The following is a 72089-nucleotide window of genomic DNA, read 5'->3' as shown; positions in this document are numbered from 1 at the left end:
GCCCTTGGTGACTTATTACTGTGTTTCAATTTCTCCTGTGAATACTTAGTGTAGATTTCTCATGTTTCCGGCTATTGTTCTAAGCACTTTGAACTCAAGTCATTTAATTCACAAGATCACGCTAACATGTAGATAGTATCATTATGCCAACTTTGCAGACCAGGGAACTCAAACTCTGAAGTTGCAGGTAATTGTGGGTGCCACCTAACTGTTCGGTGGTCTAGTTGATTGCAACTTAAGCAATTAATTTGGGGCAAAGCATGTGATCTTAACCTCTTCATTTACTACTTCTCAATCTCTTAGCATGGATCTCACATAAAATGAACACCTAGTCAGCCTCTTACAAGGGTAATCAATTTTTCTTTTTTCGTTTTGTATTTTATTCAGTTATGTAAGAAATACATTAGAAATATCATGAGCCCTCCTGTTCTATATTTTGTTACAAGTGGAAACAGTTTTACACAGTAACAGAATGAAAAATTACAATAAAATAGTAACAAAAAGTTACAATTTTATCATGGAGTGCATCCACTATCTAAAATACATAATAGAATGCTGATAATAATATCATGATTGGAAGCAACCATGCCATGACTTTTAAGAAATATTCATGTATAAATTCTGAGACTTGAAAGAGGAAGCACTGTCTGGTGGAAAGAAGATGGGCTCTGGCATCAAACTGATTTAGGCTCCAATATTAATTTACTAGTTGTGAGACCTGGAAAAACTATATAAGTTTTATATAAGACTCACTATGTGAGTCTGGGTTTCTTCATCCCTAATATCGGATTACTATTTAACTTTTAAGTAAAACTGATACATGAATTAAATGAACTAATATCGAGTATGGGAGTGTAAAGAGCATAGCACTGATTCTAAATATGTCTTAAAGTCACAAAAATAAAGTCACACTTAGAATGCCATACACTTCAATAAACACAAAACGAATATTACGATGTTACCATGCTTAATTTGTAATAGATAAATCAAAAGCAAAAAAGAAGAAATTGTCATATAGAAGCCCTACATTTCTTTTCCTAAATTCTTTCTAGAGCTTCTCTTGTTTTCTTTTCCCTTCCACCACTTTCCATCTTTTCAACTCTTTTAATCTTCTGTTTAAGTACAGTTAAAACACTGCAGAGATGGGACCAGATAGATGGAGAGTTGATTTGATTGCTGGTTACACTGGCTGACTTAACAGTTCACTCACTGATTCACCACATGGTAACCAAGTGCTTGGTGCAACATAGAGCTTCCTGACTGGTTTCTGGGAAAGATAGGGATTTTTAAATAATACCCCCCTTCATATAGCCCAAATAGAAAGGCAGTTTAATGGAAAAAAAACCCAGTTAGTCTATCCTCCACTCTGTTGCACCAGAGACAACTTCTTTCTTTCTTTCCTCTCTTGCCTACTTGTCTTTGTTCAAATTAATAAGAATTTCCAGGTGTTAAATTCAACACCAGGAAAAGCTATACAATGCCATCGGTATATTTCAAATAATGATGCTGATAGTAAAAATCAAGTCAATTAAATATTTTATCTATAGTATTCAGAATCCAAAATAAAATGATGAGGGAAACAAAGGCAAGAGAAGTGTAGCTTAAATTAAATCTCCTTACAGCTTACAGCCCAGTGATAGATCCCTGAAATATGAAGTGTGTGACCTTCCTCAAGGAACTCATAGCTGCCTTAGTACCTTCATGTTTATGTTTTATTAAAGACTAAAAGTAACCTTATCTTAATAGCAGCTATCCCCTCAAGGTCCTGAGAGCCTGCTCCCAAATTCCTTAGAGACTTATGTTGCCCCTAACTCCCGCTAATTAAAAAGTACATAATCAGTCACTCCTCACAATCCCAGTGCATATCCTTCTGCCCACAGGTGCAGTCCCCATGCTATAATAAAATCACCTTTTTGTACCCAAAAGCTCTCAAGAATTTTCTTAGCCATTTTCTCATGGACACATACTTGAACTTCCAAATTTCATCAAAGGCACTGATAGTTTATATCAAATACTAAATACAAACAAAATTGGACAATTAATCACTTTTCTTATTGCTCCATGCTTACCATTTCATCCAAAAGTAAAAGCCCCCCAATACTATTCTGTGAACTATTTCTGGAAAGAAGCAGTCTATGAGAAAATATTATATTCAATTCCGATACTCAGTGAAAACAATATTCGCCTGTAAAAGAGCAAGCTCTAATGAAAGGGATGCTAGGATGACTGTTAGTGGGAAGTCTGACATCTGAGTACTACCTGCTAGAGCAAAGTCATTTGTGGAGAGCTACAAAAGAAATAAAAGAATGTTGTGTGCCATCATTATTTCCAGCATCTGTGAAATGGAGGAGAGTTAGTAGACAGAAAGACACTTACAGATACATTCCACATTTTTATGTGGGAGGGAAAGAGATTACATCACTTTCCCTGCCCCCATCCCTACCTTACACTCTAGCATCCAACCTTTCCCCTTTCTCTCACCATGCAGAGAAACCTACAGGGATGTTGTGTAGATAGCTCTGGTGTCTTTTCTTTCCTACCAACACATAGCACCAAAAAGTGTATGAGTAGGTAGCTGCATTCTGTAAAGTTGTTTTTCCGTCACTCACGGAATGCTCCTCAACTCTCTTTGAGTTGAGGTTTACACCTAATACTTGTAAAACCTGTACAAAGCACCCCATCTGTCAGCTACCCCATAGGCTCCTGCAGCAATGCACCCATTCAGCTCTCTCCAGCCAGCACTGAGACACGGGTAGAAGGCTTTATCTTTCTGTCTACTTGGCTATCAACATTCTGAAGCCCTGGAGTAATTTAACACATGAGCATAAATCTTTGTTTTATCAAAAGAGATGCCATGTTTTAGCCAAAGAAATAGATTTGTAAGACATCCTTACAAAAGAAATCTGTGGAAACTATTTCATTATAATTATGGGAAAGTCTAACATGGCTCATGCCAGGTACACATTATCTCACTAAAATAAAATATATAATTAAACATTATTTTGGAAATATTAAAACAACAAAGGAGAAAAAATATTGGTAATAACGCCATTCAGAAGGGATAGGCATTAGTTTCAATATCTTTTGTTAGACTAAAGGTATGTTTAGGGGGATCCCTGGGTGGCACAGTGGTTTAGCGCCTGCCTTTGGCCCAGGGCACGATCCTGGAGACCCGGGATCGAATCCCACGTCGGGCTCCCGATGCATGGAGCCTGCTTCTCTCTCTGCCTCTCTCTCTCTCTCACTGTGTGCCTATCATAAATAAATAAAATAAAAAAATTAAAGGTATGTTTAATTACTTATTAATGTTACAAGCTATACTGATTATATAAGTCTCTAGTTACATGTGCATCACAAAATTATGTCTTATAAAGCTTTCTAAGCAGAAGATCATCTTTCAGTTTAATTCATGAATAATTATCTGGTACTCAAGAGAAAAAAAATAAAATGCAATTCACATTCCTAAAAAAAAAAAATCCAATAGTTTCTTTTTCTTAAAATAAATAGAACAGCATATAAGTTTTATTTACTTTCACAAGTTGAGTGAGACCTGAAGCACATGCACAAATGAGTGGATTCTTAAAATTATATAAATCAGTTTGACTACATTGCTCAAGTCTTACATACTCTTATTACAAGTTTCATTGCACTTGTTCCCCCCCCTTTAAGTAAAATTGACAAAAATTGTATATAAGTGTAAAATGTGGTTTTTATGTGTTTATACATAGTGAAATGATCACTATAATCCAGCTATTAACATAACTATTACCTCACATATTTGCCTTTCTTTTTTGTGGTTATAACACTTAGGATGTGCTCTCTCAGTAAATTTCAGGTATACAGTAATATATTATTAACTCTAGTCACCATGCTATACATTAGATCTTTCCTCATCCTGCATAGTTGACATTTTGTACCCTTTGACCAATACCTCCCCATCCAGCCCACTCCCCAGCCCCTAGCAACCACCATTCTACCCTCTGCCTTTATGTGTTTGAATTTTTGAGATTCCATATCTAACTGAGATCATGCAGTTTTTGTCTTTCTGTGCCTGGCTTATTTCACTTAGAATATTATCTTAAGTTTCACCCATTTTGTTACTAATGGCAGGATTTCTTTCTTTTTTTTTTTTACCTTTTTTTTTTTTTTTTTTTTTAGATTTTATTTAAATTCAAGTTAGCTAACATATAGTATTAGTTTCAGGGGTAGAATTTAGTGATTCATCACTTGCATATAACATCCAGTGCTCATTACAAATGTCTTCCTTAATGACCATCACCCATTTACCCCATCTCTTCACCCACCTCCCTCCAGCAATTTTCAGTTTGTTCCCTATAGTTGAATCTCTTATGGTTTGCCTCCTTCTCTGTTTTTATCTTACTTTTTCCTTCTTTCCTCCTATTTTCATCTGAAAATTTTCTTCTTGTTAAAAGTTAAATAATATCTATTGTATTTTTACACTACATTTTCTTTTTCTATTCACCCATCAATGGACACATGTCTTGTTCCCATACATTGGCTATTGTGAATCATACTGCAATAAACATGGGAGTGCATATTTGTTTTGGAAGAATTTACAGGTGAAGTCATCTGATCTGGGATTTTCTTGGTTGGGAGGATTTTGATTGCTGATTCAATCTCATTACTTGTTATTGGTCTCTTCAGATTTTTCTATTCTTTCTTATTGAGTCTTGGAAGGTTGTATGTTTCTAGGAACTTATCCACTTCTTTTTGAACATTCAATTTGTTGGCATACAATTTTTTGATAGTAGTCTCTTATAGCCCTTTGTATTTCTGTAGTACTAGTTGTGATATCTTTTCTTCATTTTTAAATTTTATTTATTGGAAACCTCTCTTTTTCTCTTTCTTTTGTTTCTTATTGTTTTGCAGATTATAAATTGTGAAAAGATATATATAACAAAAAGGAGGGACACCTGGGTGGCTCATGAGCTGGGCTGTCTGGGTGGCTCAGGGATTGCGCGTCTGCCTTTGGCTCAGGGAGAGATCCCAGAGTCCTGGGATCTAGTCCTGCATCAGGCTTCCTGCATGGAGCCTGCTTCTCCCTCTGCCTGTGTCTCTGCCTCTCTCTCTCTGTGTTTCTCATGAATAAGTAAATAAATAAAATCTTTAAAAAAATAAAAAAAATAAAACAAAAGGAAATATTTGAAATTACTTAGCTTTATTATAAACTTATATAGTTTTATGTGTAGGGATGGAAAGGACAGATCTAACATGGACATGACCCTGACCATACTGTAGAACAGATTTTCAAAATTGTCAAACAGGGGTTATGATGCTTTAATCAGCAAATTTATGGAAAGATTATACCTTTGTGTAAGTATAAATAGTATCATTTAGGTAGAGTGCTAGCCTGTACTGAATGTTTTCACATATGATATGTCATTTGGTTCTCACAATAAGCTTAAGAATTCAATATTGTTATTAACATTTCACAAATGAAGAAACTTAGATTCAGAGAATTTTTGCAATTAACAACCACCATATATATATAGCAAGTATTCAAACCTGAATTTCACCTATTTATTTCCTAGAACTTAAAGAGTTAACAAGGCATATATTCTTCTCTGAGCAGGACACTACTTTAGTCTTTATACTAGGTGTTGCAATTACCATGATAGATAATTACTATTATCTCGTTAGTTTATTTTTAAATTATTATTATATGTAAACTTTGTATGTTGTAGACTTTTTGCTAAGTCACACACACACTCCATGAGGTAAATATTACGGTCCACCTGACTCTGTTTGCTACATCCCCAAAGAGACACTCAATTTTCCTAACATTTCCTTCCTAACTGACATTAAATTAGTTCTAGTCTCACTGATTGGAACATATATTTTAGGTTGTCTGATCTACTATGTACCTATAATAAGATACAAATCAGTATCAATTTTCTGCCAATAGAAATATTTCTAAGATTTTATGTGCCCCAGCTATTTATCTTTCCCTTGTAGCCTAAGTGTAACCTAAAAGCTATATATAAATGTGTATATACATATATCATTTGTGTAATGTATGCCATTCGCAAGTGAAGAAACTTAGGTTCAGAGAATTTTTGCAAAGTAACAACCACCACATATGTAGTAAGTTTCAAAGTGAATATTCAAAGTTAGTATCCAAACCTGAATTTCACCTCTTTATTCCCCTGAACTTGAAAAAATATGTATACATTTAACTTAAGATAGATCATTATATATATATATATATATATATATATATATATATATATATATATATATTCTGGCCACTACACCTGCATAGCATTGAATACCAAAGTTAATGTTCTTTTCTGAATAGCTATAAAAAAGTTTTCTCCCATTCCTACTACTGCATCTTAATTTCTTCAGAAGATGTGGACTGGATAAAAGAGAAGATGAGAGACTTCCTAAATAGACAAGGGCATTTCTTTAGTTACAACTTTTCAAGTAACTGACTTTGATATGAATTTCATATATCAGTGTCTTTCACTAACCTTAACATTAAGGAAAATTATAACCTTAATATGTGCATTTCTGTCATAGCCAAAATTAGTAAACTTATTAAGTCTAAATAACACTAAAAATATCAAAGAATGAAAAGAGAATTCAAGTTTCAAAAACCTAATCTGATACTCTATTACCTTTGATTTCCTGAGTTTATAAAATTTGGCTGTTCAAAAAAATACGTGCATGCTTTTATTGAAGATTTTGTCGCTTTTTTTTTTTCTGATATCCATTTATTCCCCAAAATAATCTCTTTGTATGCTTCCCATCTTCACAAATATGTGACAATTTTTCTACTCAAAGAATAAAAAAAGAAAATAATGTTATATGCTCTTATTCAAAATAAATATAAAAAATAAAATAAATGGAGTATGATTACAAATCATAAATATAAGGATTGTTTATATTTTTCCAACTGAGCAGAATGAACCATCTATTAAATGTCTGTTTTATTTATTATTTCCTTATTCCAAAGGGAGGATGTCAACATAAGTCAACACCAACCATAAATTGTTTCTAAAAAAAAAAAAAATCACATCTATTTTTTTTAACATATGGATAACAAAATTGACTCTAGGCAGGTTGAGAAAAAATTATCTTTTCTAATATGTATACAAAGATTTTTTTTTTTTGTAGAAAGAGAAAATTCCACAAGTTTGGATCTAAATACTATCTTCCAAATTGATCTCAATAATTAAAGCTAAGTTTATCACTTAACATGCAAGATAGCACAAATAATTATTGTGGCTATCTGTGTACCTCTAAAGAGAAATAAAGGTTTCAGCTAATTCCTGTGGAATATTATCTAAGTATCTCAATTTCTAAAAATCTACTCTTGTATAACATCAACAAGATGTAGGATAGGAATTTTCAGCCGTTACCATGCCCTCCCTATAGAACACTAATTTTTGCAACTACTCATAGATGAGAGCACCTTTGTAGGAATCCACCAGTCCAGCACAGAGGTCCTAGCACAAATACCCAAGATTAGACATATTTTTAAAAAAAATTATTTTATTTATTCTGAGATTCACAGAAAAAGGGTCAGAGACATAGGCAGAGGGAGAACAGGCTTCCTGTGGGGAGCCTGATGCAGGACTTGATCCTAGGACCACGGGATCACCACCTGAGCCAAAGGCAGATGCTCAACCACTGAACCACCCAGGTGCCCCTCCAAGATTAGACATATTGAAAAGGTAGGACAAACAGCATCATCCCTTCCCCAAGGCAGTGAATTTTAGTACCAAAGGAGGTGAAAATGAGCATGTAGTGAACACTCAGTTTTCCCATCCATGTGGGATGCTGCCCAAAAGGCTCAATATTTTTTTTTACCCCACCCCAAACACTGAGGAGATCAGAATGACTAGTTAGGGAAGCTTACAACAGGGAAAAGATGTGGGGACACATCTGAACTGAACAAAAGTTCTCAATTTCATTAACCACCTCATGGATTCCATCAAGAGGCTCAATCAGGAAACTCATAACATAGGTAACCTACAGACCACTAGCCCTCATATGACACCAGACTTCCATGAATCTCCACCCTCCAACAGTAAGCATGCACCTATCCCCCATAATTAGTACCCAGTCTATCTTACAGAAGATGTGATCAAATCTCTATAGATACTGCCCAGTCCTGCACAATCAAAAGGCCAGAGAATAATTCATAAGGGAAATCAGAAATTATCATGAGGCAAACAAAAATGGAAATATTGCCTATCAAATTTTATAGAATATAGCAAAATAGTTTAAGAGGGAAGTTTATTGTGAAAAATGTCTATGTTAAGAAAAAAAAAGATCTGAAATATGTAATTCAACTTTATACCTCAAGAAACTAGAAAAACTAAAAAAAAAAAAAACTAAGCACAAAGGTAGCAGGAAGACAGAAATAAACAATAAAGGAGAAATAAATGAAATATAGAACAGAAAAACAATAGAAAAAAATGAAACTTAGAGTTGTTTTTTTTAAAGATAAATAAAATTGACAAAACTTTAGCTAGACAAGCCCAGAGAAAAGGAGAAAAGTTTGCAATAAATGAAATCAGAAATTAAAGAGGAGTCATCACAACTGGTATCACAGAAATACAAAGGATCATGAAAGACTACTATTAATGATTGTATGCTGTATGATTGTATGACATATTGGATAACCTAAAAGAAATGAGTAAGTTCCTAGAAACATACAACCTTCCAAGACTGAATTATGAAGGAATAGAAAATTTGAAAAGATCAAACATGAGTAATGAAATTGAACCAGTGATCAAAATCTTCCCAACCAAAGCAAATTCAATATCAGATGACTTTGTGGAAGACTTTTACCAAACATTTAAAGAAGAATTAATGCAAATATTTCTTAAAGTCTTCAAAAAATGGAAAAGGAAAGAATACTTCCTTATTTGTTTTATAAAATAAACATTACCCTCATACCAAGTACAGATAAGGACACAAGGAAAGAAAATTATAGGCTAATATCCCCAATGAATATAGATTTAAAAACCCTTAACAAAATATTAGCAAAATGAATTCAGCAGTAATTAAAGAAGGATCATATATCAATGTCATATGGAACTTATTCCTAGGATACAAGAATGACTCAACACACAAATAAATGTGATGTACCACTTTAAAATATTAAAATATTTTTTAAAACCCATGATTATCTTAACAGATGCAGAAAAAGTATTTTACAACATTTTAAAATGTCCATACTACCCTAAATGAACTACAGATTGAATGCAATACCTATCAAAATTATAGTGGCATTTTTCAAAGTAATAAAAAAAACTTATAAAATTCACATGAAACCACTAACGACCCCAAATAGGCAATGCTCTTTTTAGTGGGAAGATCAAAGCTAGAGACATACACTGCTTGGTTTTTAAACTATCAAAGCTGTAGTAATCAAAACAGTATGCTACTGGTATAAAAACAGACACAAGACCAATGGAGTAGAACAACGAGCTTAGAAATAAATCTGTACATAACCAGGCAACTAATTTCTGACAGCACACTAAGAAAACATAATAATCTTAATAAATGGTGTTGGGAAAATTGGATATTCACATACAAGTGAAAAAAGTGATATCATATGACACCATACACAAAAACTAACTCAAAAATGGAGACCTTTAAACTCCTAGAAGAAAATATAGGGAAATATTTTGGATGTGACACCTAAAGTACAAGTAACAAAAGCAAAAATAAACAAGAAGGACTACATGAAATGAAAAAGCTTCTGTACAGCAAAGGAAAGAATCAAAAAATAAAAACCAACCTATAGAATGGGAGAAAATATTTCCAAACCATACATGAGAAGCAGTTAATGCTTAAAACACATAATGAGGAGGCACGTGGATGGCACAGTTGGTTAAGCATCCAACCCTTGATTGCAGCTCAGGTCCTGATCTCAGGGTCCTGAGATGGAGCCCTGCATCAGGACTTGTACTCAGAAGGGAGTCTACTTGTCACTCTCCCTCCCCCAGCTGTACTCTCTCCCTCTCTCTCAAATAAATAAATAAATAATAAATAAAATTAAAATTTTAAAATGTATAATGATTTCCTGTAACTCAATAGTGAAAAGAAACCCCCCAAAACAAGAAGTTAATTAAAAATAGACAAAGGACTTAGATAGATGTTTTTCCAAAGAAGATACACAAATGGACAACAAGTGTATCAGGCAGTGAAAAGGTCAAACTTCCAGTTAGAGATAAATAAGTTCTGGAGATGTAATGTATAATATGATGATTAAAGATAATACTATATAGTATATTTACAAGTTACTAAGAGAGTAGATCTTAAAGGTTCTCATCACAAGAAGAAAAATTATAACTATGTGAGGTGATGAATGTTAACTGAACTCTGAACTTTTTGTGGCAATCATTTTGCAATATATATATATATACATCATATTATTATGTGGTAAATATTAAGCTAATACAATGTTAATGTCAATTATATATTCATAAATCTGGAAAAATAATGTAAAATAAAAACGTAAGTTTGAGACACAGAGAGAAGCCACCTCTCATTCTGGAGATAGAAACACTGATTTTCTTACCGTTATATAGTGCTTTCTAAATGAAAAAGAATATATTGTGGTAAATGCAAAGATATTTACCAATTCTAATTTGAAGGTCACTTTAATTTTATTCTTTTTTACTTTCTTTTCTTTTAAGATTATTTATTTATTCATGAGAGACAGAGAGAGACAGAGACACAGGCAGAGGGAGAAGCAGGCTCCAGGCAGGAAGCCGGATGTGGGAGTCAATCCCAGGACTACGGGATCAAGCCCTGGGCCCATGGCAGACGCTCAACTGCTGAGCCACCCAGGCATTCCTCTTTTTTTACTTTCTAAAATGGTATATTATAAAAATAAACATATGTTTGATAAGCATAATTCTTCATCTGCTTGTTTTTATTAACCAACCAAGGACAAAAATAAAATATGAGGAACGCATGACAAAAAAGAATTCTTGGAAATTTCGAAATATCTCACTAGTCAAAGGATAAACTGTTAAAACTTTAAACTGATAAAAGATGGTTACATCAGCGTACCTCATAACAAGTTAATATTTTTATTTAACTTGATTTCATTATAGAATAAAACATAATTTCTGGTAATTTCTAAAGAGATATTATTTCATTAGCAATGTCTAATAAGATGTCTATAAGATGTCTAGGAGAAATCTTAAAAAAAAACATTAATTAAAACAAAAAAGGAAAATGAGATGTGGCTCTGCTCTAAATGAGTTTGCAATCCAGGATAAGGAATTAGGCAAATACAACAGAAACAAAAACAAAAACAAAACACTGCAAAAGATATCACCTCACACCTGTTAAGATGACTATTATAAAAAAGAGATGAGATTAGGAAAGGCAACCCTTGTGCACTGTTGGTGAAAATGTAAATTGGGACAGCCATTGTAAAAAAACACTATGGCAGTTCCTCAAAAGATTAAAAGTAAAACTACCCCGGGATCCAGCCATCCTCTTTTTAGGTAGATATCCCCCCCAAAATAAAATCAGTATCTCCAAAGGTATCTGCACCTCTATATTCTTTGCAAAATTTTTTCATAATAGTTATGAAAATAATCCAAGTATCTGTTGACAGATGAATGAAGAAAAGGTAGTATACTTGGTATCTATGCAAATATAAAAATAAGAAAATTCTCTTATTTATGACAACATGAATGAACCAGATGACATCATGCAAAGTGAAATAAGTCAGACACAGAAAGAAAAATACTGCATGATCTCACTTATATGTGAAATCTAAAAAAAAGTTGAACTCCTAGGGGATCCCTGGGTGGCTCGCGGTTTGGTGCCTGCCTTTGGCCCAGGGCGCATCCTGGAGTCCCGGGATCAAGTCCCGTCCGGCTCCCTGCATGGAGCCTGCTTCTCCCTCCTCCTGTGTCTCTGCCTCTCTCTCTCTCTCTATGTCTATCATGAATAAATAAGTAAATAAATATTTAAAAAAAAAAAAGTTGAACTCCTAGAACAAGAGTAGAATGGTGGTTGCCAGGGGCTGGGTAGTGGGAGAAAAGGGACTGTACTGGTCAAAAGGTATACACTTTCAGTTAGGAGATGAATAAATTCTGGGAGTCTAAGTGCATTATGATGATTTTAGTTAGCAATATGGGTTGTATATCTGAAATTTGCTAAGAGGTAGATCTTAAGTGTTCTCATCACAATTTAAAAAAAAAGTAATTATGTGAGATGATAGATGTGTTCATTAACTTAATTGTAGTAATTATCTCACAATGTATACATATACTAAACCATCATGTCGTACCCTTTAAAACATAAAAATAAACATTTGACAATGTTTATAGTCTTTGCTTTTCTATTTTCAGTTGCAATTCTTTTCACCCTTTCATTCTCACATCCTCTATCAACCCAACATAAGACATTTAAATGAAACTCAACTTCGTTTTGTCATTTGAACATTAAATGATTTTACACTTAGGTCTCTGATCTAGCATTTAGTAGACAAAAAGATTTTTTAAAAGCACTTAGAAAGTGGAGAATAGGGCAGCCCGGGTGGCTCAGCAGTTTAGTGCCTGCCTTCAGCCCAGGGTGTGATCCTGGAGACCCTGGATCGAGTCCCACGTCAGGCTCCCTGCATGGAGCCTGCTTCTCCCTCTGCCTGTGTCTCTGCCTCTCTCTCTCTCTCTCTCTCTCTGTCTGTCTGTCTTTCATGAGTAAATAAAATAAAATAAAATAAAATAAAATAAAATAAAGTGGAGAATATATTCAATTAAAAAAGAGAAACTAATGTAGGGAAAAAGAATATGGGAAACTCTCCATCTTTTAGGCTTTCATTTCCATTGTATATATTCAGAAGTTTTAGATGATTTTACATTTTTACTTTCAGCTATTGAATCATTATTCAGAAGAAAAGTGATTATTGTAAAGGAGCACATGAAAGTATGGCTGGGTAAATAAAAAGGTTGAGAAAAAATAGATAATGGAAGAAAAAGAGTTAAATCAGGTCAATTGCTAATGAAAAAGATGTGCAAAAATGTAGTAATGATTGGGAGATAAAATCTGGAGGAAAAATGAAATTAAAATTTGTTTCTGTTTGAGAACAAATGAGGGCATGATGAGAACTTATGGAAAACACTCCCCAGTCTTTTATTAGTTCATTCATTCATTCCTTTATCTCTTTACTCATAATTTATTCCTGAATTTATTTACCTATCTCATTTATTATGGAAGAAGTGTAGAAAAGTATTCAAGTGTAGGAAGAAAAATGTTTCAGTGGAAAATTATACACTCCATGACTGGAGCACATCCTTCCAGGTTATCTGCTTCTGTTTCTATGGGAGTGGTTTTGTAACTCTCTAAATTTAGATAACCAGTACCAATGCAAAATAATTATAACATGTAAACATGTAGTTCTAACAGGTGGAGATAAAATTGACTGCCCCCCCCCCAACTATGGACATTCTCCTATGGACATTTCAATATTCTGGATCTACAATGTTCCTGTTTGGATTCTCCTTTGGATTGGTTATAATACATTATCAGTTTAGTCATTACTAAGTTAAATTAAAAAAATTTAACTAATGTTTATTTTTCTGTGTATGACAGTCATGGTTTATCTATTTTTGAATATTATCTTTTAACAGTCCTCTTATTTTGTAAATATTTTGGCTTTTAAAATTTTCTTTGGGGAATAAAAGAATCAGTGGTAGTGGTTATATGACCATAACATTTGGTGTGGGGGGTTTAGTATTTCAGTTTTAACCTCAAGCCTTAGTATGTCTTAGAGGATTTTGTTTAGTTTTGTTTTTGTTTTTTTGTTTTTAATTTAGCAGTTGACAGGTGTCTTGGTTGTTTAACTTCTGAAGTAATGCATCAGTATTCCTATTATCAGGAAGGATATAAATATATGGGGACAACTGGATTTCATGATACAGAGATTTCATATTTTATTTCCTCAAGCCAGTAAACATCTCCCAACTAAAGAAGTCTCCATGGTTCTCAGTGTCTTCCATTCTTTCTGATTTCTCCCATTTACCTGTAACCTTAACCAGCTGGGAACACCCCTGACTTACAACCATCTGCACACTACAGAACCATCTGATAGTGTCCTACCTCTTCTCCTGAGGGAAGAACAGCATTATCCTTTCCGATTTTCTTTTTTTTTTTTTTCCGATTTTCTTTTTTATCCCTTATGATAACTTAATACCAAAGGCAACTTCTAGAGATATCTGTATTTTCCAAAAATACTCAAAATTCATATTAAAAATTAATATTAATGTAGGAATCATAGGCCTCACTTTGCACTATTCAAGGTGTAGGATCGACCATAATTTTATAGTTACATGTTAGAAAAAATGGATATTTTTGAAATATGCCTCTATGCTGGTTCCATTATAAAATTGACTTTGTCATAATGTCAGTAAAGTTACAAGAAAAATGCAAAAGAGATGAGAAAGAGAAGAGAAGGAGGAGGAAGAGGAGGAGAGGAAGGGGAAGAAGAACGATCAGAAAGAAAGAGAAAAGATATGAAGGAAATAAGGAAGGAAGCAAGAGAAGAAGGAAAGAAGGAAGGGAGGGAGGGAGGGAGGAAGGAAGGAGGGAAGGAAGGAAGGAAGGAAGGAAGGAAGGAAGGAAGGAAGGAAGGAAGGAAGGAAGGAAGGAAGGAAGGAAGGAAGGAAGGAACACTTTCTCTGCTGCTCTGTGAGTAAATGAAGGCAAATCCACTCATCATTTTAAATCCAGAGGCAATTTCCTTCTGGTGGTTTATAAATGGGTCAAAGATTTAGTTATCATTTTTAAAATTACTTTAGACAGGGAAATGCAATATCTTGATATACTTAGAGTTTTTATAATAATAAAGCATTTTAGAAAAATCTTTATCTGTTTATGATAAATACATTAGTAACTTGTGACCTGCAGGACTAAACACTGGTTCTTGATTGAAACACACCGCTTATACTGTTTAACTTCAAAACTGCTGAAAAAAAGAGAAAGTAGTACATTCAGAAGTACATTTTGAATGTTGTATTATTGATTCAGTTCATAGACACTCTTGTATCTAACTGGCTTTCATCTCATTTAATAATCCCCAAGCATCCTAGTCACGTTTTTCAAAGCTGTACCGAAGGAATGCTAACTTATCCATTAAGATAAAAGACACCAAATGTCACTCTTAACACAAAGCGATTAGGGTCTTCATATGTAGCATCACAACCCCTCTAGGCTAAGTGAGGAGACTGACACCGAAGTGATAGATGACCCCAACGTCTATTATACATGGTAACGCAATCCATAAACTCTGAGTCACAGCTTGAGATAACTTTCAACTGCACATGTGAATTTTCTTAATGAGACTACTTCTCCGGGTATCATTTTAAAAATAAGTTCTTGCACTCTTATTTCAGTACTCAGACTTCTATTTAAGCATAATACAGTACTTGATTTTATTAAGGGGTAAATTCAGATTCAAGAGGTGGGAGGAGGTCAATCAAAAAGTTAGTGTGAAATAAAAGCCTTGCTTGAGAAGTACTTCAAAAAATCTAGAGGGTTTCTTCGTTTAATTTTTTTGTATCTCACATAGCTTAATATCTCATGTTAAATATTAACACACACGCGCACACATCACAAAAACAAACCCAAAACACACACATCATAAAAGAAAAGCAAAACAAAAACAAACTAAAACCAAAGGGACATGCAGAAATGTCTGGAGATGATGGATAGATCTCTCATCTTGATTTTGATTGATGATGGTTCCATAGAAGGTATGCATATGTCCAAACTCATCAAATGGTATGTATTATATATGTGCAATTTTGTGTTTGACAGTTATACCTTAATAAAGTTGTAAAGAGGACACCTGGGTGGTTCAGTGATTGAGCGTCTGCCTTCAGTTCAGGTTGTGATCCCAGGGTCCTGTGATTGAGTTCTGCATCAGGCTTTCTGCAAAGAGCCTGCTTCTCCCTCTGCCTATGTCTCTGCCTCTCTTTCATGAATAAATAAACAACTCTTTTTTTAAAAAAAAGCTGTGAAGGACTTGTTTGAAACTTTTATTACTAAACTGTGTTCAGAAATCTTTAGATTAAATTATATATTAAAAAAAGACCCACAGAAAGCAAAAAAACAAAACTAAGGAAGGATATCCTGAACCAGATCCTCCATAGTTTGGCTGAAAAATCAGCTCATCGTGATGGCTTGAGCTTTAGTCAGTTGGTGCCCAGTGGCCAAAAGATTAATGAGTTCTTTGAAATCTGAAGAGACTAGTCAAATAACTAAAATAAAGAAAGCTATTTTTGAGAAAATGCCCTCTTAACACAATTGATGATGATAATAATTAGCAAGGCTATTTTGGAAGGAGTGGCATTTTCCAATTTGGCTGAATGACAATAAATTATATTGGTCTTTGGTTAATTTTCATGTCTGGGCCTAGGATAGAAAGACAGAAAACTGTAAAGGCTTAGCAAACTAGAGATAGTAACTTAGAAAACTATTTGGAAATAGAAATTATGTTGATAGTGAACGAAAAATTCACCTATATACATTGAAGCCATGTATTTCAGATGAAAACAATACATATAAATGCTTATAATTTATACTTGTGATGGTATCATAAGCTATTGAAATGAACATGATGATTTTAATATGTATGTAATTTGTAGGCTGTTTTTCAAAGAAATCAAACACGTTTCACTGTTAAAGATAGGCATTATTTTGCTAATATGTGAAAATCACTAATGTAATTACATTCATGTATCATTATGATCCATAAAAATAATATACTTCTCTGCTAAGGTAATTAGATCAAACTTCATGAATAAGAAATTTGGCAATGTAATAAATCGATCTTCTGGGAGATGCTTATTTTTCTTTGTATGTTTTATGGCTTTGGTCTGTGTCTCAGGAATATTTTCATATTCGTTCTGAGATAGAGTAGAATGACAATGAGAAAAATAAAAAAAGAAAACATGACATTGGTACTCTGTTACATTTGTTGCTTGGCTATATTTGGATACTATTATTATGGTTTTACATCTTTCTCCATTTAAGTATTTATTTTGTACTGCAGGACACATACCTGGAGACCAAGTTATGCATTCTGTAATTTAATATTGAAATGATCATTTATGAAAGTGATTAACAGATGTTTTCTTTATTCATATTCTTAGCTTCGCTATTGTGTGCAATTACAATAGTCAGTATTTTTATGAAATATTGACAATATAACAACAATTGTGACATTATGTTACAAAGACCTCAGAAAAAACTAAGAGCAAAGTACCAATTAAAGTGTAAATCCCTTGGTTTCCAACTTAAATTTATAATTTATTTGTGTATAAAACAAGAATATGAATTCTGAATATAATATGTATATATGTATGAGTATGAAAGATTTTGATAGTTTTTATAGATGACTAGTAGTTTTGATGGTAGGGTAGAATTGTCACTTGTGTTTATCCATATGTGGGTCTGATTGCTTATAAGTCATTTCATTCCTTATAAAGGTCCTTGGCTGCTGAGTACCCAGGCCTAACCTTCTGCTGGCCTCCTGCTTCTGTGCAATTATTGGTACTAAAGTCATTTATTTTTATCATCAATTAGATTGAATTTAACACCTGGATAACATAGACTATTTTAAAGGCTAAAATTTACAATAAAGTTAAAAAAATAATCCAAATTTATTTAATATATTTACTCCAGATATTTATACTATTAGAAGATAAAAAAGCCACAGAAGTAAATACAGCATATCATCCAATTATATGAAGTTATGTTTTAATTAGATATAAAAGGGAACATTTTAGCTTTAGAAATCTGGAAATGAATTATGAGCTTAAAAATTTATAATACTTTTACAGCTTAAAAATTCCATTTTTACAACTCTAAGTTCTTTCTTTGATGCTTATATTATTTCAATAACTTTTTAACTGCTCTACATACATATAAGATCTTGGCTTCCTATCTTTAGGCTAATGCTATAGTTATTTCACTAAAATCCAAGTCATGTCATATTTCTATTCGTCACAAAAGGTTTAGTGGCTCTCACATAAACATATCGTAAAGTTATGTTTCTTAGCTTGCCTCCAGAACCTTCCACCACCTGACCTTAATCTATCTATTCACCAGCTAAGTTCTCAGTAAAGTATGAGCCACATCAGACTCCTTGCCTTCCTTACCGGGTCATCACGCTCTTGGACCACAGCATCTTATTTGGACATTTAGTTCCCTTTGTGTGGAATGCCCTGGCCCATCTTTTGTTTGTTCTCTCTACTCATCTTCCTAGGTCCAACTCAAATGCACTTTTACCTTGACACCTCTTTCTTCTCTCCAAGGTGGAATATTTCTTTCAAATGGAATACTGGGAGCGTGTATCACGTCTTTTAATTACTGTATCTAATTTAGTGATAAAAAGCAACAATGATTAGTCACTAGAAGCATGAACTCTGAAGTCTTAGGATTAATTCATGTCTGCTCCTAAAAGGATGATTTTGGGGAATTTCCTTAATCTCTAAGCTTAAATTTTCTAATCAGAAAAATCAACAATAATAATATGACCCATTCTGCTGGTTTATTCTGAGTATTAAATTAGATCATGCAGGGACGCCTGAGTGGCTTAGCGGTTGAGCATCTGCCTTTGGCTCAGGGTGTGATCCTGGGATTCCAGATTGAGTTCCACATCAGGCTTCTTGCAGGGGTGGGGTGGGATGGGGGTGGTGCTGCTTCTCCCTCTGCCTATGTCTCTGTCTCTGTCTCTCTCTCTGTGTGTCTCTCATGAATAAATAAATTGAATCTTTTAAAAAAGTAAAATAAATTAGATCATGCATATGAAATATTTTGCATGGGGCCTGGCATATATCCCCATTTTTATTTCTTTGCAATTATCATTTTGAAGGAAAAACACTGAAGCCTTGATGTGTCTGTCTCCTGAATCATATTGCAAGTATTCTTGACTCAAGGAATAGTGGTGATTCCGGGGCAGCCTGGGCGGCTCAGGAGTTTAGTGCTGCCTTTGGCCCAATATGTGATCCTGGAGTCCCAGGATCGAGTCCTGCATGGGGCTCCCTGCAGAGTCGGTTTCTTCTGCCTGTGTTTCTGCCTCTCTTTCTCTCTCTCTCTCTCTCTCTCCCTCTCTGTGTCTCTCGTGAATAAATAAATAAAATCTAAAAAAAAAAGGAATACAGGTGATTCCACACACCATTTTACAAATAGTGGCTCAAGAAATAATTATTGAAGGGATTAATCATCAAAATTTTACTAGGCAAAACATTTTTGATATCTTCCCAAATAATAATTCGGCAACATGTGTCTTCCCATCATATAAAAAATTTTATTAAAAAAATCACTGAATTAATAATCCGTGAGAGCATTTTATTTTTAAAATATTATATGTAAAATACCTTTTACATATGATAAAATATAACATTCTAGTAAGATACAAATAAAAAACTATATTGAATCTGATAAATTAACATAGACTCTTGAGAAAACATTTGATATTATCAGAAAATCTCTGAGTTTTAATTTTAAGTATCATTAAGCATGAATAATGTGTAATATTTATATTGATACTAGTAATGATAATAATTATCAAATATTAAATACTATTTATCTGGCAAGCACTAACTGAGATAACCTTCATAATATTTGGGCACTACTGTTATCCTTATTTTATGGATGAATGAATCTACTTTAGGTTTATTTAAAAACATACAATTAATAACTTTAAAAATACAACAACACTTTTGTCAGTTTGACAAATGAGACACTGTTAAAAGGCCTCAAGCAAAAGAACTAGTTTTGTGGTAAAAGATATTCCAAAGACATTTCTGGGTTGGCAGAAGTAAAGGAAAGTGGAAGACACCTCCTGCCGAAACAAACAAATAAACAAAGCTGGAGCAAAAAGTCTTGAACTCTAAGAAAATGCCAATAACATCTGTGAGCAAGTGACAATACCTGCACTGTAATTGAATTCCTAGTTCTGGGCCACGAGGCAGTTTGTTAGAGCTAAGTCTGATACTACTGCTTTAAATTTAAAATCCTACGAAAGGATTAAAGTGCCCATGGTTGGCAACATCTTCAGGTTTCTGACAAAGGCAATTGTATAGTCAGTCTCTCTGAAGTAAGGGCCTCAGAATTGCCACTGAGGAAAGCTAGTGACATCTGAATCAGAGTAAGAGATGATCAAGCATAGAAGAAAGTTTCAACCATGAGTGAGAATCAGGAAGATTTAAATCTCTCAGAAGACATCAGATATTAGAGATATCAGAAGCAGAATATAAAATAACTACATATATGTTTTTTAAAAAGACAGGTTGGATAAAAAAACCTGAGCAATAAGAGACTGTCAAAAATGACTAGGCAGATTTGACAAAGAACCAAATGAAATCTTCAGAAAAATAAATGAGATATTTGAAAAAAGTAGGGTGGGTAAACTAAATAACAGGTAAGAAGATATGACATAAAGAAAATTAGTGAATGGAAGATCTGAAAAAATATCCATAATATATTATTAGAGAGAAAAAGGGGAAATTTTTTTAATGTTAAAAATCATGGAGGAAAACAATATCTAACATTTGTCTAATGAGTATCTTCAGAGGACAGAATGGAAAGAAGAAAGGAGAGGTTGCTATTATTATAATGCTATGAAACTGAAGAAGAATAAGAATACATAGGTATTAAATCTTAATTCATACCAAACAGGTTAGAGTAAAGCAAGAATAAACACAGACAATTTTCCATCAGCCCCAAAGATATTTGAAAGACTTAACTATCTTCAAATTCATGAAATAAATTAAATGTCAACTTAGGATTTGTTACCTATAAAATATGTCTTTTCAACCAATTTGGGAAGTATTGATATTTTCACAATATTGTCATCAGATCCAGGAATATGAAATGACTTTTCTATTTAAGTTTTCGTTAAGTCCTTTTGACAAATTTTTGTGGTTTTCAAAATATGTTTTACATTTTGCTCTTTAAATTTATCCCTGAATATTTTATCCTTTTTGGTGCTAATATAAATGAAATTGTTTTTTTATTTTCATTTTCTGTTTGTTCGTTGCTAGTGCACAGAAGTACAATACTTCTTAAAATTGATCTACAGATTCAAGGCAATTCTTATCAACATCCCAGATGACTTTTCTTTTGTATCATTTGGAAATATAAGAGAACCAGAATAATCAAAACAATCCTTAAAAAAAATAGAAGTCAGAAGATTCACACTTCTTAATTTCAAAACTTACTACAAAGTTCAGTAATCAAAGCAGCGTAGTATCACATAAGAACAGACATATAGATCAATAGAATAGAATTGAGACTCCAGAAATAAACCTCACATTTATGGTCAACTGATATTTGACTAGAGTACCAAGACAATGAAGAAAGAGTAATCTTTTCAACAAATGGTACTAAAATACCTATATGTCTATGTAAAAGAATGAAGTTGGACCAATACTCTAAAATATATAAAGAACTCTTTCACCTCAACAATGAAAGTAACCCTATTAAAAAACAGAAAAGGTTTAGAATAGACATTTCTTCAGTGAAGATATACAATTGACCAATAAGCATGTGAAAAGATGCTCAACATTACTAGTCATAGGGAAATACAAATAGAAACCACAATGGGATATTACCTCATATCCACTTAGGTTGGTCAGAATCAAAAAAGCAGTCATTAACATGTGTTAGTGAGGATGTAGAAGATGTGCATTGGTAGTGGGGCTGTAAAATGGTGCAGCCACTTTGGAAAAAAAGTTTGGCAGTTCCTCGAAATGTTAAATACTCTTAAGACCCAGAAATTCTACTCTTAAGTATATGTCCAATAAGTTGAAATATGTCCACACAAAAATTTGTGCATGAATATTCATATGATAGCCCCCAAAGTGGAAATAACCTAAATTTCCACCAATGACGAATGTCTAGACAAAATATTCCTAAGATGGAATATTATCTGGCCAGAAAAAAGAGATTAAACATTGATACATGGTACGATGTGGATGCATTTTGAAAATATATACTATGTCAAAGAAACCAGACACAAAAGGCCATATTTTCTATGATTCCATTTATATAAGATGTTCAGAAGAGGAAAATCCATATAGATAGAAGATAAATAGTTACTAGGGGCTGGGGAAAATGGATATGAGATTTGTTTGGGGTTGATGAAATATTCCAAAATTAGATAGTGGTTATAATTGTATACCTTCATGATTATATTTAAAAAACTAAATTGTATACTTTAAAATGGTGAATCTATTGCATATATACTATATCTCAGTAAAGCTGTTATACATATATAAATGTCTATGTGATAGTTGAAGGTACTTGAACACTGTTGAATAGTTGATGATACTAAGGAATCATTTTTAATTTTTTAAGGCATGACAGTGGTGTAGTGGAATGCTGTAAAACATGACCAGCTATGATTTGATTATTGTTGAATATGATTGATAGATACACGAGGTTTTATAATTTTGTTTTCTACATTTGAAGAAGGTAGTTATTTGAAGTTTTCCAGCAAGGCAGGGGGAAAAACAAGAGTAATATGTATAGATAATATATTTATCATCATGAAAAAGACCCTAGTTCTCAGAGAATTTCTTATAAATAATAAAAAGCATATGAAGTTGGTTGTATATAGGATCAATGTACAGAATATCAATTGGATTTCAATACAGAGGCTATAATGCAGTACAAAATTTAGGACAGTAATTCAGGCTCAATATTTTGTTCAAAACAGAAGATTTTAAAGACAGATAGCTTCTTGATTTGATCATAAGATGTCATTAGGTCTTTAATGCACAGAGTTGATCACTGACTAATAGAGTTATCACATCGCCATAAAATTCATGACAGAAAGTGAAAAATTGCCTAAAATAACACCACCCTTTGTGAGAAAATTGCCAAGGATGTCAAATAATGCAGAAGACTCCATTCCCAGAACTGCTTATTATATCAGATATTCAAACATTTATCCTTCTAAATCAAAAAGCCCAAAGAGTAAATCTCAGATAAAAGTATTTGCTTTTCTCATGTAATATCAGTTGTCTCATATAACTTAATTAGCACTTTATCTCTTTTATAACCTAGTAGTTCTGGTTAAAAAATGCTTTCTGTAAATCTGCTCTGTCTTATATAACATGTTACATTTTCAGCTTGACTTTGAGATGGGATTTTAATTTTACCTAAGAGATGAAATCCAGTGGTGGGTGGGAGGAAAATCCCTGTAAAATATCTCTTAAGGAACATTGAGTAAAACCAAAGTATCTTCTTATTTGTCACATAGGAATTTATTACTTAATTCTGTAAAAATTATTGGATGTTAATGATTAGGATAATGTAGTTCCAGCACATATTCAATAAAATAATGTTTACCACCACAATATAGGGAACAAATACTAGCCTACCTGGGCATAATATCTAACTGAAAATAACAACTAGGTGCTGGCATTTGTATATACAGGTGATTCCTGTAAATTCTAGACTTTCATGGAGAATTATAATGATTTTTCACTCTTAAATGGTTGTATCAGTATTTCAATTCTAACCAGATAGTACGTAGCTTTTGAAAAAAGCAATGATAGGTTCTGTCATAAAAAAGTAAACTAACAGGATTGAGTCATCTCTTTGAGTAACTCCATGAAATATTTCCATTTCTTATTGGCTGAATTAAATGAGATGTTTATTTTTTTATGAAACATATAACTGTTAGTAGAGAAGTTGTCCTTCCTCAGAGTAAGACGTCAAGGGCAGTATGGAATTATTTATATAATTTATAAAGTATCAAAAGTCTTACATGGATTAGAATGAATATTCATTAATTCATAAATATGACTACATAAGCATGATGAATCTGATAATGGTGATATGTCATTTGAGAAGTGTTAAAAATCATGGAAACCTTCAACTTAATGACAAAATTTATAATGTATTCTGAGTATACTACTTACTGTTAATGAATCTATTACTAGCATGTTAAGCCTGAACTTCCTAATCTTTACTGGAACAAAGCTATAAAAGGCTTTAAAGTAAGATAGTAAGTTATTATTTATTCAACATGTACTGTCTTGTAATGAGTAGTGAATAGGCCACTGATATCAGAACAGATGCCTTGGTCTCATGCTGGACTTTTCAGACTCAGAATATTTGGTCATAGTATCCAGGAAAACTACATTTTAAACAAACTTCCCTGGTGATTGTTATTTGAAGATGATGGCCAGAAGAACACTTTGAAATTTCTCCATTGCTTTAAGGAATCTTTACTTGTAGTTAGATATCAAACCATGAAAGTCAGTGTCTTGTAATACAAGGAGAATATAATGGAAATTTTATTCTAACTCCGCACTGATTTATGTGACCTTGGGCAAATCACTTCTCTTTTCTAGGCTTTAGGTTCTCCAATTATATAGCATGAGGGATTAAGCTAGATGACTTCTGATAAGCCTTTTGGTTTCACAATTCTATTCAAATTCAGTAAGAAGAATGTTTATATGAACTTATTCCTATGCTAGGCTTAAAGGATGTCAACATTTCATCATACATACAGGCACACATAATTCCTATTCTCATTTCAAGTTAAAATTTTTTATGCTTTTAAATGTATAAAAATGAGAAAGAAGACATATGGAAAGATATATTAAGAGATATTAAGAGAAATAGCATTGTCATTAATCAGTACAGAGCTTCTAGAATAAATTTGCGGTAGAGTTCTGAAGCTTGGTTGCTTTCAGCAATATGGCACCTGGATTTGGAGTAGTTATGAAGAAATGGTGAAATTTCTTTTTTTAAAAGCACAATTTTCTATGGGCTCTTTCTCTCCAGAGAAACTGGAGAAAAGCTTAAAATACAGATCTGAGAACACTGGATTAAGTTTTAGTCTGAATCTATGAAAAAACTTATGTTAAAATATTCATTTAAAATTCATTGCATGCTAAAAAAAATTAAAAAAAATTCATTGCATGCTATAAACAGGATGATTTGGGAGTGATAACATACAAATATTTAAAAAGAAAAAGTACCTGCATGCTTTCTATCATTGTATCTTCTCAGAGCCTTGGATTTCATCATGCATCACAGAAGAAGAATACAACTCTCTGGAGTACAATAGAGAATCTATCCAAAATATCACAAAGCTGGTATAGCCCAGGCATCAAATGATCCAAATGGCACTTACATTATCACATACTTCACAATCAAATGTTGTTCTCTACCTATTGTGAAAGATTCCTTCTGCAGCTAAGATCTATAAAATTCAAATCTCGTTGGTTTCAGAAGCTAGTTGAACTTTACACACATAGGAACAAGGCTCTAGTGAAATAACTTCTTTGGCCCACATAAAGGATACTAGATCATTCACTCATTAAATATTTTTGCCTTTCCAGAAAGAGGCCTATGTAAGTATTCCTTTGCTATTCGCTGGAGAGCAACTGCACTTTCTGCCATTTCAGCTGTTTTTCTTTGAATGATGAAATTAAATTTCCACTTCTAGGCTTGTAAGAGCAGCTTCTGAATTCCAATGTGTTGATTCAGGTGTATGATTTTCCAAATGTCTTGTAGAGCTTTGGAAATATTCCACTCACATCTCTGAGCCCTGTATTTCTACATTTGTTTTCTTTTATTTGATTTCAACCTTACTCTGTGCCAAGAAAAAAAAGCCTAATATCTATTTGTATTTTGACAGCTTTTCTTCACTATAGACTGGGTGTATTTTTTCCATGTTTGATTGTGGATTTGTGAATTTTCAATTTGAGAGTGTTCAAATGATTAGTGTCAAGTGGGTATGCCATTTAGAAATCTCTAATATTTCTCTCTATGCATTTCTCATTGACTCATTGGAATTACTCTACCAAATTCTTAACATTCTTTTTATGATTTGTTTGATTTTTCTAGGAGTATTTACTCTTGTCTTCTTCTCTTACATTGAATAATTCCCAGGTACCCTTAGTTCAACTCTAACAATAAGAACCAATAAAAATGAACTAATCAATCAATCACATACATTGAGGAGAAAAGGTGACAATAGAGCTTGTGATGGAAGCAACTTGTGTTAGGTAAGCCAATAATAGCTCTTATAACTATATTCTATAGCTAACACATTTGAAAATGTCAGTGCCTTTTTACAACAAAAATTTACTTCTTGTTTATTCAACTGTGTAACAAAAGTGTTCTATATTAGGGGCTAGGTAAGTTTTCCATCCTATCATTTAGGGATTAGTCCAAGAGACACTATCACATTCTGCCAGAAAGTGAACAGGGGAAGACATGGTGTAGGATGAATATTTTCTTATTATTCATTTTTACTTGGAGGTGATACTTGTCTTTTCTCTCATTCCATCAATAAAAATTAGTCACTTGGTTCCATCTAGCCTCAAAGGAATCTAGGAAATGTAGTTCCTGTCTGTACAGATGGCTCTTAGCAGCAGTTAACAACAATATGGAGAAAACACAAATATTTGTTAACTACTAGCTGTTTCTCCTACTTAAAGAAGTGAATGAAAGAGTCACATGAAATTTATGAATTCATGCTTAGTCTCCATTATTCTCAGCTATATATTCTTTCATCATAGGCACATTTTTGAACCTAAATACTTACTCTCCATTGCAGAGAACTGTGCTGTCTAAAATGCACAGAGCTCAAAGCAGCACTTATATTTTGAACTGTTTATGTCTCTCAAAATTTGGAAATATTATAATAAGCACTTATACATTAAGTAAAAACTGAATAGTGCAGACTTTTATTTTCAACAAACATTTATTAATTAGCTACCTGACCTTATGTTGCAATGGGTGGTCTTTTCATCATGCTGTGGCAACAGTGATAAAATATTTTATTTGCTGTGTGAGGACTTTATAAGTCACTTATCTCTCTGGTTCTCATTTACTCAATTTTAAAATGCTATTAAGAATACCGCTTCCAACACACTTGTACTGAGACTGCCATAGCAAGCAACTTTAAAGTTTATATTATATTTTCTTGCAAAAATGAAAATACTTCATAAGTTCCTATCCTATTTAAGGAATTACATTTTCAATGAAAAAGAGAGGGAGGGAGAAAAAGAAATAAGGAGAAAAAAGAGAAAGGGAAAAGAAAGGGGGGAAAAGGAAGGGAAAGAGAAGCAAATAAGCTAATGCAATTTGGTGCAGGTCTGTTGCCTTAGAGCTCTGGGTTCTGTCATCAGCACTTTGGTATTTAAAGCAGTGCTTAAATAGTGCCTCATACTTAATTGAGAGTTACCAAATGTTTATTTGAATTGAATTATTTATATCACATTCATAATGGGAAATGTATACTAAGGATGATGGGCAAGTGTATAATTTAGGTGTGTTATATACTTAAATAGCATTGTAGAAAGAGTTAGATAGGATTTGACCAACGAAATATTCAGAGAAAAGATTGTACTTCATAAAGTCTTTAAATTATATAAATAATTCTATAAATATGTATTTAAATTAAAAAAAGACATTGTATGAATACAATACAGTAGGGAAAAGAAGCAATTAATCAAGTTATAAATTTTTTTTCACTCTCTGAGCATTTTAGGCAAATTTGATCTTTAAATTAAAATGCCTCAAGTAAAAATTCACTTTGTATTAAAGAAACAGTCCCAATCATTATCATAGGTCCTTTTCATTATATAATTAAATATTGCAATCTTATAAATAATTGAATATCTTAAAAAACTCCTAATTTAAAAAGTTGTTAACATATAAGGTCTCTTGAGTTACTAAAATCACAAGGATATTCTTGTATGTTATTACCTCTTTCTCTTTTAAAAGGAAGATTTTTTTTTTTTTACACAGGGCAGAATGAAATAATTTACAATGTATCTCTTTAATATACAAAAATGGACCACAACTTTAGATATTTTGCATTAGAGAAATAATTTGAGCAATACATATAAAGATGTGGTCCACATAATATTCAAAGTGTTTTAGTTTTGAGGAGTAATGATTGTTCACTTAAAATTTAATTTTGAATATCAGAAATATTATCATTAGATTCTTTCCATTGCAATCAATGAGTCCTTTCCCTTTTGGAAATACACTTGTTCTCATTCTACAAGAAAATCTGAATGAATGCAGTTTCCCCTCAGTTAATTAAAACATTCTCTCTCAATAATAATTTCTCTTCTACACACACACACACACACACACACACACACATCATTTTACATAAAAAAATATAAGATAAATGAAATGAACAAAATTTAAGCACAGTTCTCTCCACTATACCTAAATTACTGAAATGCTTTCTTTTACACAGAAACATAGAACCTGTTTAACATACCTAAGCAGAGCAGTGCATGTATTTAAAATCTTTGTTCCTTAATTTTTTCTCTTCACATTTCCCAGGATTTATGATTCACTAGTGATAGATTTCAGGACAATTCACATCGCCTTAAAGGTTTTCTGGGGAAGATATTTAGTCTCCAAATTTGGACGCAAACACATAACATAAAAGATAAAGTATTGGGATCCCTGGGTGGCGCAGCGGTTTGGCGCCTGCCTTTGGCCCAGGGCGCGATCCTGGAGACCCGGGATCGAATCCCACGTCGGGCTCCCGGTGCATGGAGCCTGCTTCTCCCTCTGCCTGTGTCTCTGCCTCTCTCTCTCTCTCTCTCTCTCTCTGTTACTATCATAAGTAAATCAAAAATAAAAAAAAAATAAATAAATAAAAAGATAAAGTATTACCCTAAAAAATGTTAAAAATCCATTTGTACAAATTGTTTACCTTTTTGTTATATGATTCAAATATTTTCTCTTAAGCAACTACACAGCTCAAGGTTGCATTAGATAAGTAATTTAATAATCACTAAATATTCAATGATAAGGAAGTTACTTTTTTACTATTACTCTCAATTATAGCTCCATCAATTTAAATGACAGTTACTAATGTGTCATTTAGAATTAACAGTTTAGCCGGTGTTTCTCAATTATTCTGAGATTAATGTTTCCCAAGGTACTAGTAGCAGGAGAAAAATATATCTTGACACATTTTATGAGTAGAATTGAAAGCAAATTATGTCAAAAGAGGTTTGGATAGACATTTAGTATCTCCTTTCTATGTTAAGAACATAGTGTCTCCAGTTATTCAGAATTAAGATAAATTAATATAAACTTACACACACTTTTAGAAAAGAAAAATATATCCAAAATTAGAATCAAATAGTTTGAAATTGAAGTTAGTAATTGAAATAAGAGATAATGGCAGTTGCAAATTAGTTTTAAATATCTGATGTGTATTTTATTTATTTATTTGTTTTTGTTCACACAAGAAAAACTACATAGCACAAAATTGATGAGTAAGAAAATAAATGCTTGATGAGTTTGCATTTAAAAAAAGATGGAAAAACAGGAAATGCTTCTCACTTCCTTCACTAAGCACAATCTAGAGATGCTATAGAATCAGGATGTATTTTATGTATTCCAATATGTAAAATAAAACTATGAGATAGGCTTGTGGAGACAGAAATGACTGGAGAATGTGGGAGGACCGGCAAATAAAAAGCTCGCATGCCACTGATGGAGGATAAACCTTGCTGGAGGCCCTACATAAGACATTCTGAGGATCACTGCCTTCACCATTACCACTTCAGAGCAAGAAGCTGAAATATCATATCAATGAACTCTGCTGAGAAAAAAAAAAGGATGGGTAAACAAATGCAAAGAATGATAAATATTTCAGGAATATGAGTGCCAAGACTAGAAGCGATATTTCTGTTTAATAAAAGCACCAAAAGAGGAGAAAACGACATGGAGAAAGCAATAATAATTTTAAAAATAATGTATCTGCACTACCATGTTCATTGCAACATTGTTCACAATAGCCAAGACATGCCCCTCAATTGCTGAATGGATAAAGAAAATGTGATATATATATATATGTATATATATATATACACACACACAAAAAAAAGAATACTACTCAGCCTCAAAAAGGAAGGAAATTTTGCCATTTGTGACAACATGGATGGATTTGGAGGGCATTATGCTAAGTAAAACAAGCCAGATATGGAACGACAAATAATTCATGATTCCAGTTAAATGAGGAGTCTAAAATCGTCCAACTCATAGAAACAGAGTAGAATGGTAGTGGACAAAGTCAGGGGGAGGAGGAAACAGGGAAGTATTAGTCAAAGGGTACAAAGTTTCAGTTATAGAGTAATTAGTACAGCATAGAAACCATAGTTAATAATACTGCATTCAGATGCAAACAGGATGGAACCATAATCTAATGTAACTGGTATAACCTAATCTGGCAACTGTACAATAAGAATGGAATTGGAGAAGCATTTGGAATTGGACAGCTTTTAATTAAATTTTGTTGCAACAAAATATAGCTAAAGAATTGTCACAGCCCCTTACCTGAATAACCGTAGAGCAATAGCTATTCAATCACTAACAGATTTACTCACTAGTACTGAACTACTAAAGATTTTACTTACTTACAAGAACAGTTAGGTATTGAGTATGGTACTATTTCTTTATATATAGTTGACATTTGGGGTATACAGGTTGAAATTTCTAACCCAAAACAATATTCACTAAAGGGTGTTAAATTTTCTCCTATATTGACATGGAGCAAACACGTCTAGATGAATACTTGTCATTCAAGGAGATTTAATTTTTATTCAAATGTTGCTATTGACATTGCAAAATATGAGAAATGGCCAATTGAATGGGGCAAATTGACCCTATTCCTTACAATTAACAGTTCTACATGTACCTTATAATGATTAAACTTTAACAATGGCTTGGTGTGATATGTGTATCTTATATCAGAAACATTGTATGGGAAGGTAGTACTACTTCCATTGGCCCTGGTTTAACCTGTAAGGATAATATAACGTATAATAATGGATATTCACGACAAATATATTGAGTTATGAAGAAAAAAATCAAACCTAAAACTTTAGACTAACAAGTCCCTAATGTTAATTATACATTATGTACCAATTGGGAAAAATGAAAAGAGCTAAAGAATAGCTATCAAATTGTAAAGTACTTGGAAAAAATAAGCTACTAAAACATACCAATAATCTGTAAAGTTTTTATGTAACGGAGAAACTTTACACATAGCTACCAAGAATCCACTTGAACTATGGCTTCACTGGTATACTTTCAAAAGCTATTAATCTAGAGCTAATATACTTAATTTTATAATTCACCCTACTAGAACATGAATCATTGTTTTCATATGTATGTTATGCATACATTTTTGGCCTTGTTGGCTACATAAAAATTAGGAAAAAAAGAAATCAACATTGCAATGCCAGTTGTGCAAAAAAATCTATTACAACTAGTATCAAAAGTTGGAATGCTTGTGGGAAATTTAATTTAATTTAATCTTACTGAAGAACGTTGAAGACTGTGACTAACCATATGTACTGTCAAGAAGATGCACTGTAAGGGGTAACCATAGGACATACTGATCAAAAATTTAAAAAATCATCTCAGAGTAAAAAAATGTAACTGTTGATGCAAATCAAACAGATACTATTTACTAATAGTACAATGATGTAACAACTGTAGCTTTAATTTCATAAAATAGAGTAAAAAAAATTCACTTTTCACAAAAAGCCCATTGTGGGCTACCTTCATGCATTCTGTTTTTCTTTTTCCTTTTTTCCTTCCCCAATAATAAACTTAGCTAATCTAATTTTTCTGAATTGTCATGTTCTTTGGATTGTAATTTTTTACTTCCCTAGTATCTGCAAAGTTCAGTCACCATTTTTCAAAGATGCATTTTTCAAAGATGTCAAACCCCTCTTCATCAGAAAAATCCTTAAGATACTGTGATCCCAAAATATCAGAGTGGGTATCTGGAATGTTCAAATGTGGGGAAAAGTAATGTGCTTGTTATTGAGCTAGTCCAGCATCTTGAACAACTGAAGTTAAATCGTGCTGAAACCATTAGATGAGTTGTGTAGAATCTCCATTAGATTGCATTTCTGAGAGACAGAAGAGGGAAATATTTGTCCTCTGCTCTCTGTGAACACCCAATTTATCAAGTTATGACCTATGGACAGCTAACTCCACTGCAGTTCCATCTTCCCATAGGTGTCAGAATAGGCCTCCCATCCTGGCAGGAAAGAAGCGTTGGGCAGAAAGCCAGAGATAGATGGTACAGCTGAGGCAAGATCTGTCAAGTTTTACCCACACACAGCTGGTTGCCAGATTTGGAGTAAAAAGGTAGGCAGGTAGGAGGGTCCCAGTAAGCTTCTGGTATAATGCCTTCTCACTACCCATAAAATTATCATATACACCTTTATTGTAACAATGGGGTGAAACTTGTTAGTAAATGATCTCATGTACAACCATAATTACATTTCTCAAACTTTATTTGAGCATAATGTACAAATAATACATAGATGGATACAAGTAATTATTTAAGATACTTGTATCTATAACTAATGAGAGACACTTGTCTCTAGTTTATTTTTACTTATTTTAGATCTTGAGATGAGTGTCAGTTTCTTAAAAAAAAAAAAGCATGAATTTTTATTATACTCGGAAACAGATTAAATAAGAGATTTTACCTAACACTGATTTAAGACATATTTAATACTTAATTTAAAAAGTCCTTTGGAAAATTCTAATTTTGGTCCATAATTATTTATCTATGCACTTTTGTTATCTATTTTTGAATAAGGCTTCACAATTTATATTATTATTTTTTAAATGTGTTATTTTTATTAAAATGATAAAATTTAAAACTAACACTATATAGAGTTTTCCAACTTTTAGAACGTCTTTTGAATCAGTAACTACAATCTGTTAATATCTTGCTATGCATGCATTTTTTCCCTTAGATTAGAATTGCTAGAGGTTTTTGTTTAATTTATTAGGATTTTCAAAAATTCATGGTTTTTATTTATTAATTCCACTATTATTTTTAGTGTCTAATATAATATATAGCTGCTTTTATTAATGACTTCTGCCTATTTGTCTTTGAAAAATCAATACACTTTGCCAACAACTCACAAATCTATATAAAATCAATCTTTGATTTGGTAAATATAAATATTTATTACTATAAATTTCCAGATATACAGCTTTGGCCACATTTTATCAGTTTTGTCACATCGCAGAGTTTTTGTTAATTTATAAATCATTTGTATTAACGATTTTTATCTACTTTTTGAAATGAGGGTTATTTGAAGGAATAATGCTTGTATATGTATAGGAATAATTTTCATTGAACCTGTGAAAGCCATTATGCTTCTTCTCCAAAAAGTATACATATATATGCACAATTACTCAGAATTTTATAAGTAATGTCAAGATGCCTATCAATCACATCTATCTGAACTACTAGTTAGAAACTTACCATTAAAATAACTTTTTAATAATTTCTGCATAATTATACTGTATTTGGTTCTTTTTAAATTATTCACATTTATCTGATTTTTGTTACAAGATTTGCTTGTAAATTCCTCCCTTGGGGTTTATATTAATCAGTGGTTATTTGAAAAGTATTTTTCTGTATATTTAAGTATAGATATTAAGTATATAGTACATGGCTTATGTTTTAGGAAGTTAGTCACTTGAAACTATGAATTATATCATTTAGATTTACTGTATAATTTTTACCTTTTTATATCTTATTCTAAAATATGCATGTTAGGGGGAGGGGCAAGACGGCAGAAGAGTAGGATCCCCAAGTCACCTGTCCCCACCAAAAAATTACCTAGATAACCTTCAAATCATCCTGAAAACCTACGAATTCGGAGATTTAAAGAGAGAACAGCTGGAATGCTACAGTGAGAAGAGTTCGCGCTTCTATCCAGGTAGGAAGACGGGGAAAAAGAAATAAAGACACAAAAGGCCTCCAAGGGGGAGGGGCCCCGCGAGGAGCCGGGCTGAGGCCGGGGCGAGTGTCCCCAGGACAGGAGAGCCCCGTCCCGGAGGAGCAGGAGCTGCACCGACCTTCCCGGGTGGAAAGGGGCTCGCAGGGAGGTGGAGCAGGACCCAGGAGGGCGGGGATGCCCTCGGGCTCCCGGGGACACTAACAGACACCTGCGCCCAGGAGAGTGCGCCGAGCTCCCTAAGGGCTGCAGCGCGCTCGGCGGGACCCGGAGCAGCTCGGGGGGCTCGGGGGCGGCTCCGCGGAGGGGGCTGCGGGGCGGGAGCAGCTCGGGGGGGCTCGGGGGCGGCTCCGCGGAGGGGGCTGCGGGGCGGGAGCAGCTCGGGGGGCTCGGGGGCGGCTCCGCGGAGGGGGCTGCGGGGCGGGAGCTCGAATCCAACAGCGCAGGCTCCGGAGCACAGGGCGCCGGGACACAGCCCAGGATCCGGCCTCCCCCGGGACAGGCAGAGGCCGGGAGGGCCCAGGACAGCAAGGACGCTCCTGCCCCGAGCTGAGCAGATCAGCGGCGCCGCCCCGGAGCCTCCAGGCCCTGCAGACGGAGAGCTCCGGAGTTACTGCGGGGGCTGAATCCAGGGCTGCAGAGCTGGCCCCGCCACTGTGGTTGTTCCTCCTGGGGCCTCACGGGGTAAACAACCCCCACTGAGCCCTGTACCAGGCAGGCGCAGAGCAGCTCCCCCAAGTGCTAACACCTGAAAATCAGCACAACAGGTCCCTCCCCGAGAAGACCAGCTGGACAGACAAGTTCCAGGGGAAGTCAAGGGACTTAAAGTATACAGAATCAGAAGATACTCCCCCGTGTTTTTTTTTTTTTTCTTTTTGATTTCTGTTTGCTTCCCCCACCCTTTTTTTCTTTCTCTTTTTCTTCCTTTTTTCCATTTTTCTTTTTCTCTTTTCTTTCCTTCTTTCCCTTTTTCTCCTTTTCCCAATACAACTTGCTGTTGGCCACTCTGCACTGAGCAAAATGACTGGAAGGAAAACCTCACCTCAAAAGAAAGAATCAGAAACAGTCCTCTCTCCCACAGAGTTACAAAATCTGGATTACAATTCAATGTCAGAAAGCCAATTCAGAAGCACTATTATACAGCTATTGGTGGCTCTAGAAAAAAGAATAAAGGACTCAAGAGACTTCATGACTGCAGAATTTAGAGCTAATCAGGCAGAAATTAAAAATCAATTGAATGAGATGCAATCCAAACTAGAAGTCCTAACGACGAGGGTTAAAGAGGTGGAAGAATGAGTGAGTGACATAGAAGACAAGTTGATGGCAAAGAGGGAAACTGAGGAAAAAAGAGACAAACAGTTAAAAGACCATGAAGATAGATTAAGGGAAATAAACGACAGCCTGAGGAAGAAAAACCTACATTTAATTGGGGTTCCCGAGGGCGCCGAAAGGGCCAGAGGGCCAGAATATGTATTTGAACAAATCATAGCTGAAAACTTTCCTAATCTGGGAAGGGAAACAGGCATTCAGATCTAGGAAATAGAGAGATTCCCCCCTAAAATCAATAAAAACCGTTCAACACCTCGACATTTAATAGTGAAGCTTGCAAATTCCAAAGATAAAGAGAAGATCCTTAAAGCAGCAAGAGACAAGAAATCCCTGACTTTTATGGGGAGGAGAATTAGGGTAACAGCAGCCCTCTCCACAGAGACCTGGCAGGCCAGAAAGGGCTGGCAGGATATATTCAGGGTCCTAAATGAGAAGAACATGCAACCAAGAATACTTTATCCAGCAAGGCTCTCATTCAGAATGGAAGGAGAGATAAAGAGCTTCCAAGACAGGCAGGAACTGAAAGAATATGTGACCTCCAAACCAGCTCTGCAAGAAATTTTAAGGGGGACTCTTAAAATTCCCCTTTAAGAAGAAGTTCAGTGGAACAATCCACAAAAACAAGGACTGAATAGATATCATGATGACGCTAAACTCATATCTCTCAATAGTAACTCTGAATGTGAACGGGCTTAATGACTCCATCAAAAGGCGCAGGGTTTCAGACTGGATAAAAGAGCAGGACCCATTTCTTCGCTGTCTACAAGAGACTCATTTTAGACAGAAGGACACCTACAGCCTGAAAATAAAAGGTTGGAGAACCATTTACCATTCAAATGGTCCTCAAAAGAAAGCAGGGGTAGCCATCCTCATATCAGATAAACTAAAATTTACTGCGAAGACTGTAGTGAGAGATGAAGAGGGACACTATATCATACTTAAAGGATCTGTCCAACAAGAGGACTTAACAATCCTCAATATATATGCCTCTTATGTGGGAGCTGCCAAATATATCAATCAATTAATAACCAAAGTAAAGAAATACTTAGATAATAATACACTTATACTTGGTGACTTCAATCTCCTCTTTCTACCCTCGATAGGTCTTCTAAGCACAACATCTCCAAAGAAACGAGAGCTTTAAATGATACACTGGACCAGATGGATTTCACAGATATCTACAGAACTTTACATCCAAACTTAACTGAATACACATTCTTCTCAAGTGCACATGGAACCTTCTACCAGAATAGACCACATACTGGGTCACAAATCGGGTCTGAACCAATACAAAAGATTGGGATCGTCCCCTGCATATTCTCAGACCATAATGCCTTGAAATTAGAACTAAATCACAACAAGAAGTTTGGAAGGACCTCAAACACGTGGAGGTTAAGGACCATCCTGCTAAAAGATGAAAGGGTCAACCAGGAAATTAAGGAAGAATTAAAAAGATTCATGGAAACTAATGAGAATGAAGATACAACCGTTCAAAATCTTTGGGATGCAGCAAAAGCAGTCCTAAGGGGGAAATACATCGCAATACAAGCATCCATCCAAAAACTGGAAAGAACTCAAATACAAAAGCTAACCTTACACATAAAGGAGCTAGAGAAAAAACAGCAAATAGATCCTACACCCAAGAGAAGAAGGGAGTTAATAAAGATTCGAGCAGAACTCAACGAAATCGAGACCAGAAGAACTGTGGAACAGATCAACAGAACCAGGAGTTGGTTCTTTGAAAGAATTAATAAGATAGATAAACCATTAGCCAGTCTTATTAAAAAGAAGAGAGAGAAGACTCAAATTAATAAAATCATGAATGAGAAAGGAGAGGTCACTACCAACACCAAGGAAATACAAACGATTTTAAAAACATATTATGAACAGCTATACGCTGATAAATTAGGCAAACTAGAGGAAATGGACGCATTCCTGGAAAGCCACAAACTACCAAAACTGGAACAGGAAGAAATAGAAAACCTTAACAGGCCAATAACCAGGGAGGAAATTGAAGCAGTCACCAAAAACCTCCCAAGACACAAGAGTCCAGGGCCAGATGGCTTCCCAGGGGAATTCTATCAAACGTTTAAAGAAGAAACCATATCTATTCTCCTAAAGCTGTTTGGAAAGATAGAAAGAGATGGAATACTTCCAAATTTGTTCTGTGAGGCCAGCATCACCTTAATTCCAAAGACCCCACCAATAAGGAGAATTACAGACCAATATCCCTGATGAACATGGATGCAAAAATTCTCAACAAGATACTAGCCAATAGGATCCAACAGTACATTAAGAAAATTATTCACCATGACCAAGTAGGATTTATTCCTGGGAGACAAGACTGGCTCAACACTCGTAAAACAATCAATGTGATTCATCATATCAGCAAGTGAAAAACCAAGAACCATATGATCCTCTCATTAGATGCAGAGAAAGCATTTGACAAAATACAGAATCCATTCCTGATCAAAAATCTTCGGAGTGTAGGGATAGAGGGAACATTCCTCACCATCTTAAAAGCCATCTACGAAAAGCCCACAGCAAATATCATTCTCAATGGGGAAGCACTGGGAGCCTTTTCCCTAAGATCAGGAACAAGACAGGGATGTCCACTCTCACCACTGCTATTCAACATAGTACTAGAAGTCCTAGCCTCAGCAATCAGACAACAAAAAGACATTAAAGGCATTCAAATTGGCAAAGAGGAAGTCAAACTCTCCCTCTTCGCTGATGACATGATACTCTACATAGAAAACCCAAAAGCCTCCACCCCATGAATGCTAGAACTCATACAGCAATTCGGTAGCGTGGCAGGATACAAAATCAACGCCCAGAAGTCAGTGGCATTTCTATACACTAACAATGAGACTGAAGAAAGAGAAATTAAGGAGTCAATCCCATTTACAATTGCACCCAAAAGCATAAGATACCTAGGAATAAACCTAACCAAAGAGATAAAGGATCTATACCCTAAAAACTATAGAACACTTCTGAAAGAAATTGAGGAAGACACAAAGAGATGGAAAAATATTCCATGCTCATGGATTGGCAGAATTAATATTGTGAAAATGTCAATGTTACCCAGGGCAATTTACACGTTTAATGCAATCCCTATCAAAATACCATGGACTTTCTTCAGAGAGTTAGAACAAATTATTTTAAGATTTGTGTGGAATTGGAAAAGACACCGAATAGCCAGGGGAATTTTAAAAAAGAAAACCATATCTGGGGGCATCACAATGCCAGATTTCAGGCTGTACTACAAAGCTGTGGTCATCAAGACAGTGTGGTACTGGCACAAAAACAGACACATAGATCAGTGGAACAGAAGAGAGAACCCAGAAGTCGACCCTCAACTTTATGGTCAACTAATATTCAACAAAGCAGGAAAGACTATCCATTGAAAGAAAGACAGTCTCTTCAATAAATGGTGCTGGGAAAATTGGACATCCACATGCAGAAGAATGAAACTAGACCACTCTGTTGCACCATACACAAAGATAAACTCAAAATGGATGAAAGATCTAAATGTGAGACAAGATTCCATCAAAATCCTAGAGGAGAACACAGGCAACACCCTTTTTGAACTCAGCCACAGTAACTTCTTGTAAGATTCATCCATGAAAAAAACAAAAACAAACAAACAAAAAACAACAACAACAAAAAAGAAACAAAAAGAAAAAAGAAACAAAAGCCAAAATGAACTATTGGGACTTCATCAAGATAAGAAGCTTTTGCACAGCAAACGATACAGTCAACAAAACTAAAAGACAATCTACAGAATGGGAGAAGATATTTGCAAATGATATATCAGATAAAGGGCTAGTTTCCAAGATCTATAAAGAACTGATTAAACTCAACACCAAAGAAACAAACAATCCAACCATGAAATGGGCAAAAGACATGAAGAGAAATCTCACAGAGGAAGACATAGACATGGCCAACATGCACATGAGAAAATGCTCTGCATCACTTGCCATCAGGGAAATACAAATCAAAACCACAATGAGATACCACCTCACACCAGTGAGAATGGGGAAAATTAACAAGGCAGGAAACCACAAATGTTGGAGAGGATGCAGAGAAAAAGGAACCCTCATACACTGTTGGTGGGAATGTGAACTGGTGCAGCCACTCTGGCAAACTGTGTGGAGGTTCCTCAAAGAGTTAAAAATAGACCTGCCCTACGACCCAGCAATTGCACTGTTGGGGATTTACCCCAAAGATCAGATGCAATGAAACGCTGGGACACCTGCACCCCGATGTTTCTAGTAGCAATGGCCATGATAGCCAAACTGTGGAAGGAGCCTCGGTGTTCAACGAAAGATGAATGGATAAAGAAGATGTGGTCTATGTATACAATGGAATATTACTCAGCCATTAGAAACAACAAATACCCACCATTTGCTTCAACGTGGATGGAACTGGAGGGTATTATGCTGAGTGAAGTAAGTCAATCGGAGAAGGACAAACATTGATATGTTCTCATTCATGTGGGGAATATAAATAATAGTGAAAGGGAATATAAGAGAAGGGAGAAGAAATGCGTGGGAAATATCAGAAAGGGAGACAGAACATAAAGACCCCTAACTCTGGGAAACGAACTAGGGGTGGTGGAAGGGGAAGAGGGCAGGGGGTGGGGGTGAATGGGTGAAGGGCACTGAGGGGGACACTTGATTGGATGAGCACTGGGTATTATTCTGTATGTTGGTAAATTGAACACCAATAAAAAATAAATTTATTATATAAAAGTAAAATATACATGTTAAAGGATACTGAATCAATTATATATAATCAGTTTCTTGGGTTTCTTTCCCTTTTTAATTTTATTTACTTCATTTTATTTATTTATTTGAGATAGAGAGAGTGCTTGCAAGATTGGGAGAGGTAGAATGGAGGGGGGGAGAGGATCTTAAGCAGACCTTGAGCTGAGAGTGTGAATCTCACCCATGAAGCTGAAATCAAGAGTAGATGCTTAACCAATTTTGCCACCCAGACACCCCAGTTTCTTAGGTTTCTAAGAGTTTCTATCCTATTATATTTTGCTGTGTAAATTTATGATTTCATGCTTTAGTTCATATACTGTCATCAATTTAAAGTAACTGGATTATTTTTGGTAATTTTTTTGTCTTCTGTTCTTCTTATATGATTCTTAAATCTCTGCCTTTTTTTAAATTGAATTTGCTTAATTCATTATTTTTGGATTTTATGAGTCATCTACTTTAAGTGTCCCTTGTATAACTAGTTCATACCTGGGGTTTGGACATTTAACCCATTCTTTTTTATCAAGATAACCAAAAGTTTTGGGGTTTTTATTCCAGCTGTAAGGTTTTATAATGTGTGTGTGTGTTTACTTATCCTCAAGCTATCATTGCATTTATACTCTTTGAAACATTAATTAAATTATATTTGGCTTCCTTTCTTCTGTGATTTGGAATTGATTCATGTTTTTGTTCTAATAGTGATTGTCTCAACAAAGACAGAAAACTAAAAAAATCTAAATCTGTATACTTAAGAATAAAAAAGGAATAATGCATAGATATTGAAATAATGTCACAATATAAAGTAATTTTCTAGTCATCTTGCATTGTTGTCCTCCTACTTTCCAGAGTTTATTAAAACAATCTAACATTTTTAATTAATAGTATCATTATTTACATGATTAATTTTTTTAAATATCCTTTCTTAATAATGAAGAAGCTAGGATTACTTTCTGAAGCAAGGATTATTTTCTCTTTCTTGAATATTTAGATTTATCTTTCTTTACCAGACACTTATATTATCTCTTTATCTTTCAAGTTCAGATATTCTTCTAGAAGAAACTCATTAATATAGCTATGAAAAAAATGAAAGCTTCTGTGATAAAAGTAGGCACAGATTATTTGCTACTTCCTCCATTCAGAATTGTCCTATTTAAATCTTTCTTGACCTAGTGATTTATTTGATGAACAGAATATGCAGAAATGATAGAACTTCTGAGGCTAGAACATAAGAAACTTTGTAACTTCTACCCAGGCCTTTTATATAAGGGGAAGATGAAATTGCCAGATCAGAAGTCCAAGAATCCTGAGACCATCACACCGTGAGGAAACTAAGTTAGCTTGAAGGAAAGGTTATATGGAGAGAAATGAAATGTTGGAGTAACACCACCTCATCTATCGCTGCCTTCTCAGCCCAAGACTAGACACACAAATGAAGAAGCTCTGTTGCACACACGAGCCCCACCAGATGCTACATGAAGCAGAGAGGAACCCTTAAAGCATCCAGACTGAAGGCCCCAGATATAAGGGCTGAGTCAAGCCTTCAAATCCATTCAAACTGCCATAGCTGATGACTCCACCATCATGGGCAAAGATTAATTACTCTTGCCTAAATTTAAAACCCAGAAAATTGTGATTGTGACAAAATGGTTTTTGCTTTCTGTGACTTAGTTTTAAGGTAGTTTGTTAGCAACAATAGAAAACCAGAACAATTTCAAATATAAAAACTAAATATATTTTCTTCTTTCCCCCAAATTTAAGTGATACTACCATTTCTTTGATAATTACTTTTCTGGCCTTCACTGTTTCTTTTTTTTTTTCTTTTTTTTTCTTTTTTTTCCTTTTTTTTTCTTTTTTTTTCTTTTCTTAAAGATTGGATAGCTTAGATTTGCTCTCCATATCAATTTCTATATCCATTTTATATACTTTTTTTAGTCTATCTTTTCACCTTCCTTGCCTGAAAAAATTCCTCCTTTTACCTTTTAATTTGGGAATCCAGCTTTTTGCCAAATCTAATTGGCTCCTTACTGCTGTATTCAGGTTATTAGTTTAATAGTTATATTTTACATATCCAATAATTCTTTCCTTTCCCAAATTATTCCTTTCCTGTAAAAGCATTGTCATCATTTATTAACGTAATTCACTGCTAAGTTTCATAGTAAATATTGTTCGGATTGTTTTAAAATGCATTCTCCCTCTTTTAGGAAATTTGCTTCACTAGTCATCTGAATATTTATATTGGTTCTTTTGGAAGAAAATTGCTACAGTTTCTTTATTTAGTAAACACCTTATTAAATAAAAATCCTTAATACCTTACTCAGCCTTTTCTCTATTTCCTCCTGTAAAGTTGAATTCTATAGAAAGATTTCTTTTTTATAATGCTAAATAATGAAATTCCAGATCCTTCCCTTAGAAATTCAAACTAACAAAAGGAGTCTACGGAATAATGAAGGAAGTATAGTCTCTCTGCAGATTTAGGGGAGAGATACTCTTTTGCATCATAAAACTTGTTTAAATCATCTCAGGTGGTAAGGTGTTAAAATGAGAACTTTCCTAAGAATATCAATTTTATTCTTTGTGTAAAATGGATACATATATGAATATTCATAACTGTTATTAACTGGTTCTGTTTCTCTGTTAAACACACGTGCCCATGATAATACATTTTGAACAAAGGGGTATTATGGTCTTATGAACCTCCGAAGACTTTAGAAATTCTTGCTACAATCTGTGAAAAAATGTTAAGATTGATTCTCATTCAGCTGTGCTTTTCTATTAACAACATTGAAATTGACACCTCAAATGACTAAATAGTTTAAATACTTGGTGTTCTCAGTGAAATAAGATCATTGGTACTTTCATTTTCTCCCACAGACACCGTAGAAAAATAAAAGCCTATGAGTCTTTTATCGTTTAACAAATAATGACAAAATTTCTGTTTTAATTAAGTTCTACTTTTTTTACCTAATGAATCTTCTTTTGTTTCTTTTGATTTTCTTCTATTTTCATACATTTACAAAAGAAAATATTTATTGGTAATTGAGGAATACTACATAGAGATTGCAGATCTTAATAAAATTCTTTATCTAGAAACAATGTCCCTTTCATGTCTTTCCTAACACAATTAGAACAATTCTTCAACTGATCTACCCTCATAAGAACTAATCTGTGTTCTTGTTTCTCTCCAGACTTTTCCCCTCAGGGTGGTAGCAGTATATATGGACAGCAAGCAGCTTACTTACTCATGAACCTGATGTCTCCAAACCTACTCAGATATTTAGTTGAGCCATCACCAGCATTTATCCTGCATAGAGGATGCTGAGTTCTGCAAGGCTGGGGAAAGGCAAAGAAATAGGAATTTTTTTTTGTTCCTATCTCTTCAAGATTTCACTGAGTAATACATGAAGACTAGTTGATTCTATAACCAAGTTTTCTCTCAACTTCACACACACTTCCTTTGAAAGTTGCTGGAGGATTCCCCCTTGAATATGCACAGTGGTACTGAAATTTCCCAATTGTCCTGTTGGGTTTTTTGGGCAGAATTAATTGATAGAGAGGACCAAATATGTGAGCTTTATTGTCACTTCAATTTTGGCATTGCTCTTTTAATATTTCAATTTGTTCTTTAAAGTAACACTTTTAATGTCTGGCAAGTGAGCGGAAATGAGTATTTTTTAACTTCTAAGAACATAACCTCAATTAAAAGGTTGCAACACATTTTATCTATCATTTATGTGCTCTAAAAAACTTTTGGTAAAATGATGTTCTCATTCAAATGTTCACATTTCTTTTGTATAATTTACCATTTTAAAGTTACTGTCCTTGATGCCAGTATCATATATGGAGCAAAATAACTGATAAAATAGAATTTAATGTTGAACCAGTATTTATTTCTGGATAAATTAAAACTAAAATGTATGCCCTTCAGATACATAATAAATATCTAAGTTATCTATCCATAAAGGAAATATTAAAGAAAATATTAAAAATTAAGACCATAAATACTAAAAACTATGTGAAAAAATATCGCACAGATAAAAAAATAAGGCAACTTTGGAGTATATTTCCTGAACAAATATAAATATATAAGGAAGTCTTTTTAAATTATAGGAAAAATACTAGATAAACATAATTCATGTAAAATAAATGCTAGTAAACAAATACAGAAAAATTTCAACTTTCATGTATATCAAAAATTTTTAAAAACACTTAAGTATTATTCTATATCTATTAAATCAATAAAATTTAAAAACTATAGTTCCCAATTCTGACTACTGGCTATTATAAAATTGATATACATTATGGGTAACACTGTAGATTGTTACAATATCTTATAAGGTAATATTCTAGTTCATATCAAAACACTAAACACCTTTGTACACTTTGTCCAAGTAATCTCTCTTTTGGAAATTTATTTTTTTAAGTAGTCAAAAAAGTTAAATATCTATAAATCTATATACATGAAGATCTTCACAAATATGTTTCTTATAATAATGAATTTAAAACTATTGAAATGCTCTTCTATAAAAATTGATTTAGTGAATTATGGTGCCAAATTAAATGGAATATTTGCAAAAAGCTTAATATTTAATGGTTTCAAGCCACTAAAAAGATAAGTATGAAAAAGGTTGACAATGTGGAAACATACTTTTGTATGATGTTGAAAACAAACAGCAAATCTAAAAAGATGTCTATGCTATGCTTATACTCAGGTAAGATATGTTTTATTTACTAGAACAACTTGAAAGACTTGTGGAAGAAATGTTTGTTGTAAGGGAGTTGAGATTCCTTATGATTTTGTTTCATATAATAAAAAAATCTTGGAAGTCATGAAGGACAGTAGAATCTACCATAAATCTAACATTTTTTTCTGATTATTACACTTGTAAATTTCAAAGAGTATAAAAAATTATAATTTTTGTATTTGTTTAAACAAAATACCTATGAATTGTAAAAATATGTGAAGTATTATGAAACCAAGAATTTTATAGTATAGAATAATAAATAAATAAATAAATCCCTAATTCATGCAAAGCAACACAAATGATGTGTCACAAAACTGTTTGGACTAGTCTTCACACAGAAACTGTAAAGACAAATTGACTTTATTTTTTAAATTCACATTACTTTTATTTCCAAACAATAGCTTAATTACTCGTAAGTCCCTTTTAGCAGAGAGCCTATTGTTTCCCACTGTGGAAAACTGCCCTAGGAGTCCAGGTACTCCAAGGGATAATTTTTATTTAGTGTAGAGTGGGTTCTGTTCTCTTATTTTTTTAATACTATTTTTTAATTTAAATTCAATTAATTACCATATAGTATGTTATTAGTTTCAGATAGAGTTAAGTGATTCATCAGTCTTATATAACATGTGCTCATTACATCATGTGTCTTCCTACTGTCCATCACCTTAAAAACTATGTCAAAGGGTTACCTGGGTGGCTCAGTCAGTTAATCGTCCAACTCTTGGTTCCAGTTCAGGTCATGATTTTAGAAAAATGATCTCTAGCCTCACGTATAGCTTTGCCCTCAGGGTGGAGTCTGCCTGAGATTTTCTCTCTCCTTCTGAACCTCCTGCTGTGCTCTCTCTCTCTAAAATAAATAAGTAAATCTATTTAAAAAATTAAAACTACATTAAAAACTGTTTTATGAAAAAAAGACTGCCTAATCCTTAAAGCTATAAGGCACACTTAATCTTTTTAGATATTATGATGAGGGAAATAACATTTTATAAAGGTTGAATTATTTTATCTCAGAAAATAATTGTGAACTCAAAACACCAAATTTAAAATATTATCTATTTTTATCATGCAAGAATCCTAATTAACTTGAGGTGACTAAAGGAAAATGAATAATGAACACATGATTAATGAAAAGCTGATGAAATTTTTATGTAAGGCAGATACATATACCAGTCATGCTACTGTTAGTCCAAGCATGTGGAGTGGCTTACTCTCTATATATAATAACTGCCTTCTATTGGAACACGGAACACATGTTCTCTACCTGTACTACACAGGGTGAAGTTTCATTCTTTTGATCTTTTAGGGAAGAGTTTTTCATTTTCCACCCCAATGACTTACTCTCTCTCTTTTTTTTTTTAAGATTTATTTATTTGAGAGAGAGTGTGTGTACTTGTGCATGAGGAGGGAGGAGAAACAGAGGGAGAGAATCTTCAAGCAGACCTCTCACTGAGCATGGAGCTCATATTGGGCTCAACTTACCACCCATGAAATCATGACTTGAGCCAAAACCAAGTTAAATGCTTAACTGACTGAGCCACCCAGATGACCCGCTTATTAGTTTTTTAAATTCAAATACTTAAATATGTTATTAGGATAATTATCTTGTTTAGTTTGAGGGTTTAATATTTTACTCTTGAAAATATTTATGAGCTTCAAATTCTGTTTGAGAAATATGAGGCTTGGGACAAACTGCACATAGGTAGGTAGGAGACTGATTTAAGAATATAGCTAAAATATTAACTAAAGTACAATCTCTGTTTATTTTAAGATTAATCATTTTCTCCAATGTCAACCTGTACAGTATTGCATGTGTTGTTGACACTGTCAAATATAATCTAAATCATATACTGACACCCTTCTTCAAGGAAATATAGCCCCCCAAACCAACTTTATTGTTTTCTTAACTAATTTGATATGTAATATATATAGCTGTTTATCTTTTGTCAGGATTTTCTGTTATAAATTCTAACTACTGTGGGTAATATATTATGTTTGCCCTTTATATAGCTTCCAAACAATAACTCTTGTACTCCCTCTGAGAACAATACATTACAGAGTTATCACAAGTTATTAGGCTTCTAATAACCTTTTTTTTAAAAAAATCACACTCCTAATGTTTTCTAATTGAACTTATATACGTGTGTGTGTGTGTGAATGCCTATGGGTATATGATAGGGAAATTGTATTACTAAAGAGTTATACTTTATTTTCCCAATTCCAAAAGACTCATTAAGTATACACATTTCACAATTTTTTTCTTTTTTTTTTCTTTCACTTCACAGTTTTCTGACAAGAGTTGTTTATTAAGGAGTAGGGGTAGTTATTTGGTAGCATCAAGTTCTCACTTGTGATTCTATTGGTCAGCTTATTTTCCCGATTGAACTGTCTCATGGGGCTTTTGGCTTTTGGTGTTAGAGCTCTCACTTTATATTAAGAAAATCCCAAGATATCTCTATAAGTGGTTGAACTTTTCTTTATAGAAAGTTTAGCTTAGTGGTTAAAAGAAACATAAACTAGATAACTCTAATAATGAACCTACAAAGAATGAAAAATTTGAGGATTTGAGTTTTTCATCTAAGAATCTAAACACTATCAAGAAATAGTGGCTGAATCTTCTAAGTACAAACTACTTGATCTTCTAGAGTAAAAGCTTTCATTGATCCTAATTTGTGTCCTCAAGTCAAAAAGGAAGACTACTTTTTGTGATTCTAAAATCTCATTGAAATAAAAATCTTAACAAGTGATTTAGAGGCACCATTCTGACCTGTTTATAAACTCATTACTTTTGCCTCACAACAAATGCATGTGCTTTCAAACACGTATCAGATCCTGTTGCTTAGAAAACACTAATATTCTCTACATGGACAGTGAACTGCTTACAGCTCTTTTGCATAGCCTATGCTGATTCTCATTCCTTTCATTTGTTCATTCTCATATCTATGCCTTTCTCCTTCCTGATCTCTACAATGGCTATTCCTCTTTTAAGACTCTGTTCAGGAGTTTCTTTCACCCACAGGAAACCTCTTATAGTCCTTATCCACACAGCAAGGTGTACTCAGTGAGATCCCCCCTCTTGTTTCAGTGTTTCTACATGAGCTCTTGCAATTCTCTCACTTTAGGTGGCAGCATGGTGGGAAATAATGATTGGGATCATTTTTTGCCCCAAGTGATTACATTGCAGGAATTACTATAGAGAAGGATTCCAGAGAAAAATTAATAGAGTCTCCAGGGACAATTTCAAAAATGGCACATTTCTTGGCATGCGATTATCATGCTCACATCCAGTAGTAAGAGAAGCTGAACGATTTGTCTACTTTCTTTTAAAAGATTAAAACATGGAGTGGAGAGAGTAAGAAGGGATTATTGTTAAAGATGAGAGAAATGGTACCTGATTGGCTCCCCCTCCTTAAAGCCAATAAAGGAAAATCTCTGCACAAACCAAAGGCTGACATGTCATTCCTGAGTGGGCATGTGTTATGCACACGGTTTATTGACCTACTTCATGTCACTGGAGGCAAGGGGAAGGATAGTATCAGGTGGAGATGCTTAGTGATAAGACCAGACAGAGAATGTAAAAGAATCCACTGACTTTCCAGTTCTGAAGCAGTACAGATGGTGGATTATGCCCATTTCTACTAACCTTACTACACCTGGAATGGGAGGCAAGATGTGTGGATCAGAGGTAAACAGTTTAAGTTGCCCACAGAGGGCAGCAGGAAGATAGAATTGTTTTCCAAAGGATCCATACCTAGGGAATCTGCTTAGGTTGGATTCCCTCCTCAGCAGGGCCTGCAGGTCTTTCACAATGCCCCTTCAATCATAGACAACAAGCTACAACAGTGGTGAAGACCAACAGTAAAAAGGTAGCAACCCTGGCAGGGAAAGCCATGCAGAAGATGCTTTTATGCTGCCTTCTCATGTTTTCAACCCTAGAGGGTAAGTATAATATAGAAAGTCAAACAGAGTACAAAAGAGGGTAACTGCATGCCCTTACTAATTTCCAAAACTAAGCAAAGCTCGAGTGAGAAAGGGAGCTTCAATTTAAATATGATGTCTTTATTACACTCTTGAAAACATACTCCTTTTGTTTGTTGTAATTCAGTAATCTAAATAATACATACAGCTGGGATTAAAATATTATAGAGAGAATTTAAAAGGAATAAAATCAGGAAGGAGACAAGCGGATTATTTTACCCAAAGCTACTGCTATATAGAGGATATATTTGGTCATTCCCTTGAAAGGTAAAGAAAATAGCTGTAGGTCAATATTTTAAAGCAGTAACCAGCCCAGAACTTTGTTTTTCCCCAAAGAAAGTAGGGAATTCTAAATCACTACATCCATTAGGGCTGTAGCAGAGAGAAATTGCTTTTAGTATGCTACATTGGCAGGTGATTTTAAAGGCAAATACTAGAGACTTGAATATAAATCTCTGATTCCTCAAATTTCTACAGATTTTGCACTGATGATGGGAATAGAAATTATTTGAACTATAAAAATGATAACTTCAAATATAACTCTAAGGTGACTTTAAATTCTTAACTTGTAGTAATTACAGACAACAAAGCTAAATGTGTTTTTTGGAAGCTGACCTGTCTACTCAGATCCCGGGAGCAAATGAGTAGGTGTGAGTTGGCAGTGTGCCCAGAAGAGGATGGGAGGTCAATATTTAATAAGGACAACAACAACAAAAAGCTAAAATCGGAACTGAGAAATTTCTATTCGAGGTTTCTAAACTAAGGTTTTCTCCCATCAGTAGAGATTGATATTTCACAACAGAACCACAAGGAAATTCACAACACACACACACACACACACACATATAATCATATGATACCATAATATGATACAATATATTATCATATACATATATGTGTATTTATATGCAACAATTTATACACACAGAGTATTTGTGGTTTATGTATGTTTAAACTGACTTTTTTGAAAACCACATAGTTTATTTTCCTGCTTTCTATTCAATAAAGTCTTTGGTTATACTCATTTCTAGATGAAATAGTTGCTTCAATTATTGTGAAAGAGAAATATCTCTACTAAATGAATATTTACAGTCCAGATTAGAGCACTGACAGTGGGCAAGCAATACACTGTCGTTCCAAGTACTATGATAACAAGCACCAGGAACTGACTACCTTGTCATGAAAAATAAGACAGTTTTTGGAAGGAATTTAAAGCAATGTTCTCCCTCCCTGCCAAAAAGATGTAAACCATAAAACTAGAGAAGGCAGGGTTTTGGTGCAGCTGCAGAGAACTAAGTAACATTAATTGAATTCTGTTCGCCATTCCTCACTCCCAACTGAAAACTTTTCATGGAATTATATCAATTGAAGTGCACCTTGAAGAAGGGTAGAGTCTTAATAAATAAGAATAAAATAAAATGAAAGGGCAGGACTCCATTCAAATCTTCCTCCCAGGTTGTGGTATCTTTTCTCTAGGGATGTACACACCTACACATACACACATGCACACACACGCACAGGCACTCATATGCACATGCACATCTATTTTTAATAATCCTTGAAATATCAGTGAAATGTTAATAATGAAAATTTTGAATTATTTCCCAATCATATTTGTATTCACCAAGTTGATAATGTTTTTCAGTTACATTCAACTTAAGTATCATATAGTTAGGTCTTTTTTATCTAATCTGACAACTCTCTTTTAATCAGGGTGTTTAGTTAATTTATATTTAATGTGATTATTGCTAGTGGTGAGTTTAAAACTACCATATCATTGTTTATTTTCTGTTTGTCTAATCTTTTGTTTTCCTTTTCCTCATTTTCTGCCTTCTTTTGGATTTAGTGTTTTATTATGATTCTATCTATATATTTTTTTGGGCTTACTAGCTTCAAAAACTCTTTTTACTTTCTTTTAAATAGGCAATCATCATTTGGGATATTTTAAAATATTAAAATTTAACTTTATATTTATTCACACATTTACCATTTTGAATGGTTTCTATTCTGTTAGCATAGGCCATTGAGTTCTAACAGGAACCTGAGGCCAACAATGAGCAAGTGATGGCTGCCATCAGGAAGTCAGAGGCCAGCCATTAGGAAGTCAGGCCAGCTATCAGGAAGTCATGGCAGCCACCAGGAAGTCTTGGCCACCATCACGAAGTCAGAGGCCTGCCCTGTGTCCTGGCCACACTCCACAAGGAGCTGGATCAAATCAGACAGGTCCAAGATGTCAGCCAGCATGACAAGATCCCCCTGACCAAATTAGGGGAAAAAAAGCACAAAGCCCTGCTTCCCACTCTAAGTAATAAACAAATGTCAATAAAAGATAGAAACCCAACTCCCTAGAGCAAGCATCTCTCTCTCTCTCATTTGCCAGCTCTAATGCCTCAAGAATATCCTTTTCACTTTAATAAACCTAACTGCTTGTGTCATCCATCTGCTGTGTTGCATGTCTGTTCTCATGACAAGACCAAGAACCTTTGGTGACTCCTTTGAGATGAGCTGGGTCAAGGCCCCAGGGCCCTGGGTCTCTCCAGTTCACCTGGCAACAATTCCATTGTGTAGATTCAGATTCCATTTGATATCTTTTTGCTTTGATCTGAAGATCTTTTAATATTTCTTGAATAAGCTTCTGATGAAGAATTCTTTCAGATTTCAGTTTGAAAAGTATTTCACCTTTGTTTTTAAACATATTTTTGCTGGATATAGAATTATAGTTCATACCTTTTTTTACCTAGTACTTCAGAGATACATTTTTTATTTCTTCATCTTTTGGGTTGTTTCTTTTAAGTAAGAATCTATTGTCATTCTTTCTTTCTTCCCTCAATATATAATGTGTTTCTTCCCCTACAGTCTGGTTCCTTTAAATTTTTCTCTTTATCACTAGTATCAATTTGATTATCATATGTTCAAGGTTTGTTATGCTTCCTGGATTTGTAAATGATAGTTTTCCCCAAATATGGAGAATTTTCATTTTTATGTTTTTTTCCTTTCTCAGAGATCAACAATTCTAACAGTTATTACCCAATGTCTAAAACTTATTATTTAATATGTTTTATCTCATTTTTTAGTTGTTTAATTTAGAGTTCAAGTTTGGTATCTGTTATTCCTACCTGACTGGATATGGAAGATGAGTCCAGCAGTATTTTTTAAGATAATGAATATTGAAACTATTTCAAACTTACAGAAAAATTGCTGGAACAGTACATAGAACCCCAATATACCTTCACTCAATATAGGGAATTTGTTAGAAATGTATAGGATTTGCTTGCTACCTCCCCCCGGCAAACACACATATACACCTCTCACATACTTCCATATACATTATTATTAGTCTGTTTCTGAATCTTTTGAAAGAAACTTGCAGACATAATGTCCATTCACCACAGACACTGAAGTGTATATTTCACCATATATATTTTACCAAAACTTGAACACTCTTTTATACAAGCAAGGCATATCCCCCAAATCAAGAAATCAGTATTAAGGGATCCCTGGGTGGCGCAGCGGTTTGGCGCCTGCCTTTGGCCCAGGGCACGATCTTGGAGACCTGGGATAGAATCCCACATCGGGCTCCCGGTGCATGGAGCCTGCTTCTCCCTCTGCCTGTGTCTCTGCCTCTCTCTCTCTCTCTCTCTCTCTCTGACTATCATAAATCAATAAAAAATTTAAAAAAAGAATTAAAAAAAAAAGAAATCAGTATTAATACATTACAACCATTTCCATACACAGAACTCATGCAAAGTTTTCCAACTACATCAACGTTTCCTTTTAATTTCTTTAGAATATGATGATCCAGTTGTATGTGTTACATTAGATTTTTAAAATCTGAAACAGTTTCTCAGTCTTTTCCTGTGTTTTATAGGCATGAGAGCTTTAAAGAGTACAAAACCTTACATTCTGGATAAGGCCACATGCCCCTCAGCCTCTACCCATCAATTGTTTTTTCACAATCAAATTCACTTCATAAAGTCTTAGCAATAATATTATTAAAATGATGCTATAAACTTCTCCCTGCACTGTTTGCAGCACATTATCATGCAGTCACTAGTGGTAATCTTATTGACCTTGTCATGTTCGTATCTGCCAGGTTTTCCCACCATATTTTCACTGTTTTTTTTTTCCCCTTTCAATTGATTAGTATTTTGTGGGAGGTGTTTCACAATTACTAATCAAACTTTTATCCATTGGTTTTATCTATTGTTGATTGAATCTCATGTGAAATAATCCTACATATAATGGTTGACTAAGAGGAAGAAAAGGGAAAAGAAGATGAGAGGGAAGGAAAGATGACTTGGGAAGAATAGAGAGGCAGGGAAAAGAAGATGGAAAGTCATGAGAAGATGGGAAGAAAAGTAGAGACAGGTAGAGAAGAGATAATGGGAAGGCAAGACAGAAGTACTGTTCTGAACTATTTCCATCTCTCCTTAAAAGAAAGCAAAATCAAAATGACTATAAAATACTTGTCTTTGGTGTACATCTGAGCTTCAGATTAGTTATTTATTATTTAAAATATTGTCCAAACAATTGCTCTGTAGACTTAGACCCAAATCTAGCCACCAGTGAGAGATATTGGAATGTGAAAGGTCTGAGGGTTTGTTGAAGAACAGTTTAGCATGTTACATATGTTCATTATTTCATGAATCCCCACCTATGAGGCCAACCATATTTTTTTTTTCAACTCCGGTTTTATAGTCTAGGGTTTGGGTAATGAATTTTAGGTATTAGGGAAAAAGTTGTGTGGCTGGGTGAAATCATTGGGTGACATGAGGGGAAAGGAAAGAGTGAAGAAATAGTCTTGTTCTTCCACAGCAACCCACACAAGTTTCAATCATAGCAACTATAATTCCTCATCAAACTTCTGGACTATGCATTTGCGTATATCTACTCTGTGATTTCTCTGGGGCAAATTCCTTGTCTTACTCATTTTTGTATGACCTGCACTTAGTGCAATGCCTAGACCATAAAAGGAATTTAACACATAATTTTTGGAGAGATAAATAACAATTAAAGTTTTGTGGTATACAGCTTGATGAATTAATAGGACAGTATCTGAGCTTGAAGTCTGTACAGAGCCTTCTGAATTTGTGGTATAGCCAGCAGGAGAAATTCATATAGTAACCCCTCTAACCACTGCTAGAGTAATATGGCTACCTTTTGACTTCTACTCGTTTTTTATACCTGCTCGACAGCCTTTTGCTTGGCCAGATCTTCAGGATTTGAACTGCTTTTGATGATCTGTGGTCAGATTCCTTGACAGTAGTTTCTTCACTGGCAGGGGCACTTTTTCCAAATAAAGAGGAGACCCTGGGGGAAAAAAGTACAAATCCTTAGGGGCTGAGATCCAATTCATTCTCTTCCCTGTGGTGATTAATCTGTGAGGCAGAATGACAGACGGTTAATGGTGTTGGCATCAAACAAACCTGAGTTGAACTCCAGACTCTGCCAAATCCTAATCAAGTAACCCTAAGGCAATTTACTTAACCTTTTTTATGTCAGGTCAAGTTCCCAGCAGTCAACAATTGGCATACTTCAAGGGGTGTAATTGAAGAGACCAGACAAAGGTGTGCAGAATTCCGGAAGTAGCAGAGTGTAATGAAAAGCCAGAACTAGCAACAGCAGGAAGTTGTTTCCACCTGGGGCTGAAAAGGAAAGGAGAGGGAAAGGTGTGACCACATCACAGAGACAACTGGAGACACAGAAGTGGGACCACTAATTTGAGCTATGGTCGTAAAGAAGAGCAGTCTCTGCCAGAACCTTGGCAAAGTGAGTCAATCTCCTGATCTTTTCTCTTATACTCTATTTCCTGTTAATTCTTACACCTTCCAAGCCCAACCAGGAGTCAAAGGGCCATGGAGCCCAGGAAAAGAAATCTTTAGAAGTCAGACTCTTAGGGTGCAGAACAGGATAGAAAAACACAAAGAATAGATATGGAGAAAAAATAGAAAATAAAGATATCCCCAAATTATCAATTCCCCTTTCTATAAATTGGCTATTAAAATCATTTCCTCCTTGTAGATGAAGGTTGAATAGATAATGGATGCAAAGCATTTAACATGACACTTAGCACATTGTTAATACTCGTTAAGTATTAAAGTATCCTCTGAAAGTTGCGCAAGGCTCTAATCAGAGGGATCCTAACTCACAACAATAATTCTTCTCTAATTAATTTCTTATTTCAAAACACACGGAATAGAATCCAAGAACATGCCTTCTATTCTCAGGATATATGTAGACAGTTTATGCAGTTGTAAACATTCTTGGCATGATATCTGGATTCAGAAAGACCCAGGATCTGATCTGATCTCCAGTTTCTTTACTAACCATTTCATTTGACCTGAGCAATTGTGTATTTCATTTGATCTGAAGTTTTTTCAACTATAAAAATAAGGAAATAATAGCCACCACTTTACAGATGTGTATCAAAAACAAAACAGTCTAACACATGATAGGCACTCAGAAGTTTGTAATGGCATGCTTTAATATTATCATAGTAGCTAAATAATGGTATTGTATATTAGCATAGATATAATATAGGCCTTTATTTTGTTAGTGTTTTCTAATATTATGAAGAATGATTGATTGATTGAGCACAAGTGGGAGAGGCAGAGGAAGGAGAGAGACTCTCAAGCAGATTCCACGCTGAGCACAGAACCTGATGTGGGGGTCTATCTCACCACCCTGAGATCCCGACCTGAGCAGAAACCAAGAGTTGGAGACTTAACCGACTTGCCAACCAGGAGGTCCTCTTTCTAATATTATAAATAGTTATATTACATAGACAGTTCACTTTAAAAACTATCCACTGATTACCCCACATTAATATTTCAGTATCTGTGTATTGGAAACCATAAGGCAAATATCCTACCTCCAGAGATTGAGATTAATGTTACTATACAATCTACGAAAAGATAGCAAATTGCAATAACCCTCAAATATATTTTTATGTTCTCCATTACCGAGTAAAAAAGACAACAGGTTGACTCCACATGTTCTCAGTAAAATGCCTTCTTGTTCAACTTGACTTTATTTTCCTTAGACTAAGCTATATAGAGTCATTTTGGACAATTACACAATTTTCCTTGCCCTGCTTGGTCAAGATACCAGAGGGAAAATGGTTGGGGAAAAAAATAGAATCACTCTACCTTTTTTTCGAAGAAACCAGCAAATGTCACTGAGAGAGAAATGTTCCTGATGCAGAAGAATGCACCAGTGATGAGCATATTTACCATTCTTGATGACTGCATCAAGCCTCTACCACCATCAGCGTTTGGTACAGCACCAAGACCTGCAGGAAACCATTCTATTTCTAAAAGGTCAAACATTGGTGGTCCCTAAGCTTTTGAAATGAAGCAAAGAAAACAATTTCAGAGCTATTTACTACCCTGTTCTCTGACAGCTTTTGTCCCAGCTTCCAGTAAGAGAGATTTGCTTTTATAGTCACAATCCTTTAAGTAAATATGATGCTTGTGGCTACAAAAATGCATTTGATTGCTTTCTTTGAGTCATAAGGCTTTTATCTTGGTTCTAAAATCATAAAGCCCACTAGACGTTGCATTTTTCCAGGAGTATTGACTGGTGTCCATCCTATACATTTATGTAATCAGATAAGAGTATAGATGATGATAGAGTAACTTTGGTAATGCAGGAAGGAATTTATAATACATGAAGACTCTTTTACAGGGGAAGTAATGTGCCTTTTGGAGGATAGAAAAATTGTTATTATTGTTTGGCTGTAACATTTTGCATTTCTAATATACTTCCTAACCTTTTTGTGTATTAACAAAATATGTTTGGAGGTCCTTCAGCATTGTTTAACAGAAGGAAATACATACACAAATTATCAAACTTGCTGTCATACCTTGAGAATTCTGCATCCAAATGAGGAGAGTTGTAAATATAAAGCAGACAGATGTTTATACAAAATCAGGTGTAAATTCCTATTAAAAATTGATAGTTGGAATATATTCTACATGTACTTTTAACAAAATAAAGACACACACAAAAACATTTTAAGAAAATGGCTTCTATTCAATTTTAAGATTATTTATATTTAAAGTGAATATTCTAATACATTTATTTCACATATTTTAAAAATCCAAGCAATCCATAGAGCCATCATTTAAAAAATATTATTAGCACTCTCATTTTATAGTGAGGAACTTAAATGATGATGTGACTTTCTTGAGGTCACACAATAGGTAGAAAAATTTTGCTCTTAGATAATATGAAATGAGAAAAGAGATGAGTATAAAATGGTGTATTCTCAAACATTTTCTCTAGACCTGTTTTTTATTATGCTGTAAATATAATAAAGAATTTTTTGAAATCTCAACTGCAATGAGCTATTTTAGACCAATAATTATGATATGTTCCAAAATAGTCAACTTTGTTCAGCATGTGATTCTACACCTGTTATATAACAAGCTTTGCTAAGCTATGGTTAAGAATGGTGACTAGAAAAGATGAGATTTTTTTTCCTTCACAAAATAAAAAGTCTTATAGCTGTACTTGAAGAAGTAGTAGAAGATGTTATTGAAACATATAGATAGGTCATAAAGTCTTTAGTAGGAAATTGTATAGGAAAACGAGATTAATAGGCAAAGAGAGCAAATGACTATGGTTGCTGAAGAGAATGAGAAGGCAGAGATGAGTGAGGAGAATAGCATTCCAGGTAAGGAAACAACTGATTTGAAAACTTAGAGTGAAATAGGTAGAAACGTGAGTGCACATAAGGAGCCAAATGAGTCCAAGAAGTCCAGTAAGGCTGGATTATAGGAATTCTGTTGGAAAAAAGATGAGGCTTAAGGACTTAAAATAAACTAACTTGCATGAAGACTTATTAAATTAACTCAAAGAATCATATTGTCAAATCAGACTCTTAAGAATCAGCAATCTTATCTGTAACAAGGTTTACTAATAATATTATAGATGAAAGTCATCTCAGAACTAGGCAAAATAGAGAAGTTTGGGACAACCAATGTAATTCCCCAGGTCTTTCCTGACATATTAAAATGTATTCTTCTCAAGCATGAACTATCTAAATGATGCACATGGTTATTATTTACACAAAAAGGAATTACTTTGGTCATTACACAGGTTATGTAACATCTTTCCTGGGTCATGTCCTATAAATCCAGAGTTTATGTTTCTTTGCCATTAACAATCCTATACAAACTTGGTACATCCTACTAAAAGCATTCTACACATAATGACTTTCTCACTAATAAATGCCAATGATGTACTTTACAGCAGATCTGTCAATTATGTATTTACAGGGAGATTTTAACAGGTCATCTTTCTTTCTATTTCCAAGGTATTCCATAGTGAAAATGTATCACAAGCCTGCTGTTAATCTTTTCCATCCACTTATAAAATGCATTACAGATTTTGAACATTATCAAAAAACAATGAAAAAGGATTACAAGACATTAAGCCTGATATGTAGACTATGGTAATATATTGAGAATAGATCGAAAAAGAAAAATATTATAGGCAGAAAAAACAGTTGAAAACTTTTGGAATGGTGAGCATGGCTTGGACTAGGGTACCCACAATGGCATCCAAGAGAAGAAGGCAGATGTAAGAGTTGTTCACTAGTCAGAGTTCATGGGAGTTGGTGATTAAATATATACAGGAGGTGAAAGAAAGAGTTAAGGATCACCTATATTTGAACAATGAGGTAGATGAGGCCATCAGCTAAATTAAACATTAGGAGTAGATCTGACAGTCAAAACTATGGTTAATTTTAGATATGTCAAGTGTGAGGTGATTGGGAAATGTAAAAGGAAAGGTTTCTAGTAGGCAGTTGGATAAATGGATCAGGACCTCAAGAAAAAGACCTGTGCTAGAGAGTTAAGGGTTACTAGTATAAAAATATTCACTGAGGTCATTGGAATGAATGAGATCAATTAGGAAGAAAGCCAGAAGAAAATCTAGCCAATTGTAAGGAGCACAATGTGGATAAGGAGAAAAGGAGGATCTTGGTATAAAATTAGGAAGCCAAGGGCTGACTTTTAGATGAGTAAATAAAATGTGTCTATTAAAGCTTCTGAGTGTCCAAGTAAGTGAAAAATGCTCATTTGATTCAATAATGTGGATAAGACACTGGAAAAAAAAGCCCAAATATGAAGATGGAGACATAGTGTGTAAATAGCTACTCACAAAGCTTGGTTGCAAAGTCAGGAGCAAGATAGGGCTATAAATAAAAGGAGATTTAGGTTCAAGAAAGGATTTGTCATTAATAGTATGAGAAAGTGAATATGTTTGAACACTGATGATACAATTTCAGTATACAGAACTTTAATATGGAAAGATATCTTAGCTCCTTATCTAGGCTATCTTCAATTTTGAGACATGTATCTTTTTCTGTATTTCCCCAAATCAGCAGATGGCTATGCATAAAGAGCCCAAAAATATTTTTTGAAAATAAATCTTTTGAAAATTACTATCTGAATAAAAGCTGGGTCCAGATTAATTCTTTGTTGGCCAGATACAAAGTAAAACTTCTGAGTAGGACTTGAGTATAATTGTCCAGGGTGCCTTTGCAGCACTCTTTTTGTTCTTTGTTTTTGTCTTAATCTACTGAATTTGTTGAACATGTATGTGTTTAAGGAGTAAAATAATCCATTCATTTCAGCTTAGTCAAAGAGCTAAAAAGACAATCTGCTATACAACGTTTTGCAAAACGCAATCCTAATACACAGAGATGAATTTCATTGACTTACGATTTAATTATTCATACTACTTTCCCATTTTCTGAATAATGGAAAATAGTTACATTTTAAATGAAAAAGAACTAGCATGCATTAAAATATTGATATGCTCATATAGGTCCTTATGATCTAAATACGAAAATGTTGGTAGGAGCAAAAGTATTTGTTTTTAGCTTGTAATAATAATAATAATCTCTTGTTTTTAGTATATGTGCTGCCAAAGCGAGCACAAAAATCTCGTTTTTAAAAGATCATGTCACTGAGTCATCATCAATAAGTTATTTTTCCTATAGGAGGATATGCATTTATACTAATTTATCCCTTGGTAATCACTGGCATTCACTTGAGAGATTGCTTATTTAATTTCGAAATCAATTACTTAAGCAGGGAAGAGAAGAAAATATTTGAATGTGAAGAGGATCACTAATCTTTTATAATATTATTTTTGATCAACTTAACTTATTAATACATCGTAGAATTTTCAAGAATCACTCTTAAGTAAGAAGAAATTGATATTTTACCTTTTGACTGAGAATTAGGCAGTTCAAGATTTTTGAATTCATCTAATCATCAAGGGCTACTTAGTGTCTAAATGCAGAATATCCATAATAATATTGCCTTTCAGTGAACTCACTAAAAGAAAAGAAAAACTGCTGAAACATAAAACAATTGCTAGGCAAGATAACATTTCTATTTGTTATAATTATACTGATGCTCCTTATTGCTTTCCATTGTGAACATCCCTAAAATGCCATCAGTTTTATGACTCTATAAATCTGTAAAATGCCTTACAGTGAAATAATGGTCATCTGTTTCTAAATTAAAATGGTATCATAACACTGGGGGCTGATATGTATAAAGTTGTTAACTCCTATAAGTAAAACATTAAACAAAGGGAAAATCCTTCTCAAATTTGGTATTTCTAAAATAGCTGTGCATATAAAGAATGTCAAAAGAACAAAGATAATTTGTCTTTTGACACTAGAAAATAAATTAAGACGTAGCAGACCTTTGATCCAGTTGGGGCTGTAGAATATGGCTGGAGATAAACAGAGGGAAGTGTAAGGAATTCAGTCCTTACTTTTAAATGAATAGATGAATAATTTTTGAGTAGGCATTCCTGAACAGAGTGCTCACAAAATGAATTAATATGTATTGGTAGATGCTATGACCAAGGCCATGTTGGAAGAATGTGTATTATAACAATTGGATCAAAGTCCTGCTATTGAGTCCTTCTTTTCATAGAAAACAATGCAAGCCAACACAAAATGTCCCCCACAAACTGCTAACTACAGGTAAATGAGATATAAATTTTAGCTGAATGTGCCTTCTAACACATAACCTAAAAAAAAGGTAACAGCTTCCCCAGATCATAAATAACTCAGTTACCCACTGGTCTTTACACCTCTGACTCACCTGGCATGATATCTGAAAGTACTACTGTTAGTATCACTCTAAAGTTTAGGTATACTACATTGGCCTCTGAGAAAAAATATATTAATAGGGCATAGTGTTGGTGAAGGTCATGGAGAGGATGTGACCATTGGTTGACTTCAGAGCTGGGCGTGGGCAATCCAATTCCCCACCCCCCATCCTTGCAATGCACACTTGACCCACTGTATGGACAGTGGATGCAGACTTGAGAAAGCAATGTGTTGTTGATACCATCAGGATGGTATGTGTGAGCGAAGAACCCCATCAAGCCCTCTATATACCTTATAAAATTCTAGCAGGCAGACTTAGAGATCTACTTGTCTTGCAGCTGCTCAAGACAAGCCTTATAAGTAAGTTCTTTTGCTTATGAAACCTGCCACTGATCAGCCTGGAGTGGCCTCCCTCTTTCATCTGGCGCTCCTTTGCCCTCCGTGTGCAGGGGCCAGTTTCAGATTTTCTACCCAGGAAGTTCCCAAGGTTGTGAACCAACAAATAGTTTGATTAATTCTTTACTAGACAAAATGGAACAGATTGCACATTTGAATGTGTTCAAGGAATTCAATAAATATGTATTGAATTAATGAAGTGTCAGCAAAGAATAGAAAAAGACAAAAAAGAGACTGTGTACTTACTCTATTTAATCTTACCATGTCTGAGACTGAGTATTAGCTACATAATTTGCTCTTATTACTTTCCGTTTTGTTTAGAAATCCTTTGGCGTGGTCCCCCTATCCTGCTATTCAGCTCTTTGTAAAATTGTATTTTATTAAGTGTGGTTTCTTTGGTGTACCACGTGGAGTCCAGTTCCATTTCCCTGTTCAGAGTAATTTTGTTATTTTCTCTCTTTTGTGTGTATGTGTGTGTCTTCACCATTATATCTGCACTGCAATAAACTTTCTTACAGATAATTTTTGGGGGCATTTGTGGGAGTTCCTTCACTAGATAAATATTCCTCCACCTTTTCCGAGTATAATTGCTGGGTTATTGGTTAAGTGTAGTTTCCACTTTACTAGGCATTATCAAATGTTTTCCAAAATGTGCCAATTTGCATTTTTACAAGACATGTATTACAGTTTTTATTTCATCCTACATCTCCATCAATTCTTGATATTATGATATTCTTTAATGTTTTCTATTGTGCTGTTATATCATTCCTTACGCATCTATGCACATTACAAGCTCCAAAATTAATTGTCATTATTTATTTCTAGCTTTATTGAGGTATGATCAAAAATAAAAGTTGTGTTATTTAAGTTGGGCAAATTTATGTTTTGATGTATGTGTACATTGTTAAATGATTACCATAATCAGCCTAATTAACATATCTATCATCTCACATAATTATCTTTTGTGCATGAGTGTAGTAAGAATATTTAAGATTTACTCTCTTATTAAATATCAAATATACAATCCAGCATTATTAACTCATTACCATACTGTACATTAGATCTCCGGAACTAATCCTGCATAATTGAAACTTTATACCCTTTGACTAACATCTCCCCATTTCACTCTCCCACTAGCTCCTTGCAACCACTAATCTACTGTCCATTTCTATGACTTTTACTTTTTTAGATTCCACATAAAAGTGCAGTATTTGTCTTGTCTGACAATGTAGTATTTGTCTTTCTGCCTCTGGCTTTTTTTTTTAATTTTTATTTATTTATGATAGTCACACAGAGAGAAAGAGAGAGAGGCAGAGACACAGGCAGAGGGAGAAGCAGGCTCCATGCACCGGGAGCCCGATGTGGGACTCGATCCCGGGTCTCCAGGACTGTGCCCTGAGCCAAAGGCAGGCGCCAAACCGCTGCGCCACCCAGGGATCCCCGAGCTTCTGGCTTATTTAACTTAACATAATTGTTTTCCAGCTTTGTTCATGTTGTCATAAATGTCTGTAATTCTTTCTCTTTTTTTAAAAGCTAATAATACTTTTAAAGGTAAGTAATAGGGCAGCCCCAGTAGCTCAGCGGTTTAGTGCTTGCCTTCCGCCCAGGGCATGATCCTGGAGACTTGGGATCGAGACCCATATCAGGCTCCCCACATGGAGCCTCCTTCTGTCTCTGCCTGTGTCTCTGCCTCTCTCTCTTTCTCTGTGTCTCTCATAAATAAATAAATAAATAAATAAATAAATAAATAAATAAATAAATAAATCCTTAAAAAAAGGTAAGTAATAAAAAATAATAATAATAGAAGGTAAGTAATATTCCATTCTATACATATATATATCTTTATCCATTTATCCATAGATGGGCACATAGGTTGTTTCTGTATCTTGGCTGTTGTGAATAATGCTACAATGAACATGCGGGTGCAGATACCTCTTTGAGATCCTAATTTCATTTCCTTTGATTATATACCTAAAAGTGGGATTGCTAAATCATACAGCTGTTCTATTTTTAAATTTTTTTTGAGGAACCTCCATACTGTTTTCCAAAATGGCATTAACAATTTACATTTCCACCAACAAAGCACAAGCTTTCCTTTTCTCCACATCTTGGCCAACACTTTTCTTTTCTTTTCTTTTTTTTTTTTTTTTTGCCAACACTTGTTATCTTTTATCCTTTTGATAATAGCTATTGTACTAGGTATGGGTGATATCTCGTTGTGATTTTGATTTGAATTTCCTTGATAATTAGTAACGTTGAGCACCTTCATATATAGGTTAGCCATTTGTACATCTTTAAAGGAATGTCTATTTTGCTCATTTTCTAATCAGTTTTTGCTATTGAGTTATATGAGTTCCTTATATATTTTAGATATTTGTTTTTATTCTATGTATAGATTAGAAATAATTTCTCCCATGCCATAGGTTATATCTTCACTTTTTTAGTTGGTTCTTTTGCTGTGCAAAAGCATATGTGTTTGATGTAGTTCCACTCAACAATATTTGCATTTGTCGTTTGTGCTTTTGATGTCATATCCAAAGCTTCATTGTTCAGACTTAGTGTTAAGATGTTTCCCTAAGTTTTTTTCTAGGAGAGTTATAGTTTTGGGTCAAACATTTACCTCTTTAATTCATTTTGAGTTGATTTTTGTATATGGTGTAAGTTCAAGGTCCAATTTTATGCTTATGCACGTAGACAGGTAGTTTTGCCAACATTATTTATTAAAGAGATTGTCCTTTTCTCATTGTGTATTTTTTGTATCCTTTTTGAAGATCAGTCAACCATAAATGTGTGGATTTATTGCTGTATCTTTATCTGTTCCAATGATCTAAATATCTGTCTTTATGCCAGTACCGTATTGTTTTGATTACTGTAGCTTTACAATATACTTTGAAATCAGGAAAAGTGATGTCTCCAGCTTTGTTATTGCTTGAGATTGCTTTGGCTATTTGAGGTCTTTTGTAGTTCCACATAAATTTTAGGATTATTTTTTTTCTGTTTCTGTAAAAAAGTCAATGGGAATTTGATAAGGATTGCATTGAATCTGTAGATCACTTTGGGTAGTATAGATATTTAACAGTATTAACTCTTCAAGGTATGAACAGGAGATGTCTTTCTATTTATTTGTCTTTTTCAATATTTTTTTCCCAATATTCATTTATTTATTTTAGAAGAAAAGGAGAATATGAGCAGGGGGAGGTATAGAGAAAGAGGGAAGGAGAATCTCAAGTAACTCCCACTAAGTATGGAACCTGATGCAGGACTTGATCCCAGGACTTTGAGATCATGACCTGAGCTGAAACCAAGAGCTAGTCTCTTAACTACTGAGACACTCAGGCCCCCAGGCACACTTTTTCAATTTCATCAATGTTTTCTAGTTTCAGGTATAGATTTTATGCTTCCTTTGTTTGTAAAATATTAAATATACTAAATATATCTATATTAATATACTTGTATATATATTTGATGCTATTGTAAATGGGATGTTTTGTTAATTAAGATAGTTTGTTGTTATTGAATAATTTTTCTGTATTGATTTTTGTGTCCTGCAAATTTATTGAATTCATGTATTAGTCCTAATAGTCTAGGACCTTGGTGGATCCTTAATGCATTCTCTATTTAGGATCATGTCCTCTACAAATAGAGAAAATTTAACTTCTTCCTTTTCTAATTTGGATGCCTTTGTTTCTTTTTCTTGCCTAATTTCTCTCACTAGGACTTTCAGTACTATGTTGAATAAAGTGGTAACACTGGACATCCTTGTCTTGTTGATGATCTTAGAGGGAAAACTTATATTTCATTGTTGACTATTATATTAGCTATGGGCTTTTATGCAGAGATAAGTTCCTTCTGTACCAAATTTTTTGAACATTTTTATCATGATAGGATATTGATTTTTGTCAAATGTCTTTTGTATATCTATTGAGATAATCATATGCTTTCTCTTCTACATTCTATTAATGTGCTGTATCACATTTATTGGTTTGCATATGTTAAACCATGCTTGAATCTCAGGGATAAATACTTTTGAATCTGTTTTGCTACTATTTTGTTGAGAACTTTTGTATCTATGTTCATCTGGGATATTGACCTATGGATATGATTTTTGCTGGGTCCTTGGGCAGATCCTTGGGCAACATGATTGCCTCCAACCTCTGCTAAGAGGGAAGCTGAATTCAGGCCACAGGACTGTTTCGGGAAATATATAGTCAGATCCTAATTCTGCAGGATTGTTCCTGGAGATGTGTCTGGGGTCCCTGAGCAGGTCTCTGGGTAAGCAGGCAGCACTGCCATAGGACCTCAGTAGAGAAGGCAGGAACATAGTTGTGGGGCTACTGTAGGGACCACAGTTAGGTCTGAGATTGGCAGATATGTTACTCGAGTTATGGTGATTGTAGCACTTCTTGGTCCCTTGGCAGAAGAGGCTGGTGGCAGAATGTGAACAAGCAGGTCTGGAGCCAAATTCACAAAGAAACAGAGCTGCTTCCAGCCTACAACCAGTACCATGATTGGCAGACCTGACGATTGAACATGGGTTTGTCTTGTCAAAGCAGCCCTCCTCAGGCTTGGGCTCCACCAGTGTTTTGTAACCCCTTCTTGGATTCCAAAGCCCTCCAAAGGCACTTTTTTTTTTTTCCCATGGATAGCTACCAAAGATTCATTTTTGTGGGGGGGAATGTGGGATAGAGAGCTCCTATTCCATCATCTTACAGATACTGCTCTTCATTGTCATTCTTTTTACTTTAAGCAGTCAATTACTTTTTAAAGTAATTCACACATGAGAAAAAATAGCTATTGCACTTATCCACATATTTGCCATTTCTGGTGCTCTTTATTACATTTTGTAGTTCATGACTTCAACTGGCATCATTTTCTTCCACCTGAGAAACAAAAATTATTTTTAATTTCACTTTTGAAATTTTTTTTTACTTCTTTTGCTGTGAATTTCAGCAATTTAAAAACTTCATTTCAGGGACACCTGGGTGGCTCTGTAGTCTGCCTTGGGCTCGGGTCATGAGCTCAGGGTCCTGGGATCCAGCCCCACATCAGGCTCCTTGCTCAGCGGGGAGTCTCCTTCTCCCTCTCCCTCTGCCCTTACCCCCTGAGCTCACTCGTGCTTTCTCTTTCTGTCTCAAATAAATAAAATCTTTAACAACTTCATCCAATGCCTTTTGGCTTGCACCACCAAAAGTCTAATACTTTGTTTTCTGTGTGTCTTGTGTCTTTGTTCTCTAGTAACTTTTAAAATTCTCTTTCTCCCACTGGCTTTCAGAAAGTTGATAATGGTGTGCCCTGATATGTTCTAGCATATTTTGCTGAGGTCTTATTGGGTTTCTTGAATGTGTAAATTTTATAATATTTATCAAATTTGAAAATTCTCCCCAATATTAATTTAAATATTTTCCCACTCTCTTTTTTCTCTTTCTTCTCATGGAGTTTCAATTACACATATAATATGCTAGACTATTTAATATTGTGTCCCTGGTTCCAGAATTCCCTTCCTTCCCCTTTGCTTTCTTTTCTTTTTCCTTCTCCATTTCATCCACCTCCCTCTTCTTCTCCTCACTCTCTTTCTTCCCATCTTCCTCCTCCTCCTCCTTATTATCCTCCTTCTTCCTCTTTGGCAATATTTTTTCTCTATGTATTTAATTGGATATTTTCTATTGCTATGTCAAGGTCACTTATCCTTTCTCTCAATGTGTAATTTTATGTGAAGTCTATCTAGGAGATTGCAGGACTCCTCCTATTTGTTTCCTTTCCTTATACTACGGTCCTTCACTGTCTCTGGTTCAATGTCTGACAGTAGTCGTTTTGCATATTTTGTCCAGTTTCTAATTGCTTATAGCTGAGAATAAAGATCTATACTAGTCATTCCTTTGTATGTGAAAGCAGAACTTTCAGGTATTATGTGTGTGTGTGTGTATATATATATATATATATATATATATATATATATATATATACATATAGCATGTGTTTTGGTTTTTAAGTTACCATATAGTAAATTGGTTTTTCTGATGTGCATGATTCTTGACTCTTATCCTAATATTGTAATTGCCATCACAATCAGGATCCAGACATTGTCATCACAATTCACCCCCATGATATTCCTTTTGCATATATATTCTTCCCAATCTTTTTTTTTTAAGATTTAATTTATTTATTCCTAAGAGGCACAGAGAGACAGAGACATAAGCAGAGGGAGAAATAAGCTCCCTGTGGGGAGCCTGACATGATACTTGATCCTAGGACCCTGGGATCATGACCTCAGCCAAAGGCAGATGCTCAACCACTGAGACACCTAGGTACCTGTCTCTCAATCTTTAACCCTTAGTAACAACTAAGCTGTTCTCTATCACTATACCTTTATACTTTTGATCATGTCATACCAGTGGAATCTAAATATTTTCTAACCCTGTTTGAGCCCTGGGAATTCATCAGTGTATAGCTCCCCACAGTTGTTCCTTGCCCTACCTTATGAAGTTTTATTTTCACAAATGTAGGTTAGTATATGTAGAATAATGCAGTGTGGTTGCAATACAGTTTTTTTTTAAGATTTTTATCTTTTTTTGTGTGGTAAGATGTGGAGGGAGAGAGAGAGAGAGTTCCAAGCAGGGGCTTAATCTCATAACCCTGAGATCATGACCAAAACCAAAAGTCGGAAGCTCAACAGACTGAGCCACTCAGGTGTTCCCTAGTTTTTTGTTTTATTTTAAATATATTCACTTGTTGAAAGACATTTGGATTGATTACAGTTTGGGAGATTTTAATAGAATTTCTATAGACATTTACTTACAGTTTTTTTTTTTTGTATAAATACAAGTTTTCTTTCTCTTAGGGTATATAACAAGGAGTGGGATTGCTGGGTCATATGGTAGTATATATTTAATTTTATAAGAAACTGCCAAAACAGGTTCCAGAGGGGCTATAATATTTTGTATTATTACCAACAATTTGTAAGAGTTTAGTATGTATGTACGTACATAATAATGTATTGCCAGTAATGTGCATATTGTCTATACTTTTTATTTTATCCATTATAATTGATGTGTAGTGATATCTAATAGTGGTTTTAATTTGCATACTCTTCATGGCTATTGATGCCAAACATCCTTTCATGTTCTGTAGGTATACTTTTAAAATAATGTTATGATATCATATAGTATCTCTGAGGAACATAAATATATTTATTCATAAATCATTGTTGACAGTTCTTACCTAATTATCCATATGGAATAAATTCATAATTTACTTGTATATTTTGGCAACTGTTTTTCTTAGCATTAAATATTTTCATATTTTAGTGTTTTGTTTTGCATTTGCATTTTGAATGAGAGTTGTATGTTTATATTGTACTAGTAATTGCTGTTTTTCTCTTCTGAATGCTACCTGTCCAGTATTTTAGCAATTTTGTGGTTTCCTTCATCATAACACTCCCTGACCTACCTCTCTAGGTAGAGAACCTAGAGTTCTCTACCTCCATTATAGACTGTATTTCTTGTAGTGTTTTGGTAAATGTTGCTTATTCTATCTCAAGTGAAAGCTTTAATCTTGGTTTCTAATAGTAAGCCTAGCTTTCTGCTTGTAGCATTTTGAGTTTGAGCAAAATTTGATTCCCTGGCCTCCACTCCATTCCTGATTAAAGTAAGCTACTCTACAACTATTGTCCAATCAAGGTTTTGTGCTTTCTGCTCAGCTTATAATATTTTGAGATAGTCATCTTAATGCACACAATAATAACTTTAGTTAGCTCTTTTTTAAGAGAAGATTTTTAAAATTTATTTATTTGAGGGAGGGAGCATAAGCATGGGGAACAGCAGAGGAAGAGAGAGAAGCAGGAACCCCACCAAGCAGGGAGCCCAATATGGGGCTCAGTCCCAGGACTCCGGGATCATGACCTGAATGAAGATAGACGCTTAACTGAATGAGCCACCCAGGTGCCTCTAGTTAGCTCTTTTAGTATACTTTCTCTACCAATGCCATGATTTGGAGCAAAGATGTCTCCCAAATTTTAGGCCATCTGGAATTTTATATGCTAGCTTTAAAACTCTAAGATTAATACCTTTTTTACATAAAACATCAACTTACTGTATGTAGCATCTATCAATATGCATCTCATTCTACGATGTTACAGTTAATTTGAATATTTTACTTTAATAGAATTTAATTTTATATTTTATCATTTTATTTTATAATTGTTTTAGTATTTTTTAGGCCATAGAAAATGTTGGTATAAAGTGGTCATAACCAGTGTCCTCAATTAAGGACACTGAATCAGTTCTTCCAAATTGTCACCTCCCTAACTGGTATTAGGAAAAGTGGACAGCTTTCAGATTCCTAAAATTCAAGTTCAAATTAAGTTTGAGGAGTTAAATCAATGTAGGTAAATTGCTGAATAAAGGCTTTTTCTTCACATCTTAAAAGCTACTTAGTGTGGAAGTTGAGAAAAGAGTAAGAGTAATAAGATCAGAGCCCCAAAGTGACTTCAGAAAAATTATGTATACATAGGATCTTGTGTCAAAAATAGTCATGAGATATGAAAGACAAATACACTGACTTCATTGCTTTACTTTAAGACTAGAATTTGCTTACATGTGATACCTTGAAAATGTGTTGTCTACTTTCAAAGTATCACATGTAAGTATCTATCACATGGAAGTAAAAGAACTTCCATGAAATAAGTACGATAAAGTAATTTCACACCCTCTTTATGAGTCTTGCCATCATGAAGGAAGTATGGTTTAATGGAAGAATTACTTACCTAACTTTTAGACATTAATACATTAATACTGAAAGCTTGTGCTGAGAATTTTTCATCTAGAAATTGCTAAGACTAAAGACAAAATCTTATTATAAAGATTTAACAATGACTGCCCTAAAAGGAATTTTTTTCTAATTGTACTTTATTATCTTTTTAGTCAATAAAGCTCCGATTAAAGTCAGGGTCTCTATTTAAACATATTATTAATGATTAACACAAATTTTATCTGGGAGCAATCAGTATTTAAGCTCTTTTAAATTAAATTTTTTTTCTTGGACTATAGGTACTGGATAGCATACTCGGTACTTTTCTTACTATAAAATATATAATGCTCTTATTATATTTCATTTTATTTATAGCAGGTATATAAGAACCACTTTATGGAAACTTTTTACCAATCAGTATTACTTAATTCTTCAAAACAACACTGGTTAAGTAATTTAATATAAATTAGGAAAAACTAAAACCAATAATATAAGTATATGTAACACCAATCTTAAATTGGTGTTGGTGTTAAAATTTTTTTTCTTTCCAAATTTTTATTTAAGTTGCAGTTAGTTAACATGCGGTGTAATCTTGGTTTCTGGTGTGGAATTTAGTGATTCATCACTTACCTACAACAATCAGTGCTCATCACAAGTGCACTCCTTAATGCCCACTACCTTTTTAACCCATTCCTTGCCCACGTCCCATCCATAGCCATCAATTTGTTCTCTATAGTTAAGAATCTATTTCTTGGTTTGCCTCTCTCTCTCTTGTCCTCCCATGTTCATTTATTTTGTTTCTTAAATTCCACAGATGAGTGAAATCATATGGTGTTACAAATTTCTAAGAAAAAAAAAATTACTAGCTCTCCCCTATTGAAGTAACCCATAAAATAATTTCCTTTTTATAGCCTCTTTATAACATTTTTAAATTTCAACTATACAGCTTAAGAAAAGTGCAGCAATGATTTCTGCCATGGGAGTCTAGGGCTAACTTTTATATTTTTACTGATTTTCTGTCTACTTGCTCTATCAATTACTGAGAGAGAGAGGTGTTGAAATCTTCAGTTATAATTATGGATTTATCAATTTTTTTCTAGTTCTATCAGTTGCTGCTTCTTGTATCTTGAAGTTCTTTTATTAGACACATAAACATTTAGAGTTATTATGTCTGCTTGATGAATTGAGCTCTTTAACATTATGAAATGATTCTCTTCAGATAAAATCCTTTGTTCTATTTTTTTAATTCTTTGTTCTAAAACTTATTTCGTCTGATTTAATATAGCCACTATAGCTTTCTTTTGACTAATGTTAACATGGTACTTCTGTTTTTATATTTTAAAAATATTTGGTCATTACATTTAAAGTGGGTTTCTTATAGGCAGCATACAATTAGATATTATTATTTATCCCATCTGACAATCTCTGTCTTTTAATAGGGGTGTTTAAACACTTACATTTAATGTGATTATTGGTATATTTCAGTTTCAATCTACTATAATGTTTTTTTTCCCCCACTGTTCCATATTTTCTTTTTTTCTCCCCCTGCCTTTTCCTGCTCTTTTGGGAAGATTAATTAGATAATTAGATAGTAATTTATGACTTCATTTAATTTAATGTGTTGATTTATTAGCGATAGCTCTTTTTTGTTAATTTAATGGTTGGTTTATGCTTTATAATATCTTTGATATCACTGCCTACCTTTAAGTGATATTATACATACTTAATGTATAGGGTAAGAATATTATAATAGTAAACTATGTTTCTCCCCTTCTGGACTTTGTGCTAATGTTATACATTTTATTTCACTATATGTCATAAACCTCAGATACATTTTTATTATTTTTGTTTTAAACAGTTGATTTTCCTTCAAAGAATTTTTATAATAAAATAAATATGTTTATCCACATGGTTACTATTTCCCGTCTCTCTCTCTTTTTAAAGATTTTATTTATTCATTCATGAGAGACACAGAGAGAGAGGCAGAGACATAGGCAGAGGGAGAAGCATGCTCTCCGCAGGGAGCCCAATGTGGGACTGTATCTCAGGACCCCAGGATCATGATCTGAGCCAAAGGCAGATGCTCAACCACTGAAGACACCCAGGTGCCCCTATTTCTAGTCTTTTCATTCCTTTCGCAGGTCTACGTTTCCTTCTGGTATTATTGTCCTTCAATCTGAAGATCTTTTTTTGACGT

Source organism: Canis lupus, chromosome 12 (genome assembly GCF_011100685.1).
Source record: "Canis lupus familiaris isolate Mischka breed German Shepherd chromosome 12, alternate assembly UU_Cfam_GSD_1.0, whole genome shotgun sequence".
Taxonomy (NCBI): Eukaryota; Metazoa; Chordata; class Mammalia; order Carnivora; family Canidae; genus Canis; species Canis lupus.
This window is presented reverse-complemented; position numbering follows the sequence as displayed.